The sequence below is a fragment of the Macaca fascicularis genome, chromosome 16, assembly GCF_037993035.2.
Source record: "Macaca fascicularis isolate 582-1 chromosome 16, T2T-MFA8v1.1".
Lineage (NCBI taxonomy): Eukaryota > Metazoa > Chordata > Mammalia > Primates > Cercopithecidae > Macaca > Macaca fascicularis.
Genome location: NC_088390.1, coordinates 21,104,342 through 21,176,430, shown reverse-complemented (window position 1 = coordinate 21,176,430; position 72,089 = coordinate 21,104,342). Strand labels below are relative to the sequence as shown.

Below are 72,089 nucleotides of genomic sequence, written 5' to 3'. Positions count from 1 at the left end.
AGATGTCCAGAGGTGGACATTGGACCACAGGAGGATACCCAGGTCCCAAGTGGACATCAGGCCCTAGGTATATAGCAGCCCTAGGTATATAGCAGACCCCAGGTGAACACCAGGATCCAGGTGGACATCTGACTTCAGCTGTACAGCAGTCTCCAGGTAGATACCTAGGTCGCTTGTGGATTTAAGGCTCCAAATGTACACTAGGTCCCAGGTCAACAATAGGCCCAAGTGAATATATAGGCCTCAGGTGGACATCAGGCACCAAGTTTACACCCAGGACCCAGGTGGATATGAGGCCCCAGATGAACACCAGGCCCAAGGTGGGTATAGACCCCAGGTGGATTCTTAAGCCCCAGATGGACATCAGGCCCATGCTGGCCATAGTTGGTGGTGTGGCGCACCTGCTCTTGGTACAGGGAGATGGAGAAGTTGGACCCATCAAACAGTTCCTCATTGATCTCCTGTGTGGAGCTCTGCAGAGAGAGTGCCTGACACCCATTTTTTGACATTCTTGGTGAAATTTAGTTATCTTGTTTATTTCAACTGTCTTTATATTACTATTTTGTGTTTGTGTCATCCAAAAATGGTGGGTTTTTTTTTTTTTTTTTTTTTTTTTTGTCATAGGAAGGAGAATCGGAGGGTAGAATATAGTCATGGCTCTATGAGACTACTGTTGGAGCCAATCCAACCCTGGAGAGTGTGTGGTCCTCAATGGACAGGTATCCATTTTGACATATTTTGCTGTGGGTCACCAGAAAACCTGGACTAGGTTGTCCTTTCTCCTTCCTTCATAGTTTTGCGCATTTCCCTGTGTGATGGGATTTGGAGGTAGAGCCTTGGGAAGTGATTAGGTCATGAAGGCAGAGACCTCATGTATGGGATTCCCGCTCCTATCTAAGGGACCACAGAGAGATCCCTCATCCCTTCTGTCATGTGAGGACATGGTAGAAACATGGCTGTCTATGAAACAGAAAACCAGCCCTCACCAGACATGGAATCCACTGACCACTTGACCTGAGATTTTACCATCTCCAGAACTGTGAGAAGTCAATTTGTTGTTTATTAGCTACCTAGTCTATGGCATTCTGTTTTAACCCCAGATTAGCAAAAATACCAACATAGCAACTTGCACACATAATTTTTGGAAAGAAACTGTGATACTAAATCTTTGATGGTAAAAGGTGATCTATCTGCCTGAGAAATGAACCTACATGATCCCTCTTTCCACAATAAACCAGAGGGAGAGTTAAAACAGGTAAAAGCACAAAAGCACACAACTGTTAGAGGTTTCCAGGATGCCTCAAAAATATCATCTGCAACATTAGGGAGTGAAAGAACACATTTAAGTTTCAAAAAGTCAAACTTTATTTAAATGTCACTGTATAAACTTAATTCTAACACTATGAATAAATCCTTGGACAGGTGGAGGCATGGAGACCCTGATGTGCAGCTGCTGAGTTTGGAAGCTTCCTTCTGAGACACCCCCTGACCCCCTCACCCTTTGCCTGCCTGTCAAGAAGAGCCCATCCCAGGCAGCAAACAGCCCAGATGCCCAGCAGAGAGCAAACCTCCATGCCTGGAGGAGGCCACCTCTGGGACAGGAGGAGCTGCTGGAACCCCTCTTTGCAGGCTTCTTTTCCTGCTCTCTAGCAACTCCTTCAAGCAGGCAAACACAACCAGCAGCAGCAGCAGGCTCTTTGGCAGCAGGGCTGTGGCTCTGCTAGATGAGAGAAGCCCCTCTCTAGCAAGGCAGAGGATCCCAGACTGCACTCCCTATTCTCTGCCTCCATGGCTCCCACTGTGTCCCGGACTGGGAGTAGCATGGGAGCTGCTGGCTGGGGCAGTGCTGGCCCAACCCTCCTTGCCAGCTCTAGCTTCAGCCACGCTTTTAGCTCCATGGCTGAGGCCAGTGGCTAGAGCAAGTGACACGAAGTCAGGCAGCTCCTCACTGGGCTAGACTTCGGCAGTCCCAAGGCAGGGACAGGAGGTCTCTGGAGCTGCCTCTAGCTCCACCACTGTCCCTGGAAGGGGGTCTTCCCCTGGTGCTGGCTCTAACTCAACAGCTGGTGCTGGAAATAACTGTATTTCTGCACATGAAGCAGGAGCTGAGAAAGGAGAATGGTCTCCAATGTCACTCACTTTCCACTGGAATTTCCAAACACAAAAACAACTTCACTGAATTTACAGGAATTTTAGCCCCAAAACAGCACTCCCAGATAGTCTTCCAGACTGGAGGTCACCTCACCATGTGCCTGTACATCAGTGGGCTTCAGAGGCTCCAGCTTGTCAAGGACAATGTGCAGATGCAGCCCTATTCATATCAGTGGTGATCCTCAGCCCGGAAGGGCCTGCCCTGGGCTGTCCTGTGATACCTAGGCCTTCTGCCAAATATGCAGAGGCATCTGGGGTGAGGGATGAGCCTTCGTCAGCATCATCAGAAATGGCTCTCACTCTGGGCCTTCCTGAAGCAGGAGCCTTGAGATGTGGGGATATAGCAAGAGAACATCTTACTCTCTTGAGCATCTCCCAGTCAGTGAGCTGGCTACAGGGCTGACTCTAGGATATGAACACCTGGTTACCAGAATCCTAAGTTCTGTTAGGGTCTGTCATCAAGAAAGTGAAGTCACTTTTTTAAGGTTCCATCCCCTCAACCGCTTCCTTCCGTAAGACCTACTCAGGACCCCACTGGGCTGCTGACTGCTCACCCTCCCTGCAGGTCAACTCCTTACCTTTACACAGTTGTATCCACCCAGAGCCTGCTTGTAGATCTGTGCCTGGGGTTCACCAGGGACCTAGGAATCCACTTGGGGCCTGGGATTCAACAGGGACCTAATGTTACACTGGGGATTGGATAGCCTGAATTCCACCTTGGGCCTCCATGTCCACCTGAGGCTGGTGATCACTGGGGCCTGGGTGTCACTTAAGGTCTGATGTGTGCCTGGAACCTGATGTCTACCTAGGGCCTGATGACCACCCGGGGACTGGGTGTCCATCTAACGTCTACCTAGAGCCTAAGTATCTATCGTAGGTATGGTGTCTGCCTGCAGCCTGAGGTCCACATGAGTCTGGTGTTCAGCTGGGGCCTGTGGTCCACTGGGGCCTTGGTGTCCACTTCAGGCCTGGTTGTCAACTTGGGGCCTGATATACAGCCTGAGTCCAGTGTTCACCTGTGGCCTGATGTCTACCTGGTGACTGGTGTCCTCCTGGAAATGGTTTATCCATGCAGGCCCTGATGTCTACTTGGGGCTGAAAGTCCCTCTGGAGCTAGACATCCACTTGCGGCCTGATGTCCATCTAGGGCCTGGTGTCCACCTGGACTGTGATGTTCACCTGGGGCTAGGTGTCCACATGGGGCCTGATGTCCATATGAAGCCTGGGTGTCCACTAGGACCTGATGTTCACCATGGGCCTAGATATCCACCTGAGGCCTGATATCTACCTGGTGACCTGTGTCCATCTGAAGGTTGGTGTCCACCTGGGCCTGATAACCACCTAAGATTTGGTGTTTATCTGAGGCCTGGGTGACCACCTGATATCTCATGTTCAGCTGGGGCCCAGAGTTCAACTGGGGACTATGTGTCAACCTGGTGCACATCTGAGGACTAGGTACCCACCTGGGTGCTGGTGTTCACTGGAGCCTGATGTCCACCTGGGGCCTTGTATTTACCTAGGGCCTAAGCAATCACGTGGGCCCTGAGTGTCTTTATGGGGTCTAGAGTTCTCCTGGAGCCTGGTGCCTGCCTGGAGCTTCGGTGTACATCTGTGACCTGATATCCACCTTGGGATGGATGTGTACCTGGGCACAGATGTCCACGTGGGACTGAGTGTTCACCTGGTTCCTGATGTCCACCTGGGGCCTGATGTTCACCTGAAGCTTGATACCCACCTGGGGCATGGACGTTTGCCAAAAATCTGACGTTCAGCTGTGGCCTGAAGTTTACGTATGCCTGATGTCCACCTAGGGTTCACAGTTCATCTGGGGCTTGATGCCCACCTGGGGCCTGGGTTTCCACATAGAGCCTGGCATTGACTTGGGATCAAGGTATTTACCTAGGGCCTGGGTGTCCACTTGGGGCCTGACTTCCACTTGGTTCTTGGTGTCAGGCAGAGGCCTGAGTGTTCACTTGGGTCCTAGATAAGATCCATATGACTGATGTCCATATGGGGCCTGAGAACCACTTGAGGCCTGCCATTAACCAAGGGCATATTGTCCACCTGGGGTCTGGGAGTCAAACTGGAATGTGATGTCCCCGTGGGGCGTGGAGGTCACCCTGGGTCCTGATGCACTCCTCCAGTCCAGTGTCCAACAGAAGCCTGATGTAAACCTGGAGCCTGATGTCCACCTGTGGCCAGATGACCACCTTGAGTGGCATGTTCATCAAGAGACTAGGTATCCACACGGGAACTGGGGTCCACCTGGGGCCTGATGTCTACCTTAGGCCTGGCATTATTTGGGGTCTGTGTGTACATCTGGGGCCTGATGTTCAGTTGGGCCCTGGTTTCCACCTGCAGTTCACCATCTAACTCAGGCCTGATGTCCACTCTGGACCTAGGTATCCATCTGAGGCCTGGTCTTTACCTGGTCTTTACCATAGGTCTTTACCTATGTCCATTTGGATTCTGATGTCCACCTGGGGCCTGATGATTACCTGAGGCTTGATGTTCACCTGGGGCCTGGGTGTCCACCTGGAGGCAAATATGCGCTTAAGGCCTGGCATCCTCCTGGGGCCTTATATTCACCTGTGTCCTGGTGTCCGTCTGGGGCCTGGGTGTCAAACAGGGGTTAATATACACCTGGAGCACAGTATCCACCTGGGGCCTGATATCCACCTGAGGCCTTGGTGTGCATTTGGGACCTGGTGTCCATCTGCAGCACAGGTGTCCATCTGGTGCTTGGGTGTTCACCCGATGTTCATCAGGGGCCTAGGTATCCATTTGGGGCCTGAAGTTCATCTGGAACCTGGTATTCACCTAGGGCATGAGTATCCACCTGGCTCCTGATGTTCAGATGGGGACTGAGTATAGACCTGGGACCTGATATCCACCTTGGGTATAGGTATCCACGTGGAGCTTGATATCCGCCTAGTGCCTGTGTGTCAGCCTAGAGCCTGATGCCCACCCGGGAACTAGGTACACAGCTGGTTTTTTGTTCACTTGAGGCCTGGTGTCCACTTGGGAACTGACGTCTAACTGGGGATTAGGTATCCACCTGCAGAGTGGTGTCCAGCTGGGGCTTTATAAATCCCTGGGACATGTTGTTCACCCGGGCTTGATGTACACCTAAGACCTGGAAATCCAACTGAGGCTGATGTCCAGTTAGAGCATAGGTATCTACTTAGGGTCTCATATCCATCTGGAGCCTAATGTCCACCTGGGGACTTGTAGCTACCCAGGGTCTTGGGTGTCCACTTGGGGCTTGAGTGTACTCTTGGGGTCTGGGGTTCTCCTGGAACCTGCTGTCTGCTTAAGGCTTGGGAATATAACTGTGGCCTGATGTAAACCTATAAATGGATATTCACCTGGGGACAGATGTCCACTTGGGGCCTGAGTGTCCACATGGTGCCTGATGTCTACCTGGGGTCTGGTGTTCACCTGAGGCCTGATATCCACCAGGAGCCTAGGTATCCACCTGAGTCCTGGTTTCTATCTGGGACCTGATGTCCGCCTAGGTCTGGTATTCACCTAAGGTGTACTACCCACCTGGTCCTGGATGTTAACTTGCGGACTGATGTAGACCTCAAGTTCAGGGTCCACCTGGGACCTTATGGCAACCTTGAGCCTGACGTTCGCCTGGGGACTGATGTTCACCTTTGACCTAATGTCCACCTGATGACTGGATATTCACCCACAGCCAAATGTCCACCTGAGGCCAGGTGGCCAACTGTGGCCAGATGTGCAACTGAGGTCTGGGTATTCCCTTGGGACTTGATGTTCAGCTGAGGCCTAAGGTTAACCCAGGCCATGATGTCAAACTGAAGCTTGATGTCCACCTGGGGCCTGGGTGGCCAGATGTGCAACTGGGGCCTGGGTATCCAACTGGGGCCTAAGTGTCCTTCTCATGCCACCTGATATCCACCAGTTGGCCTCGTGTTCATCTGGAGATGTGGGGTCAACTGGCAGCCTGATGTGCACATAGATTCCAATGTCCTCTCGGGGCCTGATGTACACCCGGGGCCTAGTATCCACTTGGTGCCTGGGATTTTACTGTTGGCCTGATGTTCACCGAGGTCCTAGGAATCTTTCCTGACTGGTGTCCACCTGGGTACTGATGTTCAGCTTGGGACTTGAGTGCTTACCTGGGACCTGATGCCCACTTGGAGCATAGGTATTCACCTAGGGCCTGGTGTTCACTTGGGGCCTGGTGTATACCTGGGGCCTGATATCAACCTTGAATCTAGGTGTTCACTTGGGAACTGCTGTCCACCTGGTGCATGGTTATTAACCTAGGACCTGATACCCACCTGGACTTCAGTGTCCACCTTGGGCCTGTTGTGCACCTGTGTGCCCACTGGCTATTTACTTAAAACTGAGGTTTACCTAGGGCTAGATGTACACCTGAGACCTGATGTCCGCCTGTGGTCTTATGTTCACCTGGGGACTGATGTACATCTGGAGCACAAGTATACCCATGGGGCCTTTCGTCCACCTGGACTGTGTGCGTCAACCTCAGGGCCAATGTCCACCTGGAATCCAGTGTCTAATAGAGCCTAATGTACTCATGGGGCTCTGGCAGTCACCTGGGACCTGATATTCAGATATGATCTTGAGTTTACATGGGGCCTGGTATCTACCTAGGGCCTTGGTGTACACCTGGAACCAGATACCCCAGGGGGGTACCTGGGTCCCAGATGGTCATTAGGTCCTAGCTGGAAACTCAGGCTCCAGATGCACATCAGGCTGCAAGTGGACACACAGGTCACAGGGTGATACCCAGGTTCCAGGTGGACACTGGGCTCAAGAGGAACACAATGGCCCAGGTGGACATCCAGGCCTGAGGTGGACATCAGGCCCCAGATAGACATCTGGCCCCAGCTGGATACCTAGGCCCCAGTCATTGGCCCTAGGTAGATGCAGCCATATGTGACTAAGGTCATCCAGAATCTAATGTCCACCTGGACCCTGGGTGTCCACATAGGGCCATGTATCTGTATGGAGCCTCAGCATCCACCAGGGCCTGATGTTCCCCAAAGGCCTAGATATCCACCTGAGGCCTGGTGTCCACCTGGGGCCTGATGTCCACCTAATACTTGGTGTTTAGCTGGGGCCTGGGTGACATCCTGGGATCTGATGTTCAGCTGAGGGCCAAATTTCAGCTGGGACCTGTGTGTCAACCCAATGCCTGATGCACACCTGCAGATGAGGTATACACCTAGGGTCTGCTGTTCACTGGGGACAGGTGTCCAGCTGTGGCCTGGTGACCACATGAGTCCTAGTGTTCATCAAGTGCCTGGTGTCCACCTGGGACTGGGCTTCCACCTGGGACCTGATGTTGATGGCAGGGGGGAGGCCTGTTGTGTACTTGAGATGTGGGGGGTCCACCTGGGGCCTGATGTCCACCTTGGGCCTTGTATTTACCTATGGCCTGGGCATTCACCCAGAGCTTAAGTGTACCCTTGGGGCTTGGGTATATATATGTGGCCTGATGTCCACCTTGGGACAGATGTCTACCTGGGGACATACGTTCACGTGGGGTCTGATATGGTTTGGCTGTGACCCTACCTAAATCTCATCTTGAATTGTAGCTCCCACAATTTCCATGTGTCATGGGAAGGACCCAATGGGAGGTAACTGAATCACGAGGGTGAGTCTTTCCTGTGCTGTGTTCGTGATAGTGAATAGGTCTCACGAGATCTGATGGTTTTGTAAAGGGCACTTCCCCTAAACAAGCTCTCTTGCCTGCCACCATATAAGATGTGATTTTGCTCCTCATTCACCTTCAGCCATGATTGTGAGGACTCCCCAGCCATGTGGAACTGTGAGTGCATTAAACCTCTTACCTTTATAAATGTCCCAGTCTCAGGTATGTCCTTATTAGCAGCATGAAAACAGACTAATACAGTAAATTGGTACCAAGAGTGAGGTGCTGCTGCAAAGATACCCAAAAATGTAAAAACGTCCTTGGAACTGGGTAACAGGCAGAGCTTGGAACAGTTTGGAGGGCTCACAAGAGGACAGGAAGAGGTGGGAATGTTTGGAACTTCCTAGAGACTTGCTGAATGGCAATGGCCTTGATCAAAATGCTGACAGGAACTTGTTGGGAACTGAAATAAAGGTGACTCTTGCTATGTTTTAGAAAAGAGGCTGGCAGCATTTTGACCCTTCCCTAGAGACTGGTGGAACTTTGGGCTTGAGAGAGTTGATTTAAGGCATCTAGTGGAAGAAATTTCTAAGCGGTAAAGTGTTCAAATGGTGGATTGGGTACTGTTAAAGGCACTCAGTTTTATGTATTCAAAAATATATGGTTTGTAATTGGAAATTACATTTAAAAGGGAAGCAGAGCATAGAAGTTTGGAAAAAATTTCCAGCCTGATGATACAATAGAAAAGAAAAACCCATTTTCTGAGGAGAAATTCAAGCTGGAAGCAGAAATTTGCATAAGTAACAAGGAGTCAAATGTTAATTACCAATATAATGGGGGAAAATGTCTCCAGGGCATGTCAGAGGTCTTCACAGCAGCCCCTCCCATCAAATGCCTGGAGACCTAGGAAGAACAAATGGTTTCATGGGCCTGCCCCAGGACCTTGCTGCTTTGCGCAGTCTAAAGACTTGGTGCCCTGCATCCCAGGTATGGCTAAAAGAGGCCAATGTAGCATTCAAGCCTTTGCTTCAGAGGGTGCAAGCCCCAAGCCTTGGTGGTTTACATGTGTTGTTGGGCCTGCAGGTGCACAGAAATCAAGAACTGAGATCTGGGAACCTCCTCCTAGATTTCAGACGATGTATAGAAATGGCTGGATGTCCATGCAGAGGTGTGCTACAGGAATGAATCTCTCATGGAGAACCTCTGCCACGGTGGTATAGAAGGAAAATGTGAGATGCAAGCCCCCACACAGAGTCTCCACTGGGGCACTGCCTAGTGGAGCTGTGAGAAGATGGCCACCATCCTCCAAACCCCAGAATGGTAGATCCACTGACAGCTTGCACTGTTTGCCTGGAAAAGCCAGACACTTGACACCAGCCCGCGAAATCAGCCAGGAGGGGTGGTTGTGCCCTGCAAAGCCACAGGGGCAGAGCTGCTTAAGACCATGGGGACCCACCTCTTGCATGAGCATGTCCTGGATGTGAGACATGAAGTCAAAGAAAATCATTTTGGAGCTTTAAGACATGGGCAAGGACTTCATTTTTAAAACACTAAAAGCAATGGCCCCAGGGGTACACCAGATTCCTCGCAGGCATAAGGCCCCAGGAGGACACCAGAATCCAGGTGTACATAAAGCCACCGGTTGACACCAAGCCCTCAGATGAATACCAGGCCAACTGGTAGACATTAGGCACATGAGAATACTTGGGCACCAGGTGGGTATCAGGCCCCAGGTGAACATCAAACTTCAGGTGGACATCATTCTCCAAGTAAACTCTAGCCCCAGCTAAACATCAGGCTCCAGGTGGAAGCCCAGACTCCAGACTCCAGGTGCACTTCTGGCCACAGTTGAACATCTGTGCCCAGCTGAACATCAGACCATGGATGGATAGCTAGTCCCCAGGTGGACATCAGGTCAAAAGTGAATATAAGTCTCGAGGAAGACATCTCGCCCCAGGTGGATACTGAACTGGAGGTTTACATCAGACCCCATGTTGACAGCAAGACCCAGGTAGACAGCAGACCCCAGGTGAAGACCAGGCCCAGGTGGATACTGAACTAGAGGTTTACATCAGACCCTAGATTGGCATTCAGTCCCCAGGTGGTCGTGACACCTTAACTAGACACCAAGTCTTCAGGTTGATACCCAAGTCCCAGGTGGACACCAGGTCAAAGATGAACACAAGACCTAAGGTTGACATTCAAGCCCCAAGTGGACACCAGGCCCTAGGTGAATAATATGACCCAGGGAATCATTAGGACCCAGCTGCATACCAGTCCCCAGGATTACCAGAAGCTCCCAGTGGTTTCCTAAGCTCTAGTTGGACATGAGGTCTCCAGTAGACACCCAGGACTAAGGTGGACATCAAGCATCAGAGGGACATCTGGCCACAGATTAACATCAAGCCTCACAGTATCTAAAGAAGCTCTTTAGTTTAATTAGATCCCATTTGTCAATTTTGGATTTTGTGTCCACCTGGTGTCTAATGTCTAACTGGGGCCTGGTGTTTCTCTGAGGCCTTATATCCATCTGGGGCCTGGGCATCCATTTGAGGCCTGATATCTACCTAAGACTTGGTGTTTAATTGGGGCACAGATTTCTTCCTGGAGCTTGATGTTCATATGGAGCCTGAAGTTCACCTGTGCCTGTTGTCTACCTGAGGCCTATGTGTCAACCTGGGGCCTGATAACCACCTTGAATTCAGTGTTCACCTGGGGCCTGACGTCTGCCTGGAGTCTGGGTGTCCACATAGGGCCTGATGTTGGCTTGGGACTGAAGTATTTACCTAGGGCCTGGGTGTCTACTTAGAGCCTGACTTCTACCTGGTTCAGTGTGTCAACCTGGGGCCTGATGTCCACTTAGGGCCTAGGTAAGCTCCTTATGACTAAAGTCCACATGGGGGCTGAAACCATGTCAGACCTTGTGTTAACCTAGGGCCTAGTGTCCACCTGGGGCCTGCCTGTGACCTGGTGACCCCCTGGGGTCAAGGTATCCACCTTGGGCCTGATGATCAATTGGAGCTTAAGGATCTACCTAGAGACTGGCGTCAACTTGGAGCCTGATGTCCACTTGGGGTTTGGTGTACACCTTGGGCCTGATGTCCACCTGGGCACGGGTGTACACTTTGGGCCCAGTGTGCCCCTGAAACCTGGGTGTCAACCTGGGTCTTGATGCACACCTTTAGTCAAGTGTTTAACTGGGGCCTGATGAAATAGTGGGGCCTGATTTACACCTGTAGACTGGGTATCCACCTGGGGCCTGATGTCCACCTGCAGCCAGATGTCCTCCTGGCACCATATGTCTACCTGGAGTCTGGTGTTCGCCTTGAACATGATGTATTCCAAGAGAGTAGGCATGCACATTGGGCCTGGGGTCCTGATGTCTACCTGAGGCTGGTATTGAACTGGGGCCTGTGTGTTCACTTGGAGTCTGATGTTCATTTGGAACCTGGTGTTCACTTAGGACATAGGTATCCACCTGGAATCTGATTTTCAACTGGGGAGTGGATATAGACCTGGGACCTGATGGCCACCTATGGTGTATGTAACCCAACCACCTGCGGCCTAGTGTTCACCTGAGGCCTGATATCCACCTGGTACCTGTGTGTCAATCTAGTGCCTAGTGTCTGCTTGAAAACTAGTTAGACACCTTGGGCTTGGTGTTCACCTAGGGCATGGTGTTCATCTTGCACCAAGTGTCCACCTGGATCCTGTGAATCAACCTGTGGCCTACGTGGCCACTTGGAGCTTTATGTGCACCTGCGGCCTGAAAGTTTCCTAGGATCTGATGACCACTGGGGCCCAGGTATCCACGTGGGGCATCAGGCTCCAGGTGTACACCCAGGCTCCATGTGGACACCAGGCCAGGAGAACTCCAGTCCTTATCTGAACATCAGGTCCTAGGTAGATGACCAGGCCCCATGTGTACAGCAGGCCCCAGGTATGCACTGGACTCCAGGTGGACACCAGCACTCAGTTGGATACACACACTCAAGGTGGAAACCAGGCCCCAGGTGAACTGCTACATGCCAGGTGAACATCACGTCTCAGGTGGACACCTGGACCCCAGGTGGATACTAGGCTCTAAATCAATACCAGGCCTCAGGTGGTCCTCAGGAACCATGTGCACCTTAGTCATCAGGAGGTAACCTAGGCCCAAAGTGTACATCAGGTTCCATGTTGACACAAGAACTACTTGGAAGTCAGGCCCTGGGTAGACACCCAGGCCCTAGGTCCCAAGTTGACACCAGGCCTTATGTGAATACTTATAACTCAGGTCATCATCACACCTCAGGTGGACATCTGAGTTCATCTGGAACCTGGTGTTACAGGCCCCACATAAACGCCAAGTCGTAGGTGGATACCCAATCCCTAGGTGGACATTAGAGCTCAGATTGACACAAAGACCCCAGTAGACATGATGTACCAATGAATATCCAGGCCCCAGCTAAATACCCAGGCCCCAAATTGACACCAGGGTCTATGAGGACACACAGGACCCAGGTAGAAAACAGGCCCAAGGTGGACACTGGACTGTAAATCAGGTCCTAGGTTGACAACCACGCTTCAAGTTGACACCAGGCCCCAAGTGAACATCTGGCCCCAGCTTGACACTAGTCCCCTGGTGAATACCTAGGCTCAAGGTTGACATCAGGCCCCACGTGAACACTAGACCCCAAATACACACTTATGCCCTAAGTGGACATCAGGTCTCAGGTGTTTACCCAGTCCCAAGGTGAATATCAGGACACAGATGGGCACCAGTTATCAAGTGGATTCCTAGTCCCCAGGTGAATATCAGGCCCTAGGTGGATACCAGGATCCTGGTAGACATCAGGCCCCAAGAGGACGCTAGAACCCAGGAGTACATTAGGCCATAGGTTAACACCAAGGCACCAGAGGAATACCAGGCCAACTTGTGGACATTAGGCCCGAGAAGGGTCCTCGGGCCTCAGGTGGATATCAGGCTCCAGGTGAACATCCAGCACCCAGATGAACATCAAGCTTCAGGTAGACATCATGCCTCAGTTGAACTCCAGGCTCCAGCTGAACATCAGGCTCCAGGTGGATGCCCAGCTTCCAGGTGCACATCTGGCCACAGTTGGACATTCAACCCCAAGTGACCCTCAGGCCATGGGTGAATACACAGCTTCCAGGTGGACATGAGATCAAAGGTGAACATCAGTCCCCCAGTGGACATCAGGCCCAAGGTGGATACCCAGGCTCCCAGTGAATTTCAGACACCAGGTTGACATTCAGACCCCCAGTGGTCATCTGGCCTCATGCGAACACTCAGACCCCAGGTGCACATGATGTCTCAACTGGACACTAACTCCTGGTTTGATACCCAAGTCCCAGGTGGACACCAGGTCCAAGGTTGACACTTAAGCCCTATGTGAACACCACATTCTAGGTGATAATTCAACCCAGGTGGTCATTAGGACCCAGCTGGATACCAGTCCCCAGGTTAACACAAGGCCCCCGGTGGGTATCTAGGCACCAGCGGGACATCAGGCCCTATGTAAACACCCCAGTCCCAGGTGAACACCATGCCCCAGGTGGGCATTAGGCCCTAGGTGAACACGGGGCCACAGGTGGACATCTAGCCCCTGGGCAACATCCAGCCCCAGGTGGACATAACCATTTCCATGCATAAACCATTCCCAGGTGGACATCAGGCCTCAAGAGGATGACAGTCACCAGGTAGACATCAGGCCTCAGATGGACACCAAGGTCCCAGATGTACAGCAGGCCCCAGCTGAAACCCAGACTCATGTGGACATCAGCCCACAGGTAGACACCATGCCTTAGGTAGATACCCAACTTCAGGTGGATATCAGACCCAAGGTGGACATCCAGTCCCCAGATGGACATTCAGGACCTAGGCACACATCAGGCCTTAAGTGGACAACCAGGCCCCAGGTTGATATCAAGTTCCCAGGTGATCACCAGGCCCCAGGTAGGCACCAGACCTTAGGTGAACAACAGGATGCAGTAGGTCATCAGGACACAGCTGGATACAAGTCCCCGGTGAATGCAAGGCCCTATTGGGACATAGATCTAAGGCAGACATCAGGTCCCAGGTGGACATACAGGCCCGAGGTGGAATTCATCCTGAGGGGGACATTCGGCCCCAGATGCACATAGGGCCCCAGGTGAATACCCAGTTCCCAGGTGGACATCAGCCCACAGGTCAACCACAGTCCCCAGGTTGATACCTGGTCCCCAGGAGGCTACCCAATCTGCAGGGTAACATTAGGCCCCTGTAGGATTCCAGGCCCCAAGTGGATTCCTAGGCCCATGGTGAATATCAGGTACAGGTGTCCAAGAGGCCCTGGGTGGACATAACTGTGTACAGGTAAGGAGTTGACCTGTGGGGAGGGTGAACAGTCAGCAGCCCAGTGGGGTCCTAAGTAGGTCTTCTGGAAGGAGGAAACTGAGGGGATGGAACCTTAAAGAAGTAACCTCACTTCCTTGGCGACAGACCCTAAGGGAACTTAGAATTTTGGTAAACAGGCCTGGAGGCTCACACCCGCAATCCCAGCACTTTGGGAGGCTGAGGTGGGCAGATCATGAGGTCAGGAGTTCGAGACCAGCCTGATCAAAATGGTAAAACCCCCATCTCTACTAAAAATACAAAAAAATTAAAAATTAGAAAAAATCTAGCTGAGTGTGGTGGTGCACGCCTCGTGCCTGTAATCTCAGCTACTCAGGAGACTGAGGCAGGAGAATTGATTGAACCCAGGAGGTGGAGGTTGCAGTGAGCTGAGATCATGCCACTGCACTCCAGCCTGGGCAACAGAATGAGACTCTATCTCAAAAAAAAAAAAAAAGAATTCTGGTAACCAGGAACCCACATCCTAGAGTCAGCCCCGTAGCCTGTTCACTTGGTGGGAGATACTCAAGAGAGCAAGATGTTCTCGTGCTGCATCCCACATCTCGAGGCTCCTGCTTCAGGAATGGTGGGAGTGAGAGCCTTTCTTTTCCAGTGATGCCCATGTATGCTCATCCCTCACTCCAGATGCCTCTGGCCATTTGGCAGAAGCCCCCCAGGCCCCAGGTAGCACAGGACAGGAGTCACCAGGTAGACATCAGGCTCGCAGGTACAATCGTGGTGTGCTATAGCCTTGAACTGCTAGGCTCAAGTCATCCTCCTGCCTCAGCCTCCCAAGTAGCTGGGAGTACAGGTGCATGCCACCTTGCCTAACTACAAATCCAGATTCTTATAGTGACAGTTGATTAGATGGTTCTCTTCTAGAAATAGAAGCTCAAAGATTGCACGTGCATCTCCTGGAAATATTTCTTTTGTCTTTTTTTTTTTTTTTTTTTTTAGATGGAATCTCACTCTGTTGCCCATGTTGGAGTGCAATGGCACAATCTTGGCTCACTCCAACCTCCACCTCCCAGGTTCAAGTGATTTTTCTGCCTCAGCCTCCTGAGTAGCTGGGACTACAGGCGCTTGCCACCACGCCTGGCTAATTTTTATATTTTTAGTAGAGACAGTATTTCACCATGTTGGTTAGGATGGTCTCGAACTCCTGACTGCATGATCCACCCACCTCGGCCTCCCAAAGTGCTGGGATTACAAGCGCACCACCATGGCCGGCCTCCTGGAAACATTTCTAAAACCCAGGTGAATACGCCTCCTAAGTTTTCCAAGCTGACAAAAACTCTGGGATAAGTAACAGATGGATTTGGGAAATTGCAAAAGTGTAGCACAAAGCTAGTATAATTTATGCCTTATAAAAGACTGGCTCAAAGTAGTTTTTCCTTTAATTAAATATTTATGTTATAGCCAGAAACAGCAAGTGGTCTTTGTGTGGTCAGGACTGGCTTGCAATATGTTTATTTAAAAAAGAAAATGAATGGCCATGAAATAGTAATTCTTTACATGTTAACAGTAGATTCTGCTCTTTCCCTGCCTGAAGGCAAACAGAATGGCTAGAGATAACCAATCAGCTGCATTTGGAAACATACTTTAATAAAAAGACTGGGAGGACAGGTTCAATTAGGAAGTGGATCCGAGGTTTTAGTGAAGCCAGATGATGAGAAATACTCAGCCCTTTACCATTTATCTGGGGGCCGCGAAGGTGAACTTTTTTTTTTTTTTTTTTTTTGAGACGGAGTCTCGCTCTGTCACCCAGGCTGGAGTGCAGTGGCCGGATCTCAGCTCACTGCAAGCTCCGCCTCCCGGGTTCCCGCCATTCTCCTGCCTCAGCCTCCCGAGTAGCTGGGACTACAGGCGCCCGCCACCTCGCCCGGCTAGCTTTTTGTATTTTTTTAGTAGAGACGGTGTTTCACCGTGTTAGCCAGGATGGTCTCGATCTCCTGACCTCGTGATCCGCCCGTCTCGGCCTCCCAAAGTGCTGGGATTACAGGCTTGAGCCACCGTGCCCAGCCTGAACTTTTTTACTTTAGTTGCATTTTCTCATCTTTAGAATGGGGAAAATAACATGAGATGACCAATTTTTCCACGAAGCTTAGATTACTAACTGCTGTATCAATTTTCCAAACTCGTATATGACCCTTGCAAAGGATAATCTGTTGTAGCAAACTAATCTCAAGTATAATTTTGTGTTTTTAGTTTTTCTTCAGTCTGAAAATTTAGAAATGATCATGAACCAGAGCATGTAAATTCCTCTTATTTAGTTTTGTTATCTTTTATTATAAAAATTTACTTTTTTAGAGATGGGGTCTTGTGATGTTGCCTAGGCTGGAGTGGAGTGGCATGATCATGGCTCACTGCAACCTCCGCCTCCTGGGCTCAAATGATCCTCCCACCTCAGCCTCCTGAGTAGCTTGGACTACAGGTGCACACCCCCTGCCCGGCTAATTTTGGTATTTTTTGTAAAGACAAGGTTTCACTATGTTGCTCAGGCTGGTCTCCAACTCTTGGGCTCAAGTGATCTGCCTGCCTCAGCCTCCTAAAGTGCTGGGATTAGAGGCGTAAGCTACTGCACCCGGCCTAGATCAGTGTTTTAATAACCTGCACTTAATAGCTTAAAGTTCTTCCCTGAACTTTATTAAGTTTCATTTGCCTGAACTGCTAGAGCAACACTGCAATATCAATTATTGTTGGAATTAAATACACGTGTATGTATGTATGTATGTAACGAAAGGCAAAATTTGTACTTGGGTTTGGAGCTCAGAAAACTTCTCAGGGCAAAGGCCATGAAAATACAAATACATACTAATTAATTTTTAAAAAAGGGGTGTTGAAAAAAGTCTAATTCTGAAATTTAAATTAATCTCCCAAATTTGAGAACCTAGAACAAAGTTCATTCCAAGAGGTACCCTCTTAACCACGTTAATAATGAAACTACAGTCGTGCAATAAAAGAGAAAAAGTAAAGAGATGAGAAAAATACGGCATTCTTTGATGTTGAGTCTAGGGCACATGGGTTCTAAAACTGCCGAATTGGAAAGGCATCTGCTCTCAAGACATTGTAAACAATGCCAAGTGCTAAATATTTAAAAGGTAATTAGGATACCTAAACCTAGGCTTGGAAACATTTTTAAAGCTTAAACACCTAAGTAAAGAATAATAACTGTTTTAAAATAACCACTTAGATAGAAAGTATGGGTGAAAAAAAAAATCCCATGAGATTTAGGCCAGAAACTAGTTACCCCACAGTAAGATTTCAGTTAGCTTTGGAAGGAAGCTTTCCTGATATATTCATGCACTTTGCATGAACAACTTTTTTGTCTCTTAACATACAATTCACAACAGTTTAGGGTCTCCTATAGGAAACACACAATTTCTTTTTCTTTTTCTTTTTCTTTTTTTTTTTTTTTTTTACACACAGTCTTGCTCTGTCACAAGGCTGCAGTGCAGGGGTGCGATCTTGGATCACTGCAACCTTCGCCTGCCTGGTTCAAATGATTCCCCTGCCTCAGCCTCCTAACTAGCTGGGATTACAGGCATGTGTCACCACATCCAGCTATTTTTTATTTTTTAAATTTTTTTAGTAGAGACAGGGTTTCACCATGTTGGCCAGGATGGTCTAGATCTCCTGACTTCATGATCCACCTGCCTTGGCCTCCCAAAGTGCTGGGTTTACTGGCATGAGCCACCACACCTGGCCTTTTCTTTTCTTGAGACTAAGTTTCATGCTGTCACCCAGTCTGTTGCCCAGGCTGGGGTGCAGTGGTGTGATCTGCTCACTGCAACCTCTGCTTCCTGGGTTCAAGCAATTCTTCTTCCTCAGCCTCCTGAATAGCTGGGACTATAGGCACAAGCTACCATGCCCAACTAAGTTTTGTATTTTTAGTAGAGATGAGGTTTCACCATATTGGTCAAGTTGGTCTCAAATTCTTGACCTCGTGATACACCCACTTTGACCTCCCAAAGTGCTGGGGTTATAGGCATGAGCCACCATGCCTGGCCCTTCCTCCCTTCCTTCCTTCCTCCCTCCCTCCCTCCTTCCTTCCTTCCTTCCTTCCTTCTTTCTTTCTTGAGCCAGGGTCTCACTCTGTCAACCAGGCTGGAGTGGCAATGGCATGCTCTCAGCTCACTGAAATTTCCACTTCCCGGGTTCAAGTGATTCTCCTGCCTCAGCCTCCCGAATAACTGGGACTACAGGCACAAACCAGCATGCCTGGCTTATTTTTGTATTTTTAGTAGGGACAGGGTTTCACCATGTTCACCAGACTGGTCTCAAACTCCTAACCACAAGTGATCCTCCCACCTTGGACTCCCAAATTGCTAGGATTACAGGCATGAGCCACTCTGCCTGGCCACTAACTCTTTAAAAGTATTAGTTTTGCTGACTGGTCTTGAGTTCACTTATAAGCAAGAGTACTGCTGGATCAATGTCGAATGCCCAGGAAAGCAAGAAGCCCATGGATTGTAAATTTTACCTCTGGGCCTCAGTTTCCTGAGTTGATCTTTATCTGCAGACTAGTGGAGGCCCTAGGCAACCAAGAGCTAAATGTGACCAAGTCTGAAAACAATCAATTAACTGTGGAGCTGAAGGTTTAGCTCTAGAATAGTAAGATTATTTTATTCCAAATCCAAATTTACTCGGAATTTGATTTCACTCAATTTGAAATTAAGTTGGCTCACACTAGCAACATTAATTGAATATATTAAAATACTTACATTTCTTTTATTAATAGAAGCTCTTTCTGAGCTAATCCAAAACTGTGCTGTGCCTAACAATGATTATCACACCAATGGATTTACAATTAGTTTCGTTGTATTAAATATGGTGTGATCCGAAATGCCACCATCACCAAGCTCTAGTCTTCACTCAAAATCTGTATGGATGAGCCTCTACTTTGGTTCTTGGCATCTTTTTTTTGTTTTGTTTTGTGAGATGGCGTCTCACTCTGTCCCCAGGCTGGGGTACAGTGGTGCGATCTCAGCTCACTACAGCCTCCGCCTCCTGGGTTCAACCAATTCTCTGCCTCTCCCACGTAGCTGAGATTACAGGCACCTGCCACCATGCCAGGCTAATTTTTGTATTTTTAGTAGAGACGGGGTTTCACTCATTTGGCCAGGCTGATCTTGAACTCCTGACCTTGTGATCCACCCACCTCCACCTCCCACAGTACTGGGATTACAGGTATGAACCACAGAACCTGGCTACTTCCTGGCCTCTTGCCAAGTTGTCTGCTGAATTTGAGGCCCAGGCTTGAATCCTGCCTCCTCTGTGGTTAGAGCCTCGACAGTACAAAATCCTCTCTAGGGGGCTGGACTGTGTCTTCATGGCTCTGCCACTGGCTGAGGTGCAATTCAAGTGGATAAAACCTCCCTGGAACTAAGATAATGATCTGTGTGATTTGTAGTAATACTGATACTGGGCAGACCACCATCTCCTCAGCACCTACCAGATTAGACCTTTGGATAGTAAAATTAGACTGTATGCAGGTCTCTGGACTATTAGTCACCCCTGGGGAGGGGGCAGCACAGTTAAGATAATTCCCTTTATCATCAGTCCCACTAATTATCAACATACTCTACAATTCCTTCATTCCTATCCCTTGTAACTCCAATATGCCTCAAGGGAAGGCTATACATCATTCTGGTAAGTTACCATCCCAGAAGGACTTGTGGGAAAATAGGGCTCCCTTCTTTGGTACATAGTAAAGGTATTTATGAAAATGAGAGACTAGAAGCAGCTTTGACATAATTTTTGCCTGAGAAACTAAAGCATATGGAAATTTCTGGTTGTGCCGTGACATTCAGCTGACATGCAGTTTCAAAAATCATACCAACTTTAATAAATATTTCCCATCACCGCTCCCAAAAAAGAAATATTTCCCATCCTGCATATTCCTAAAGAAGGTAAACTTAAATGACAAATCTGGCTGGGAGCGGTGGCTCATGCCTGTAATTCTAGCACTTTGGGTGGCGCAGGCAGGTCAATCACTTGAGTTCAGGAGTTCAAGACCAGCCTGGGCAACAGGACGAAATCCTGTCTCTACCAAGAGTGCTGGGATTACAGACTTGAGCTATTGCACTGGGCCTAAAATCTGTTTTTAAAATGACCAGATCTTGCCTGTAATCCCAGCGCTTTGGGAGGCCAAAGAGAGAGGATAACTTGAGGTCTGGAGTTTGAGGCCAGCCTGGCTAACATGGTGAAACCGTGTCTCTCCTAAAAATACAAAAATTAGCCGGGCATTGTGGCAGGTGCCTATAATCCCAGCTACTAGGGAGGCTGAGGCAGGAGAATCGCTTAAACCCAGGAGGCAGAGTTTGCAGTGAGCCAAGATTGTGCCATTGCACTCCAGCTTAGGCAACAGGAGTGAAACTCCATCTCAAAAAAAAAAAAAGAAAAAAAAATTTAAGTGACTATCCTGCAGGTATAGACTTGTATTCATTCCTTTAATAAGTATTTCAGTATCAATTATGTTTTTTTGTTTGTTTTTTGAAACAGGGTCTTCATTGTCCAGGCTGGAGTACGGTGGAATGATCATGGCTCACCACAGCCTCAGCTGCCCAGGCTCAAGCGATCTTGCCAGCTCAGCTTTCTGAGTAGCTGAGACCGCATGCACTTGCCACCACGCCTGGATAATTTTTGCATTTTTTGTAAAGACGGGGTTTCACCATGCTGCCCAGGCTGGGCTTGAACTTCTGGACTCAAGCATTCTGCTCCTTGGCCTCTCAAAGTGCTGGGATGAGAGGTGTGAGCCACCATGCCCAGCCCAATGCCGGATTACCTATCCCTGAAGAAAAAGTCTTAATGGTTCAGTTAGTGTCTCCAAGGCAACTTACTCTTCTCTATTTAAAAAATCAGGTATTAAACTAGGGAAAACTGCTCTAATTTTTCCCTAATTAGAACAGCTTAGTTAGGAGGTTCTCCAAGTGTGTTCCCTTAGACCAGCAATAGCAGCAGCAACACTGGGAACTTGTTAGGAATGCAAATTCTTAGGCCCTAACCCAGACCTGGTGATTCAGACACATACTCACTTGAGAACCTGCCTTAGATTAGGCATAATGATCACATTCAGACTCCAACATTAATGAGGAGCTGACTCAGTACTTAAGTAGCACCCCAACTAGGTGACATAATGTGCCCTCTATACACACAAGAAAAACCAAGTGTATAATTTATGTCAAAAGTACTCTGGACTCTAAACTTATTCTTCATTCATGTGTAAGCCTGAGGCTTGTTTTTTAACTAGTGAACACCAAACGCAGGTCAATATTATCCACAAGATGAATGACAAATAGGCAGTAACTCTATGTTCCAGTTTGCCTCCTGGTTATATCTGGTGTTATGACATAGTTATTCTTGGCACCTTTCTTTTCTCTCAAAAGGTTCCCAGTTTAGACAGTAAGTTATTGGCTACATGTTGGGAGGCAGAAGTGGGAGGATCGCCAGATCCAGGTCAAGTCTGCCATGAGCCATGATTGTGCCACTGCACTCTGGCCCGGGCAACAGAGCGAGACCCTGACAGCTCACTGAAGCCTCCATCTCCTGGGATCCAGTGATCCTCCTGCCTCAACATCCAGACTAGTGCTTCAGCCATTGTGCCTGGCCCACCCATCCTATTAATAAAAGATAAAGTAGGGGCTGGGTGCAATGGCTCACACCTGTAATCTCAGCACTTTGGGAGGCTGAGGCAGTCAGACTGCTTGAGTTCCAGACTAGCCTGGGCAATATGGGGAAACCCCCGTCTCTACCCAAAATAGAAAAATTAGCCAGGCATGGGCCAGTTGTGGTGGCTCCTGCCTGTAATTCCAGCAGGTGGGGAGGCCATGGTGGGTGAGCTCAGAGAGTTTGAGACCAGCCTGGGCAACATGGTGAAGCCCTGTCTCTACTAAAATACAAAACAATTAGCTAGGCATGGTGGCATGTGCCTGTAATCCCAGCTATGCAGGAGGCTGAGGTGGGAGGATCACTTGAGCCCAGGAGGTGGCAGTTGCAGTGAATTGAGATTGTGCCACTGCACTCCAGCCTGGGTAACATAGCCAGATACTATCTCCCAAAAAAATGAATAATAATAATAATAATTAAATAAAACAAGAGTAAATCACTCACAAATTTGGAGCTTTTTTCTTTTATAAAAAACAGAAACAAAAATATATAATAGGGCAATAAAATATATTAATATTGAATCCTGAAAAATTCTCACCATTTCACTAAGCTTCATTTAACAAAAATAATTTGTGTTCTTACACAATATTTTTAATTCCAAAATAATCTGAATATAAAATTAGTGGGAAGAGGTCGGGCACGGTGGCTCACACCTGAAATTCCTGCACTATGGGAGGCAGAAGTGAGTGGATCACCTGAGGTGAGGAGTTCGAGACCAGCCTGGCCAACATGATGAAACCCCGTCTCTACTAAAAATACCAAAAATTAACTGTTCATGGTGGTGTGCACCTGTAATCCCAGCTACTCAGGAGGCTGAGGCATGAGAATCGCTTGAACAAGGGAGGCAGAGGTTGCAGTGAGCCGAGATCACACCACTGCACTCCAGCCTGGGTGACAATAGCAAAACTCTGCCTCAAAAAAAAAAAAAAAATAGTGGGAAGAATTAAAGTGGGCAAAATTTCCTTCCATAACCCATAGCACAGCAGTAGCATTGCAGTCAAACAAGGAAATGTGCTGCAGCTTACAAGTCCTTTACAAAAGCCTTTTATGGTGCCTCTAATTACTGTGTACATGTTTTTTTTTCTTGAGATGGAGTCTTACTCTGTCGCCCAGGCTGGAGTGCAGTGGCACAATCTCAGCTCACTGGAACCTCCACCTACCAAGTTCAAGCAATTCTTCTGCCTCAGCCTCCTCAGTAGCTGGGACTATAGGCACATACCACCATGCCTGACTAATTTTTGTATTATTAGTACAGATGGGGTTTCACCATATTGGCCAGGCTGGTCTGGAACTCCTGACCTCATGATCCACCCGCCTCGGTCTCCCAAAATGCTGGGATTACAGGCATGAGCCACTGCACTTAGCCTACTGTGTACATTTCAATCCTCTGCCTAAAATCCCTACATGCTTCTGGTATGTGATGATGCCCTCTTTGATTCATAATGTATAGGATGTTACATCACTAGAAGCAAACTTACATAATTTCTGACAATGAAAACAACCTCAGATTATCTCAGACCCACAAAAAATTTCATAGTCACATCAGTGTTAACTTGCAGACTGCAAATGACTGATTAAAAATAAAGGGCATGCTGGGCTAGCAAGAGTCTTCATCAAAAGAAGTAGGGAAGGAGTGTCCATTCTACTCTATGTATGTTAACGTCAGAGTGCTCTGGAAGCCTTCAGTATCATGTAAATCCCTAACAAAACATACAGTAACCATGGTAATATTGTTTTGACAATTCTAGCCAGATCTATAGCTAAGACTCTCAAGGGTCATTTATCAACTGGATCAGAGAAACTCATGTGGCCTAGACCCAGCCCACCACTGCATGAATATACAATTATTTTCCTCTGGAATTGCCAACAATACCTATTTAGGTACCTTAAACAAACAAACAAACAAAAAAAGTAAATTTTCTTGCTCTGTCACCCAGACTGGAGTGCAATGGCTCGATCTTGGCTCAGTGCAACCTCTGCCTTCCGGCATCAAGCCATTCTCCTGCCTCAGACTCCCAGGTAGTTGGGACTACAGGCATGCACCACCACACCTGGCTAATTTTTTTTTTGTATTTGTATTTGTAGTAGAGATGGGGTTTCACCATGCTGGCCAGGCTGGTCTCGAACTCCTGACCTCAAATGATTCACTGGCCTTGGCCTCCCAAAGTGCTGGGATTACAGATGTGAGCCACCATGCCTGGCCAGAAAAGAAAATCTTTACTACTTGCTATGTACAAATAGCATTATCTGATTTTACCAAATGCTTTTAATCCCTGGTAGCCATGAATATGCATGAATAGATTCCCTAATACATTTACAATAAATTTCATCCATATTCTAAAGCAAACTCATTCATCTTTAACATACTCTGTGGCCGGGCACGGTGGCTCACCCTTGTAATCCCAGCACTTTGGGAGGCCAAGGCGGGTAGATCACCTGAGGTCAGGAGTTTGAGACCAACCTGGCCCACATGGCAAAACTCTGTCTCTACTAAAAATACAAAAAAACTAGCCAGGTGTGGTGACAGGCACCTGTAATCCCAGCTACTTGGGAGGCTGAGGCAGGAGAATTGCTTGAACCTGGGAGGTGGAGGTTGCAGTGAGCTGAGATCACACCATTGTACTCCAGTCTGGGAGACAGTGGCTGAGCAGAAAATTAGAAGTTTCCAAAACGTCTTTTTTTTTTTTTTTTTTTTTTTTTGCTTTCTATATAATTGATTTTCATTTATTTATTTATTTGAGATGGAGTTTCGTGGTGAGCCACCACGCCCAGTGCTAATACTAATTTTCTTACTAGAAAGAAGCAACCGTTTATTAAGGTACAACACAATCACACTGTCGTGGCAGTAATCCCTGCTGCTCGTTCCTTTGATTTCAGCTAAGACTGTGTAGCCCACAAGGCACTGTTTGTCTCAACTGAAGTACAGAGAAGGTGTCTGACAGCTGAGTCTTTTGGGAGTGTCCATGGCCTTTAGACCCATGTCCAAGATCATGTGTTTTCACCGACATTGCAGACAGACATTAAGATTTATTAATATTATTATTATTAGTTTTGTTGCCCAGGCTGGAGTCCAATGGTGTGATCTCAGCTCACTGCAACCTCTGCCTCCTGGGTTCAAGTGATTCTCCTGCCTCAGCCTCTTGAGTAGCTGGGATTACAGGCATGCACCACCACGCACACCACCACGCCTGGTTATTTTTATATTTTTAGTAGAGACAGGGTTTCTCCATGTTGGTCAGGCTGGTCTGGAACTCCGACCTCAGGTGATCTGCACGCCTTGGCCTCCCAAAATGCTGGGATTACAGGCATAAGCCACTGTGCCCAGCCCCAAATATATATATATTTTCAAGCATTCTTAAAGATACACATCTTGTAACATTCTTTGGATTATCTTCAAAACTTTTATTTAACGGCTTTGCATTGGTGAATATTTTCAGAGGATTAAGGCCTGATCTTTGCTTCTTCAAAACACAGCTTTATATAGCCTGGTACTAGATTTTGAAACTACATTTTATGAACAACAAAAACATGCTGTGATTATTTGTACCAAGGAGTTCAGTGTCCCTTGCGATGGTGGTTCATCATCGGATTAACTGAAAGAAATGGACACACAAGTTCTCTCTTCCAGTTGGACTACATTCCTTTACCACTTCAGGGTATGACTCTTGCGTTTTGTGGCAGGATTAGGATGCTTCTTTTCTTCATCTGTAAACCTATATTCAGTCAAACTACAAGACCTTATGATTAAGGTTTCAGAACTGTTAAAATCAAAGTAGATAGTGCAGAAGTTGGCCGGGGCAGTGGCTCCTGCCTGTAATCCCAGCACTTAGGGAGGGTGAGGCAGTCAGATGGCTTGAGCTCAGGAGTTCGAGACTAGCCTGGGCAACATGGTGAAACCTCGCTCATCTCAACAAAAACTATAAAAATTAGCCAGGTATGGTGGGCCAATCCTGTAGTCCCAGCTACTTGGGAGGCTGAGGTGCGAGGATCACCTGAGCCTGGGAGACAAAGGTTACAGTGAGCTGAGATTGCACCACTGCACTCCAGCCTGGGGTATAGAGACTCTGTCTCAATAGTAGAATTCTATAGTGGCTATTTAATAAAGACTGCTTCCTAAGTCAATGAAAGTCATTTCTAATTCCAACTAGTTTTGCAAGAGGCAGCAGTTAGGAATCATGTACATATTGATGTGTGTTGAATATTACAGAAAATTTTGAGGAGTGAAGAGTATAAATATGTAAAGCCTAAGTATCACTGTAGCCTCTTTTTAATTTAAGTTTTCAGTGTTCCTTTTTAGAAAAGAATAATTTTCTAGGATTCCGGCTTCTTTCTTTTTTTGGGGGGGTGGGGAGATGGAGTCACAGTCTGTCACCTAGTCTGGAGTGGCACGATCTTGGCTCACTGCAACCCGCACCTCCTGGGTTCAAGCGATTCTCCTGCCTCAGCCTCCTGAGTAGCTGGGATTATAGGAACCCACCACCACACCCAACTACTTTTTGTTTTTTAGTAGATAGGGTTTAGCCATGTTGGCCAGGCTGGTCTCAAACTCCTGACCTCAGATGATTCACTCATCTTGGCCTCCCAAACCAAAGTGTAGGAATTACAGGCATGAGCCATCCATGTCTTGGTAGATTCAGGCTTAGTTCTATAAGAAATACTATATTCTTTTATTTCCTGCATTGGCCTACCACAGTGACTAAACCACAAATTGGAAATATAAAAATAGTCATCCAGAACATAAAAAGGGTAGGGAAATTAGATGTTATCGCAGACCTAGTTTATGATGTGAAGACATTTTTTGGTTTGGTCAACGTTGGGTGAAAGAATATAAAAAGAAACTGTTTTTTACTTCTGAATAAATACCCAAATTAGGAAAGGCAATAACAGGTTCTTCTTCCCTCATTTTCTCTAAAATCAATTTTTTTTTTTTTTTTTTTTTTTTGAGATAGGGTTTCACTCTTGTTGCCCAGGCTGGAGTGCTATGGCATGATCTCGGTTCACTTCCATCTCTGCCTCCCGGGTTCAAGCAATTCTCCTGCCTCAGCCACTCGAGTGGCTAGGATTACAGGTGTCTGCCACCATGCCTAGCTAATTTTTTTTTGTATTTTTAGTAGAGGTGGTGTTTCACCATGTTGGCCAGGCTGGTCCCGAACTCCTGACCTCAGGTGATCCACCCTCCTTGGCCTCCCAAAGTGCTGGGATTACAAGCGTGAGTCACTGTACCTGACCAAAATCAATTTTTCTGTGTGCAACTTGCTTTTTTCCGTAGTCATCTCAATTTCTACTTCAAAAGATACTATTTTATAAGAAATTTACCCCTAAGTAACAATGTGATTGAAAGTTTCCGTCTTTTTCTCTGTCATCCTAATTTTATTCTGATTTAAATTTATCTGAAGGAAAAAAAGGCTCACAAATGTACTTTATATAATGTTTCTTATTAACAATATACTCTTTTCAAGGAACTCTATCCTTACTGTCTTTTACTATCATTACTGTGTTTTAGTTAAAAGTTCATCTTCAAGATCATCCCTTGAAAAAAAAAAACACTTTGTGGGCCAGGCACGGTGGCTCATGCCTGTAATCCCAACATTTTGGGAGGTTATGGTGGGTGGACCACTTGAGGCTAGTTCAAGACCAGCCTGGCCAACATGGCAAAACCCCATCTCCACTAAAAGTAGAAAAAACTTAGCTGGATGTGGTGGTGCATGCCTCTAATCCCAGCTACTCAGGAGGCTGAGGCACCAGAATTGTTTGAACTTGGGAGGTAAAAGTTGTAGTGAGCCTAGATGGCACCACTGCACTCTAGCCTGGGGAACAGAGTGAGACTCTATCTCAAAAAAACAAAAAGAAAGAAAGAAGGAAAAAAAAACATTTTCAACAACTGTTTCATCTCACCTTAAAGATTAAGGAAATATTTATATCATAATTATATAATAATTATAGATGAATCTCTGATCTGGTTTTGGAGGAGGTCAACAAGCCATATGACCACAAACAGTAACTTAAGACAAAAATTGGTCTAACAGAATTTGAGGTATTGTAATCTGTTTTCTAGTAACAGCCATGTGAATTCTATTTAGCCTAGGTCACATATAAAGGGCACTTTCCATTTTCATATTAATCTATTTGGAACCCCTAGCCATTATTCTAACAAAATAAAATAAAACAAAATGAAATAAAATAAACTCTAGGCTGGGCACAGTGGCTCATGCCTGTAATCCCAGCACTTTGGGAGACCAAGGTGGGTGGATGACCTGAGATCAGGAGTTGGACACCAGCCTGACCAACCTGGTGAAATCTCATCCTTACATTAATAGAAAATTAGCTGGAATATGGTGGCAGATGCCTGTAATCGCAGCTACTTGGGAGGATAAGGCAGGGGAATTGCTTGAACCCAGGAGGCAGAGGTTGCAGTGAGCTGACATCAAGACATTGCACTCCAACCTGGGCAACAGAGCGAGACTCCATCTTAAAAAACAAAAACAAAACTCCAATATAACTATATTTATATGACAGTGAAACATTCCAGTAAAAGTTATTTTAAATACAAAAATCGTAATAATCTCTTATGGATTCATTAAATTTTCACTGGTAAAACTTGGAAGACAAAATGTCATTTAACCTTACATTCCTTTAGAGCAGGGTTTCTGAAATTGGACATTATTCACATTTTTGACTGGATAATTCCTTGTTGTGGATAATTCCTTGTTGACATTTTTGACTGGATAATTTCTTGTTGTGGGGGACTGTCCTCTGCAACAAAGCATGTTTAGTGATATCTTTGGCCTCTACCAACTAGCTGCCAGCAGCACCCACCCAATTGTAACACCAAAAAAGACCTCATTAGACATTGCCAAATGTCCTCTAAGGGATAAATTCATCCTCTGTTGAGAACCACTCGTATTTCCTACCGTTTTTACTCTACAGTAAAGTCACCTCATGTAGCCACTAAAATTCTGAAGGAAGTACACAGGTTAATTTTTTTAAAATTATCTTTAATTAAAGAAGACTTAACTTAAGGCATCATACTGACATCTACCGGCTTGGTACTAAACTGTACATTTGACATTTACTGCTTTTTTTAAAAAACCCTCAAAATTAAAAGCAATGTAGATGTTATTCTGGGAAAGTGGAAAAATTAATTGAAAGCAGTAACATTGACATCAGGATAACTAATATTATGTAAAGTCTAATGCATACAAGAACAATACTAGTTCTCTATTGCTTCTTTCTTTCTGATATACTGTCTTTTGGATAAACTGAATTTTTTTTTTTTTTTTTTTTTTTTTTTTTTTTTGAGATGGAGTTTCACTCTTATTGCCCAGGCTGGAGTAGAGTTGCGTGATCTTGGGTGACTACAACCTCTGCCTCCTGGGTTCAAGCGATTCTCCTGCCTCAGCCTCCCAAGTAGTTGGGATTACAGGCACCCATCACCATGCCCAGCTAATTTTTGTATTTTCAGAAGAGACGGGGTTTCACCATGTTGACGAGGTTGGTCTTGAACTCCTAGCCTCAGGTGATCCACCCGCCTCGGCCTCCCAAAATGCTGGGATTACAGGCATGAGACACCGAGCCCAGTCTAAACTGAATTTTTAATGAATGCTTTTAGAGACTGATCAAATGGGATTTTTTGGTGATGAGTAAAAAAAAAAAATTGTTTCCAAACACTTGCAAAAATTAAGCATCATGCTATTTTATGATTTTGACTGAAATTTTGACAGATGAACTAAAAATTTTAAAACCTAATAATTCTATATATAAAATTAAAAATTTCTATGCATTTCAATAAAAGAAATTTGGTAATTGAATACTACAGTCAATTAAACTTACAAACTTTATTGGAGTTAAAAGTATAACAAAGTTCTTCCTAAAACACTTTGCAATGCAAAATTATTTCACTCAAGGAGTGTTTAATAATTTGAAGGCTAGGAATTACAAGCAATATTCAAAAGCAGATACTCACATTCATAAAACTTTATACATCATTTGAACTGAAAGACATTTATACTACTAAAATCAAACATTCATCACCTTCAAACATTCTTATGAGTTTTATATATTATTTAACACCATTCCTCATCACTACATGGATTTTATCATACACTTGTACCATTCTCCTTGGATTTTTGATATTTGTCTTCACTCTTTACATTATTCTATAAGACAATAGAGAAGGGAAAAATACATTTTATTAGATTCTCTTAAATGTCACTTGGATATTAGTGTACAATGGTATTCAATTTGGTATTTATATATTTATATATTGTGTATTTATATATTTATATTAATTTTAATATCTTAAAATTAATGGTGATGAAGCATTTACCTCAATTCTGCCCGAGAATAAATGGGGTCTAAAAATGCAGTGAATGGGGCAGGTGTGGTGGCTCATGCCTGTAATCTCAGCACTCTGAGAGACCAACATAGTCAGGCTGCTTAGCCCAGCAGTTGGAGACCAACCTGGGCAAGATGGTGAAACCCCATCTATACAGAAAATAAAAAAAAATAGCTGGGTATGTTGGAGCACATCTGTAGTCCCAGCTACTGAAGAGGCTGGGATGGTAGGATCACATGAACCTGGGAGGCAGAGGCTGCAGTGAGCCAAGATAGCGCCACTAACAATCCAGCCTGGGCAAAAGAGCAAGACCCTGTCTCAAAAAAACAAAAGAAAACAACAACAACAGCAACAAAAACACAGAGAAGTGAAGTGTATGGTTTGGTTCAAACTTATACTCTGAATTAAAAAGAAATATAAATGAAATTCGCTTCAAGAAGTCTGTACACTTAAATCATGTTGACATTCCAACTAAATTTGAGAAAAACAACACCCTTTGGGAATCACTTTATTTTTTTTTAAGATGGGGTCTCACTCTATTGCCCAGACTAGAGTGCAATGGTGCAATCTAGACTCACTGCAACCTCTGCTTCCCAGATTCAAGTGATTCCCCTGCTTCAGCCTTCTGGATAACTAGGATTACAAGGGCCCACCACCATGTCCAGCTAATTTTTTTTTGTATTTTTGGTAGACATTGGGTTTCACCATGTTGGCGAGGCTGGACTTGAACTCCTGACCTCAGGTGATCCACCTGCCTTGGCCTCCCAAAGCGTTGGGATTACAGGCATGAGCCACCGTGTCTGGCCTGGGAATCACTTTTGACTAATCTCAGTAAGGACAGAATGTTATCATTATTTCTTTTAGAATAATCGCTAAGAGCTTAATAACATTAAAATACATTAAAAACACCAGAGTTAGATTTTAAAAACTATGAAAATGTTAAAAGTACAAAATTTCTCACCTTCTTGAGAACAGTGTGGATTTCATCCATTACTGTAGATAAGTTTCTGATTGTCTTATTCAGTTAGTTTTCAAATTGTAAATTCATGTCTTCCGAAATCTTTAAGTTTTCTTGTAACCGATGAAGGTCCTTTTTAATTTCTCTGAGTTCAGCAGAGAGGCTTTTATTGGAATTCTCCAAATTTAATATGGTTTTTTCATCTTCATCTGTTTAAAAAAATCCAAAAATTAACATTTTACTCTCTAAAATTTCCAATTTAATTTTGACGTTAAAATATTTAAGCTGTGAAAATAAAAGGCTAATAGAATTCCGTAAAATGGCAATATCTGTCAATTTCATTAGTCATAAAGCACACTGTAATATTCATTTATTTATTTATTCATTTACTTTTGAGACTGAGTCTCACTCTGTTGCGCAGGCTTGAGCAAAGTGGCACAATCTTGGCTCACTGCAACCTCCGCCTCCTGTGTTCAAACGATTCTTCTGACTCAGCCTCCTGAGTAGCTGGAACAAAGGGGCATACCAACACACCCAGCTAATTTTTGTATTTTTAGAGATGGGGTTTCACCTTGTTGATCAGGCTGGTCTGAAACTCCTGACTTCATCATGTTGATCAGGCTGGTCTCAAACTCCTGACTTCAGCCAATCCACCCACCTCGGCCTCCCAAAGTGCTGGGATTACAGATGGGAGCCACCATGCCTGGCCTGTTTCATTTAAATTTTTAACTTGCATTATTTCAAAATCTATGTTCTATTTTTAGATGATTGTATAGATTAGAGAACACAGACTGGTAAAAACTAAGTGGAGGCCATGCACAGTGGCTCATGCCTGTAATCCCAGCACTTCAGGAGGCTGAGACGGGCAGATCATGAGGTCAGGAGATCGAGACCATCCTAGCTAACATGGTGAAACGCTGTCTCTACTAAAAATACAAAAACTTGGCAGGGCGTGGTGGCACACCTGTAGTCCCAGCTACTCGGGAGGCTGAGGCAGGAGAATTGCTTGAACCCAGGGGGCGGAGGTTGCAGTGAGCCGAGATAGCCCCACTGCACTCCAGCCTGGGTGACAGAGTGAGACTCCATCTCAAAAAAAAAAAAGAAAGTGGAATTAGAAGATGATTAAAAGGATGCAACAGATAACAATGAACCTGGGAATGCACATGAAGACCTAAGATTCAGATAAAGCTAAGCAATTTTATAACCTGAACCAGAAATAATGAAAAGTAAAGTTCCTTGCAGAGTGCAGTGACTCATGCCTGTAATCCCAACACTATGGGAGGCCAAGGTGGGCGATTCCTTGAGGTCAGGAGTTTGAGATCATCCTGGCCCACATGGTGAAACCCCGTTTCTACTAAAAATACAGAAAAATAGTTGGGCATGGTCGTGCACACCTGTAATCCCAGCTACTTGGGAGGCTGAGGTGGGAGAATCACTTGGACCCAGGAGGCAGTGGTTGCAGTAAGCTGAGATTGCGCCACTGCACTCCAGCCTGGGTGACAGAGTGAGACCCTGTCTTAAAAACAAATAAAAAATAAAAGTCTGTAAAAGTTCCTTATGTACTTTGATGAAACTATGTGGTATGCATATGCAAATGCGTACATAGGTACACACATGTGTATGTACATACATAAACATATGCATGTCCCAGCAGGGTGCTAAAAGAACATATCCAATGCTGACCCTTATCTGTTTTTTCTTCTAGTAACTGCAGCTTCTGTTCTACCTCAGCTCTTACTTTTTCGGTCTTTTCCAGTTTTTGCAAGAGGCTTCCTGCATCTACCATTGCACCATTGTACACAATGAGGCCAACATTTTCTTCCACATCCTTTGATTCCTGCTTTACTGTTGGTGTTGGAAGTAATAATCTGTTTCCTATAATATAAAATATATCATATTTTAGTGAGCTATTTTTCTTCTTAGTTACTAGTACATTTATTAAAAAGCAAAATCTTAATATGCTTAGACCTAGCATATCTTCATGCAATGACTCAGACTCTTCATGGTTCTCTTCATCTCTTAAGGTGTCTGCTAATTTCTGGTAAAAGCAAGATTCATGGAGCACTATTTTATTAAGAAGCTTCTTCACCTGCTATGCATGCAAGTAAACAAAACAAAGAGATGGAAATACATTTTTTGATTCTCTTAGAAAAACTGTTATAATTTTCACTTCCTTTTGAGAAGGAGTCTTGCTCTGTCACCCAAACTGGAGTGCAGTGATGTGATCTCAGCTCACTACAACCTCTGCCTCCTGGGTTCAAGTGATTCTCCTACCTCAGCCTCCAGAGTAGCATTACAGGCACTTGCCATCATGCCCGGCTAATTTTTGTATTTTTGGAGAGATGGAGTTTCACCATGTTAGCCACCAGACCTCAGGTGATCCACCTGCCTCAGCCTCCCAAAGTGTGAGCCACCACGCCCAGCTGTAATTTTCACTTATGATGGATATCCATGGAACTGAGTAAGATCTAAGTTACTTTTGAAAAAAAACTTTCATTGTTAAAAAGTATACCATTGATAAAAATTTATGCACAGGGATGATTTATTACAGTATAATTGGTAAGTCCAAGAAATCAAAACCACCAGCAATGGAGAATAGGTAGGTTAATTATGGTACATCTATATAATGGGCACTGTGCAGCTATAAAAAGAATGAAGCAGGTCTCTATTTTCATGGCAGAATGTATCTATAGAATACTATGGGATGAAACAAAAAAAAGACAGTCAAAATGTACAGAATAATTCCATGTTTTGCTTATAAAAATGGAACTGAACTGTTTACAAAAGATCTAGAATTTTACATATTTTAGTCCTCAGGAGTAGAAACAGAGGGAGAGAGAGAAGGGAAGTGTTTTACAACTGGCTTGTGTTATATTGCTTTATTTTTATTTTTACTTTTTGAGATGGAGTCTCACTGTGTCATCCAGGCTGGAGTGCAGCGGTGTGATTTTGGCTCATTGCAACCTCTGCCTCCTGGGTTCAAGGGATTCTCCTGTCTCAGCTTCCTGAGTAGCTGGGATTACAGGTGTGTGCCACCACCCCTAGCTAATTTTGGTATTTTTAGTAGAGATGGAGTTTCACAATATTGGCCAAGATGGTCTTAAACTCCTGGCCTCAAATGATCTGCCCGCCTCAGCCTCCCAAACTGTTGGGATTACAGGTGTGAGCCACCATGACTGACCCTTATATTGCTTTAACATATCAAAAAGTCAACAGAAGTTATATTAACTTTTCTTTTCTTTTCTTTTCTTTTTTTTTTTTTTTTTTTTTTTTTTGAGACAGAGTCTCACTCTGTTGCCCAGGCTAGAGTGCAGTGGTGCGATCTCGGTTCACTGCAAGCTCTGCCTCCTGGGTTCACACCATTCTCCTGCCTCAGCCTCCCAAGTAGCTGGGACTACAGGCACCCACCACCACGCCCAGCTAATTTTTTGTATTTTCAGAAAAGACGGGGTTTCACGGTGTTAACCAGGAGGGTCTCGATCTCTTGACCTTGTGATCCACCCACCTCAGCCTCCCAAAGTGCTGGGATTACAGGCATGAGCCACCGCGCCTGACCCTATTAACTTTTCATTGGAAAAGGTAACTTTTCGAAAAGTTATTACAAATATTTTCCTTTTAAATATTCACAAGTTAGATTACCTGAGCCAGAGAAAGTTGTAGTCCAGGAGTATAAAATATTTCTTCCAAATCCTTTTCAAGAAGGTAACCACAATGACTTTGATCAAAATAAACAAAAGCCATTAACAGATCTCTGTTAATTGTGATTATTTGAGTCTTTTCTTTTTCCTAAGAAAATGGAGAAGTAGAAGACATAGTATTCAAATTTTTTATGCCTGAAAAGTGAGAAACGGGGACTGTGCATAAAATAGCAATAATCTAATAAGATATTTGCCTCATCCTAGCTAAAATGAGTTAATTTGGTGTATGAATATGAGAGAAAGGAATCAAACATACTAGTTATCTGACATAGCCACAAAAAAACAACTGACGGAATTTTACTTAGTGGTAATTTAGATGTATAAGGACAAATAATCTTCACAACTGTGTTATGCTGAGATGATGTAAGATATCACCGTATTATAAAGAACACAGTATTCAATAAACATCTTATCTTTACAGGGCCTCTCCTTGCAGTGTCTGTTGATATCTCTTTTGTCATCTCGTTTGGTCATTTCTTCCTCATGCCTATCCGTAAAATAAATACAACAGTGGCAAAAAAAAAGTCATTAACACACATATTTTCAAGTTGGGCACGGCGGCACATGACTGTTATCCCAGCTGCTCAGGAGGCCGAAGCAGGATAACAGCTGAGTAGGTGTTATCACAGCTACTCAGGAGGGCCAGGCGTTCGAGGGTGTAGTGAGCTATGACTATACTACTGCACTCCAGCCTGGGTGACAGATCAAGACCCTGTCTTTTAAACAACAACAACAACAACAAAAATATCAAGAGAAAACTTTGTGCTAAAACATACATGAACCTTGGTAACAGGCTAAAAGAAGTCAGTCACAAAAAATCACTTATTGTGTGATTCCGTTCATATGAAATGTCCAGAATATTTACAGAAACAAAAAGCAGACTAATGGTTGCCTAGGAATGAAGAGGTTCAGGGAAGATGGGGAGTGACTGCTAATGAATCTCTTTTGGGTTCTTGGTTTGAGGGTGAAAAAATGTTCTAAAGTTAATTGTGGTGATGGTTGTACAACTCTGAATATATTAAAAACCACTGACTTGTATACAGGCACAACTTGGGAGTTACTGAAGTTCCAGACCACCCCAATAAAGCAAGTATTGCAATGAAGCAATTTGAGGCTTGGAACATCCTTGTAATCCCAGCGCTTTGGGAGGCCAAGGCAGAGGATTGCTTGAAGCCAAGGAGTTCAAGACCAGCCTGGGCAACATACTGAGACCCCATCTCTACAAAAAATTAAACAGCTGGGTGCAGTGGCATGCACCTGTAGTCTCAGCCACTCAGGAGACTGAGAAGAAGATTGATTGAGCCTGGAAGTTTGAGGCTGAAGTGAGCTATGACCATAATGCTATACTCCAGCCTGTGTGACAGACCCTATCTTTTTTTTTTTTTTTTTTTTTTTACAGACAGAGTTTTGCTCTTGTTGCCCAGGCTGGAGTGCAATGATATGATCTCAGCTCACTGTAACCTCCGCCTCCTAGGTTCAAGTGATTCTCCTGCCTCAGCCTTCTGAGTAGCTGGGATTACAGGCGTCTGCCACCACACCCAGATAATTTTTTGTATTTTTAGTAAAGATGGGGTTTCACTATGTTTCACTATGTTGGCCAGGCTGGTCTCGAACTCCTGACCTCAGGTGATCCACTCACCTTGGCCTCCCAAAGTGCTGAGATTACAGGTGTGAGCCACTGTGTCCATCCCAACCCTATCTCTTAAAAAAAAAAATAAGGAAAGAAAACCAGAAGTCTGAGAATTAACAGTATATAGACAGTATTTAAAGCTAGAAGAATGGATGAAATCAACATTAAGGGAGTGAAAGGAAAAAATAAACTATAAACCCAGCACGTTAGGAGGCTGGGGTGGGTCAATCATGAGGTCAGGAGATCGAGACTATCCTGGCCAACATGGTGAAACCCAGTCTCCACTAAAAATACAAAAATTAGGCTGGGCGTGGTGGTGCATGCCTGTAATCCTAGCACTTTGGGAGACAAAGGTGGGCGGATCACCTTGTCAGGAGTTCAAGACCAGCCTGGCCAACATGGTAAAATCCCATCTCTACTATAAATACAAAAATTAGAAGGGTGTGGTGCCATATGCCTGTAATCCCAGCTACTTGGGAGGCTGAGGCATGAGAATTGCTTGAACCTGGGAGACAGAGGCTGCAGTGAGCTGAGAACGTGCCACTGCACTCCAGCCTGGGCAACAGAGTGAAACTCCATCTCAAAACAAACAAACAAACAAACAAACCAAAAACCAAAACAACAAAATAGAAAAATTAGTTGGGTGTGGTGGCACACTTCTGTAGTCCTAGCTACTCACAAGGCTGAGGCAGGAAAATCGCTTGAACCCAGGAGGCAGAGGTTGCAGTGAGCCAAGATCGTGCCACTGCACTCCAGTCTGGGGCAGAACCAGACTCTCTCAAAAAAAAAAAAAAAAAAAAAAAAGAAAGAAAGAAAAGAAAAACAGAAAGTAAGGCTGACAGCTGAAACACTAACAAAATAATGGGAATACTGTTTAATGATTTAACTAAAGCAACAATAAAAGAATACTGGGTGTACAGGGGAGAGAAAATGGGGCTGTAAAAGGGGCTTAAGTCTTTACTAAGTAAAGCAAGTAAAGAAGATAAATACTGCTATAAGAATATTATGTCATTGCTACTGAGTTATTATATTAAAGACAAATAAGAGGAAAAATTAGATAGTATGAATAGATGCTGTTATGACCTTATTTTCTTAGATGTGATTAGGGAATTGTGGTTATTTCAGAGCACATTTTTTCTTAGGCAAATTGAAGAATTCATATGTTAAATTGGGTTACAAAAACAAAACAAGACAAATATTAACAATTATTGAATCAAAGTTGATGAATACATAGGTGTTCACTGCACCATCCTTTCAACTTTTTGATCTTTTTAACTTTTTCATCAAACAATATTAAAAAATGATACGGTAGAGAGAAGAAAATGTAGAGGCAAACAAAAAATACTGTAGGTAAAAATAATTGCCAGAGACGTAAACTGAAAAAAAAAAAAAAAAAAAAAAAAGCTAAAAGAACTCTTATAATTTTCTCTATCAGAAAAATACGATTTTTTTAAAAGCCACAAATCTACCTGGAAAAGAACAGGTAAGGTATTCAGAGTCCCTTTATAGGTATTTAATCGCTGATGTCTATGGTCAGAGCATCTACTGTATAGTATTTTAAATGTCACCACATGGTACAAAAGTCTGTCTTATAAAACTTAGGCAAAAGGTATACGAGTGTTTATTACCATTAGTCTTTAAACTCTGTATGTACTCCTTTGCATTATGATAATCTTTGTTAAGCAAATGCCCAAATTAGTTTCTCTTTTTTTTTTGAAATGGAGTCTCCCTCAGTCGCCCTGGCTGGAGAGCAATGGCACGATCTCGGCTGGCTGCAACCTCTGTCTCCTGAGTTCAAGCCATTCTCCTGCCTCAGCCTCCCCAGTAGCTGGGATTGCAGGCACGTGCCCGGCTAATTTTTTGTATTTTTAGTAGAGATGGGGTTTCGCCATGTTGGCCAGGCTGGTCTCGAACCCCTGATCTCAGGTGATCCGCCTACCTTGACCTCCCAAAATGCTGAGATTAAAGGCATGAGCCAGCATGCCTGGCCCCAAATTAGTTTTCTAAAGAATATATTCAGGACAGGCATGTAGCTCATGCCTATAATCCCTACATTTTGGGAAGCTGATGTGGGCAGATTCCTTGAACTCAGTATTTCAAGACCAGCCTGGGCAACAAAGTGAGACCCCATTCCTATAATAAATTTTAAAATTAGGCCTGGCACAGTGGCTCATGCCTGTAACCCCAGCACTTTGGGAGTCCGAGGTGGGTGGATCACCTGAGGTGGGGAGTTCAAGACCAGCCTGACCAACACAGAGAAACCCCATCTCTACTAAAAGTACAAAATTAGCCAGGTGTGGTGATGCATGCCTGTAATCCCAGCTACTCAGGAGGCTGAGTTAGGATAATCATTTGAACCCAGGAGGCAGAGGTTGCGGTGAGCCGAGATAATGCCATTGCACTCCAGCCTGGGCAACAGAGTGAGACTCCATCTGAAAAAAAAAAAATTAAAAATTAGCTGGGAATGGTGGCAAGCACCAGTAGTCCCAGTTCCTCCAAGGGCTGAGGTGAGAGGATCATACTGAGCCTGGCAGATCAAGGCTGCAGTGAGCTGTGAGCATGCCACAGTACTCTAGCCTGGGTAATAGAGCAGGAACTCAGTCTCAACAAAAAAATAAGAAATTATTACATGAAACATCAGGGACCATCATACATTTTTTTCCTTTGAGACAGAGTCTCACTCTGTTGCCCAGACTGGAGTGCAATGGCACGATCTTGGCTCACCACAACCACGTCGGCCTCCCATGCTCAAGTGATTCTCCTGCCTCAGCCTCCAGAGTACCTGGGATTATGGGCATGTGCCACTACCCCCTGACTAGTTTTTGTATTTTTAGTAGAAATGGGGTTTCACCATGTTGGCAAGGCTGTACTTGAACTCCTGACCTCAAATTATCCACTTGCCTCATACTCCCAAAGTGCTAGGATTACAGGTGTGAGCCACCATGCCTGTCCTATTATACCTTTTATGGCACAGCTTAAGCACCATATTCAAGGAAATTTGTTCTGTCAAGTAGAGTATTAATTATATATGAGACATAGGATAATTAGTAATAAATATGTCTTAAAACAATCTTCTCACCTAAAAATTAGAAAAATTTTCCCACTGAGGGTATGTTACTCTTTCTATTCTAAAGAAAAAACAATGTTAAATGTATAGATTTCAGCGATATGTCACCGAACAAAAAATGTATTCTTAACTCTAAGAAATAATAAATAAATTTCAATCATACCATCTTCTTCATCTTCAGCTTCTTCTGCTTCCATAGGGTCATATTCATCTTGATTGCTGTCTTCTTCAGTTTCATCGTCATCCTTAGAATCATCTTTTCTTTTATCTTCTTTCTGTAAATTAAAATGCCTTTATTTATTTACTTATTTTTAGAAGATGGGGTTTTGCCATATTGCCCAGGCTGGTCTCCAGCTCCTGGGTTCAAGCGATCCACTGGCCTGTGCCTTCTGAAGGGCTAGGATTATAGGCATGAGCCACTGCAGCCAGTGGTTATAATAATATTATTATAATATTATCATAATAATTATTATATATATTTTATATATATATAATTTTTTTTTGAGATGGAGTCTGGCTCTGTCGCCCAGACTGCAGTGCAGTGGTGTGATCGCCCTATACTGCAACCTCCGCCTCCCGGGTTCAAGTGATCCACCCACCTCAGCTTCCCAAAGTGCTGGGATTACAGGTGTGAGCCACTGTGCCTGGCTTAAAATGGTTGTAAATTAAGCAAGAAATCTCATCAAACATTAAATTACTAAAACTGAAAAATAGTAAATCCATTAAAGTTATTTAAAAGTTTTACAATGGAAATTACTATTTTGTTTGTTTGCTTGTCTGTTTGTTTGTTCATTTGTTTGTTTGTTTGTTTTGAGACACAGCCTCACTCTGTTGCTCAGGCTGGAGTGTAGTGACACAATCTGGGCTTACTGCAGCCTCCAACTCCTGGTTTCAGGCAATCCTCCTGCCTCACCCTCCCAAATAGCTGGGACCTCAGGGACATGACACCATGTCCAGCTAATTTCTGTAATTTTTGTAGAGAGGGGGTTTCACCATATTATTCAGGATGGTCTCGAAGTACTGGAGTCAAGCAATCTGTCCTCCTCAGACTCCCAATGCGCTGGGCTTATAGGAGCCAGCCACTGAACCCACACTATAAATGTATGATAATAATCAGGCTGGGTACAGTGGCTCATCTCTGTAATCCCAGAACTTTGCAAGGCTGAGGCAGGCAGATGGCTTGAGGTCAGGAGGTTGAGACCAGCGTGGCCAACATGGTGAAAACCTGCTTCTACTTAAAAAAAAAAAAATTAGCTGGGCAAGGTGGTGCACGCCTGTAGTCCCAGCTACTTGGGAGGCTGAGGCAGGAAAATCATTTGAAACCGGGAGGGAGAGGTTTCAGTGAACCAAGATTACGCCACTGCACTTCAGCAAGCCTGGTCAACGGAGAAAAACTCTGTCTCAAAAAAAGGAAAAAAAAATTTTTTTAAATAAAGTATTAGAAAACTAGCTGTAGATGCTCATATCGGCTTAATTTGAAGACCTGAATTTCTTTTCTTTTCTTTTCTTTTTCTTTTTCTTTTTTTTTTTTTTTTTTTTTTTTTTTTTGAGACAGAGTCTCGCTATGTACCCCAGGCTGGAGTACAGTGGTGCAATCTTGGCTCACTGCAACCTCCACCTCCCGGGTTGAAGCGATTCTCCTGCCTCTACCTCCCCAACAGCTAGGACTATAGGCATGTGCCATCACATCTGACTAATGTTTTGCATCTTTCGTAGAGACGAGGTTTCACCATGTTAGCCGTGATGGTCTCAAAGACTTGATTTTCTAATATAGTAAAATCTTTCAGTTTGACTTTTACATCTAATATTCTGATGGAAATCAACATCAACCTTTATAACCTAGAAGAGTTAACTGAAAGCTTCTAAACCGGGTTGTTACTACAGACCTTCCTTTCATCTCTATCTTCTTTTTTATGTTTATCATCACCTGATTTTCTCCGTTTGGGTTTCGGCTCATCAGTTTCATCATCTTTCTTTTTTTTTAATATTTTCTCTCATCTTTTTGCTTTTCTTATCCTTTTCTTTTTTTTCCTCTTTCTCAGGAAGAGACAGTAATGATTTGTATATATGGACACCAAAATCTCTTTGAAGCATTTCATTGAAAATTTCCGTGAACGATGAAACCTATAAATGATATCAACATGAACCCAGCCAAATTTCAACAGAAACAATAAAGCTAGCACAGTAATTTAGCAAATAAAAACTTGCCACATATAATGATCATGTAAACTTATCGAACATTTTAACACAACCATTAATCCTCCCCTTTCCCCACCATAGGCCCCAGTGTGTGATGTTCCCCTTCCTGTGTCCAAGTGATCTCATTGTTCAGTTCCCACCTATGAGTGAGAACATGCGGTATTTGGTTTTCTGTTCTTGTGATAGTTTGCTGAGAATGATGGTTTCCAGCTGCATCCATGTCCCTACAAAAGACACGAACTCATCCTTTTTTATGGCTGCACCGTATTCCATGGTGTATATGTGCCACATTTTCTTAATCCAGTCTGTCACTGATGGACATTTGGGTTGATTCCAAGTCTTTGCTATTGTGAATAGTGCCGCAATAGACATACGTGTGCATGTGTCTTTATAGCAGCGTGATTTATAATCCTTTGGGTATATCCCCAGTAATGGGATGACTGGGTCAAATGGTATTTCTAGTTCTAGATCCTTGAGGAATCGCCGTACTGTTTTCCACAATGGTTGAACTAGCTTACAATCCCACCAACAGTGTAAAAGTATTCCTATTTCTCCACATCCTCTCCAGTACCTGTTGTTTCCTGACTTTTTAATGATTGCCATTCTAACTGGTGTGAGATGGTATCTCATTGTGGTTTTGATTTGCATTTCTCTGATGGCCAGTGATGATGAGCATTTTTTTTCATGTGTACGTTGGCTGTATGAATGTCTTCTTTTGAGAAATGTCTGTTCATATCCTTTGCCCACTTTTTGATGGGGTTGTTTGTTTTTTTCTTGTAAATTTGTTTGAGTTCTTTGTAGGTTCTGGATATTAGCCCTTTGTCAGATGAGTAGATTGCAAAAATTTTCTCCCATTCTGTAGGTTGCCTGTTCACTCTGATGGTAGTTTCTTTCGCTGTGCAGAAGCTCTTTAGTTTAATTAGATCCCATTTGTCAATTTTGGCTTTTGTTGCTGTTGCTTTTGGTGTTTTAGACATGAAGTCCTTGCCCATGCCTATGTCCTGAATGGTATTACCTAGGTTTTCTTCTAGGGTTTTTATGATATTAGGTCTAACATTTAAGTCTCTAATCCATCTTGAATTAATTTTTGTATAAGGTGTAAAGAAGGGATCCATTTTCAGCTTTCTACATATGGCTAGCCAGTTTTCCCAGCACCATTTATTAAATAGGGAATCCTTTCCCCATTTCTCGTTTTTGTAAGATTTGTCAAAGATCAGATGATTGTAGATGTGTGGTGCTATTTCTGAGGCATCTGTTCTGTTCCATTGGTCTATATCTCTGTTTTGGTACTAGTACCATGCTGTTTTGGTTACTGTAGCCCTGTGGTATAGTTTGAAGTCAGGTAGCATGATGCCTCCAGCTTTGTTCTTTTTGCTTCGATTGTCTTGGCAATGCGGGCTCTTTTTTGGTTCCGTATGAACTTTAAAGTAGTTTTTTCCAATTCTGTGAAGAAAGTCATTGGTAGCTTGATGGGGATGGCATTGAATCTATAAATTATCTTGGGTAGTATGGCCATTTTCATCATATTGATTCTTCCTATCCATGAGCATGGAATGTTTTCCCATTTGTTTGTGTCCTCCTTTATTTCTTTGAAGAGTGGTTTATAGTTCTCCTTGAAGAGGTCTTCACATCCCTTTTAAGTTGGATTCCTGGGTATTTTATGGGAGAAACTTAGTTTTTAGTTTAACTGTGAAGCAAAGATAATAACAGTCCTTTCCCAAAACAAGTCCCCTTCTTGCCTGGGGGCCAGACTCACGATGTAGGATTAACAAATTACACAAGATTAGAAATTGTGGTTTAGGAGTCATGCCACTAAACATGCAGCCAAACAAATTCAGAGTAATTTGAGTAATCATAAAACTCTGGTCTCCTCTACAGCCAGCTCTGCATGAATTTGACTCTTTCTCTATTGCAATTTCTGTCTGGATATATAGACTCTATCTAGGAAGTGGGCAAGGAGAACTTGCTGGCTGGTTACAGGAGTACATAGCAACAATGTGTACTCTTTTCTTCACAACTCAAGACAATTTATCAATCCCATTTTACAAATTCGTTGAATACAGGACTGTCTTAGCAGCTTATTCCAGTGGTTTTCAGTGTAGTCTGTGCATATTTATACACTGTTGGTGGGAATGCAAATGAGTCCAGCCCCTGTGGAAAGCAGTTTGAAGATTCCTCAGAGAACTAAAAATAGAGCTACCATATGACCCAGCAATTTTATTGCTGGGTATATACCAAAATGAAAATAAATCCTTCCACCAAAAGACACCTGGACTCATATGTTTATTACAGCACTATTCACATTAGCAAAGACATGGAATCAGCCCAGGTGCCCATCAATGGTCGATTGGATAAAGAAAATGTGGTACATATACACCATGGACTACTATGCAGCCATAAAAAATGAGATCATGTCCTTTGTAGCAACATGGATGCAGCTGGAGGCCATTATCCTAAGTGAATTAACTCAGAAACAGAAAACCAAATACCAAACGTTCTCACTAATAAATGGGAGCTTATCATTGGGTACACATGGACACAAACACGGGAACAATCAACACTGGGGGGGGCCAGGCGCAGTGGCTCACACCTGTAATCCCAGCACTTTGGGAGGCCAAGGCAGGCTGATCACTTGGAGTCAGGTGTTTGAGACCAGGCTGACCAACATAGTGAAACCCCATCTCTACGCATCTGTAGTTCCAGCTACTCAGGAGGCTGAGACAGGAGAATTGCTTGAACCCAGAAGGCAGAAGTTGTAGTGAGCCAAGATCGTGACACTGCACTCCAGCCTGGGCAACAGAGTGAGACTTCATCTCAAAAACAAACAAACAAACACTGGAGATTCCAAAAGTGGGGAGGGTGCCAGTGGGGCAAGGGTCAGAAAACAACCTATTGGGTACTATGTTCACTACTTATGTGACAGGATCATTAGAAGACCAAAAGGATCGTTAGAAGACCAAACCTCAGCATCATGAAATACACACATGTAACAAACCTGCACATGTACTCCCTGACTCTAAGACAAAACAAAAAAGTAAACCAAAATGGGGTCCCTGGACCAGTAACATCAGCAATATCTGGAAGCTTGCTAGAAATGTAAATTCTCTGCTGCACCAAGACCTCCTGAATGGAAGACTTTGGGGTGATACCCAGAAATCTGTATTTTAGCAAGCCTTCCAGGTGACTCTATTTGAAGCTTTTACTATTTTAAGATTTTTGCTGATGTTTTTATAACAATATTGGTACTTTCAAATTCATATTATCAACACTCATATTTTCATATTCATATTTGTAAAATGTTTCATCCTATACACGAGAAAACACACCTAAGATAAAGCGAGTGGCCTAAAATCACCCAGCCAGTGGGTGAGAAGCCAAAATCTTCCAGTCTGGAATGTTTTTCATTCCATTACATTGAAATGCAGAATTAATGTTTCCTCTACCTAGGCATTAAAGGAGAGAATAGGGTTAAGCTCACCCAGGGAAGGTCACCTGGCTGGCCAGAGAGGTGGCCCCCACCTTGGGAAATTTACTGTTCACAGCAGCCACACAGTTTTAGAGATCTATATTGTCTGAAATCCAAAAGGAGAATCCAACCCTTTCCCAGACAGAGGGATATTAACCAGGCCCAGGGCCACCAGTGTCAGCCTCTTTCAGCAGCTCTTCCCTACTCGATGCCCAGAAAGCCAATTCATAATGGGAATTCTGTTTTTTCCTGCAAAAGGTAAGGAGAAAATGAGTGTGTGTGTGTGTGCACGCGCGCGCACGTGCTTGCTTGTGTGTGCGTTTAGTTACATTACTAAAATGTTAATCAAAATCAAGTTAAAAATGGCCTGATTTGTCCACCTGATAATTGAGCCATTTTGAGGAGCAGAGGAGAGAATGCAGAAAATAACTCTTTGTAAACTAAATAAAGGCAAGCAGCAGTATTATTATCATTTACCTGTAGACATTCACGGTGTTGTAAGTTTTTTTGACTAAATTTTACTAGATTTATGGTACATACCCTTCGGAATTCAAGAAAGCTTTTAGCATTTGGTGTTTAGAGTTCTTTTAGATCTTTTAAAATGTCCTGGAGAATGAACTTGTTAACAGAAAGTTACATCCACACACATTCACTCTTAAATATGTGTTATGGAGTGTCTACCAAGAAATCCCATTGGTTTAGTCGTGGCTGCAACAGCATGGTTTCGGGATAAAGGGAGTCTTTGCAGACAGCAAGGGTGCTCAGATCCAGAGTCCCTGACTCTGTTCTCTGTCACAGCTGTGGTTCTCCACAGCTGCATTGGGCAACTTCCTTCCCTTCCCAGTCTGGCAAGTCCTACCTGGGTTCATTTCTTTCTCATTCATGGTGTCTGGAGCACTTTGAGTATTTTGTGATGATGATGATTATTATTATTGTTTTTCTTGTTCAGGGAAAATTTCCCTTTCTGCCCATAACACTATTATTTTTGGGCCACTTGTCTAGACTGCGACTATTCCCACCCATTCCCTACCCACTCATTGCCTCTTCAGTCCCTGCACATTGAGGACACCCCACTTCCCTGACACCAGCTTTCCTTGGTTAGAAGTCACACATTTGGGTTTTCATCATCATTATTTTTTTACCCTTCCTAAGTGTTTTTTGAGTGCAGAAATGTGCACAAAATTTAGAAAAGATAAATTGTCTACTTTTATTTTGAACCAACTAGTATTTAGTTTATGAAAGTTGAGAATTCAAAACTCCAGTTGTTTTTGAATCTTTAAAGTTCAGTTTACAAACTTTCTTATTTTATTCTATTCTATTCTACTTAGCAGATTTTCACAATAATTTCTAAAGGGCCTGGGAATAATGTTGGTTCCATTTACAGACCTAGATAAACCCCATCCATCCTAGTATATTACTCTACTAAGTTAGCATTTCTACATCTTAAAGTTTTTACTTTAATTTTGTTATCTGTCTTAACAAATAAAACTTTCCCTCATCCTAAATAACTATTATAAATATAAAAATACACTTAATAAGGAGAGCCTTAATTATCTTTGATATTCTAATATAACGCCCAGACTTAGCATGATTTTATCTTAAGACCTGAAGTTTAAGTCAATGACTCAAACATACATTTTAAATGAACATTATAAGATTGGCAGTTCAACAGGCCAAATCATTCCAAGTACCTCAAAATGTTTGATTTGAGAAGTTTTTCATGAGAAGCACATTAAATGCATATAGATTTGATGGCCAATGTTTATTGAACACCTTTTTTGTGTGTGTCAGGCATTCTTCTACATTGTTACTATTATTATTCTTTGAGACAGGGTCTCACTGTGTCACCCAGGCTGGAGTGCAGTGGTGTGATCTTGGCTCACTGCAACCTCTGCCCCCTGGATTCCAGTGATCCTCCTGCCTCAACCTCCTGAGTAGCTGGCACTACAGGCATATGCCACCACACCCAGCGATTTTTTTGGTATTTTCTTGTAGAGATGTTTCACTATGTTGTCCAGGTTGGTCTCAAACTTCTTGACTCAAGCAATCTGCTTGCCTTGGCCTCCCAAAGTGCTGGGATTATAGGCATAAATACATTATTTTTTTTTTAATGAAAAATTTTTAAAGAAAATTTTAATGGTGGGATCTTGCTACATTGCTCAGGCGGAACTCAAAATCCTGGGCTCAAGTGATCCTTCTACCGCAGCCCTATGAGTAGCTGAGACTACAGGTGCACACCACCATATCTGGCCTCTAGATTCTGTTTTAACACAAATAATATGCCATGATTTTCAGGCTCTTAAAATTTTCTTTGGTAATGCTATATTTTCCCGAGGTTAAAAGATGCTTCCCAATTTATGGAAGATAGTTAATTCAGGTTACTTAAGACTGGAGTCTTGTGAATGATCACAATGGAATACATGGAGCCCCTTGTTACAGTTGTCATTTCATGGACTTTGAAATGTAATAAGGGTGGGCCTCTTTGGTCCTGTAGCTCATTCCTCTGGCTTGAAGTTTTATTCACATAGCTCCTCAGTTCTTCTCTTTATTCACAGAAATCTGCAGATTTTATCCAGGTTGATCACCTGATGGAACTTAATTTTTTTTTTGTTTTGTAAGAGTTGTAAATATATTTTTTCCTTGACTTCTTAAGACCATTGTACCATCTAAAGACAATTGATGGAATCTCAAGATATTTAAAAGTATAGTTTCTATTAAGTGGTAAAGATTTTTTTTCTTGATGTGATTCTGCATTCTTTCATGGTCTTAAGACCTTACAACTCTGATGAATATTTAAGATGATATTCAGTTGAATTTTGGATAGTATTTAAGATGACATTCAGTTGAATTTGGATAGCTCACTTGGCTTTCTCTGACCTGCTGTTACAATTGATGAGGCCATTCTAATAACAGATACACATATGCAAACATTTATGCACAGTGGGGAAAATTTGATCTCACAGGCCTAGTTTCCACTTTCTCTCTTCAAAAAGTGGAACTTTGGTTGGAATAGAAAGAGAGGAATTGAACTTTCTTTTATTCCCTTGTGGATTATGTTGGAGAGGTAAATCAATATTAAGAACTGTATGTAAGAAAAAGGAAATTCCAAAATTTACAATGGAATATATTGGTAAAGGATAGCATAATTTTAGCCATTTCCAACTCGTCTTTCTTTCAACATTCATTACCAAATATTTACTGAGCCCCTACTATGGGTCAAGTATGGTTCCAGGTGATTTGAGATATACAAGTGAACCAAATGAACAAAGGCAGATGATACACAATCACCATAATACAATGGTAATTTATATAATATCCCAGAAAAGACGAAATGCTATGGCAACAGGGAACAGTGGAGTGGGGTAGTGGGGGAAGAAGAAAGGCAGTGGTTACCATTTAAATAGGGATGTCTGGGAAAGCCTCACTGAAATGGGATAATTTGAGCAAAGATATGAAGAAGTAAAGGGAGTTAGCTATGCAGATATGTAGAGGAGAGGTTTGTAGGCAGAGAGGAGCTGCAGCCAAGGCATAATTGAGGACAGCAAGAAGCCATTATGCCGGATCAGGGATGAGGAGAGCTCTAATGGGGGCAATTCAAGGAGGGCCTGGTGGCCTTTATGGGTGTTGGCTCTTCCTCAGAGGAAACTAGGGAGCCATTGTAGGGTATTGGGCAGAGCAGTGACATGATCTGACTTATGTTTTCAGAGGGTCATGTGTTTGGAATAGACATTTAAGGAGCTACACAGAATCACAAATTGTCTATGATCTAGGTGAGGGAGAATGGTTTGAGCCAGTATGGAAGCAGTAGAAGGAGTGAGCAGTGGTTAGGTCTGAGGTAGCCTTTGAAGGTAGAGTCAAGAGCATTTTTGACATTGGATATGTGATATGGTGTGTTTTATTTATAAAACAAACATATAGTTTGCTGGAATATTTCCAGCTCTGTCTATTGAAGGAACTAAGACAGATTTTTCAGCTTTTGAATGAAAGTGTCAAATTGCAGTGCATGCAATTTTACATTTTACTCATTTACAACTTGTCATTTTATTCGTGGTTGTGAATGGCTCAGACTTTATGATATGTGACCCAGAAACGGTTTCAAAGACCCCAACAAAACCTACTCGTATTCCACATTGAGATAATCATTTAAATTGAACAGAAGCACATTCTTCATGGTCTTTGGAAGCAGCTCAGCCCTTAATGATTGGGACTCAAACAGAGGCAACACAGTTTTCATTTGAATGTGTTATTCAGATACAGCAATGATAAAAAAGAATATTGAGCTGGAGGTAATTTTTAAGCATTTTTTTCTGATAAGAAGGATATCTGCTTATCATTTAAAGAGACTCAAATTGTTACAGAAATATATAATAGGGAAAGGGAGACTCTCCTGTAATCTTGCCCAACAGTTTGTTGAAGATGCTAAAGGGAGAAAAGACAGCTGGGCTGGAACGCGTCTGCCTGCAGACGTTTTGAAACCCCTCTGAAGTTTAATCAAGGGAGTCGTTGGGATTGCTCTGGCCACACACAGACTGTAATTCGTTTGCGCTTCGGCCTTGATTTGCTGGCCCAGGCTGATGCATTTCTGAGTGCCCAGGAGAAGCACAGCAACTTAGCCCCCGCTAGGCGAGGGATGCCCAGCAAGTCCCAGAAAGGTTCTGTTCGGTCCAGTGCAGGCAGCGCCGTGAGGCTCAATCTGACTGCTGCTGGCTCTTCTCAGGCCCACCGCCTCTCTGTTCCAGACCGGGAGGATTTGATGCCCTTCAAAATGCAGAGTCTATTGATCTGTTTTCTAGGCAACGAATGCCGAAGCCATGTCCACTAATGTGACTGCAGAAGGTTAAATATGGATTTGGCAAGAATTATGAGCTGCCCACAAATGTTTTAGAGATGGTCTGAAATGCAGACATAGAGAAAGGGGCAACTCAGGGGCGGGTTTTGTGGGCACCTGTGCATCTCCCAAGGCGAAAGTTATGTCCTCTGTATTTAATTGGCTTTGCAGTATGCTGGATCTTCAAAATACAATACCCATAGCTGAAAAATTAGTATAAATGGGAGGAACACAAACAATGTCAAAGACAAAAAAAATTCTCTTTACACATGTCTTACACATTTTTGATATTTTGCGTGTATTAATCAGTCACCCTGTCATTCTCCTATTGCACTCGAGAAGGTAGAGTATTGAGAGACAGAGAAAGAACATAAAATCTTCTGTAGAAGGCAGACTTTTAACATGTTGGGACAAAGAGAACAAGAATTTAGCAATATGTTACAAAGTGACAGATTTAGAAAGTTCTTTGTCATTTGATCTTCAGGCTTTTTTCTCCTCTTGCTTTTTATACAAAGCGTGGGCAATAAAAATAGTTCTGTTGGTTTTCATTTTGAGTCTGGTTTCACATCTGTCTTTTATGTGGTGGTAGCTGTAGTATGCTTGAATTCATAGAAAATACCTCAGGGAATGCTTACAATCTACTCTTGGGATATTTTCTAGATTTTTGTGTAATAAAATGTGTGTGCATATGGCCTGATTATATTAAAGTGGATTTTTGCTGAACATTTCAGCCTCGGAAAACCTAGGTATGAATCTTGACTGTAATATCTCCCAGCCATGTAACCAGTAATAATATTACATCGCCTCTCTCAGGTCACATTTTTTTATGTGTAAAATGCTGATAACCACAAGTCACTCACATGACATGTCACAGGGTTGCTTGGTGTGTTACAAGAAAAATATATGAGGTAGTAAATTGCAAATGATAAAGCCCACTAAAGACTAATTATTAATATTGAAATATTTCTACCTTTATTTGAATATTACCATTAAGAGAACCTGTTTGAGAAAAAGTCCTAAAACGGAGTTTGGAGCTCTCCTCGAGTAAAAGAGATGTGGAAATGATGGGAAAGTTCAGGCTTCTGGATTTAAGCATTAGCCCTGGAGACAAACTAAAAAGGGAAGGGAAGTTTTTCTAAACAGGCTTACGGATAAGTAGATACCTCAGAGATGTGTCTTTGACTTTTCAGGCTGCTGTAATTGATTTATTGTGTCTGTGTGAAGTTTGTGTGCAAATGTGATATTAACCTGTAATTATACTCTAGAAGTGTGAATTAAATAGGCAATTAAATGTTATGAGACTGAAAGGTGATGCTATCCCAGAGGTATGGTTTTGTAGGATCAGACTTCTATTGTGTGTGCTGGTTTCCAGAATTAAAAACAGCACCTTACTCCCTCGCCAGCTCCACTGGAAAAGTAACATGGGTCTGCATGATTTAGAAAACTTTCTCTTCTGCTGGTTATAGGGTGGGGCTTAAAATGAAAAATGAAACACTGCTTGTCTCGATGATCATATCTAAAAGCATATGATGTGCCAGCAGATACAGGAACAAGAAGTTCTGCTGGGTTTTTCTCTGGCTTTTTTAAGAGGGTGAGGTAGAGATAATATTCTTTCATCTTCTGTACAGTTCTAAGGGCATTGTGGATTCTCAAAAATTACTAAACTACCCATGACAGTTTCAGATCTGTGGCACGGATGGTTTAATAGATTTCACCAGTTATTTGCTTCCTGAATGAATATTCAGCTTTTGTCAAGTTCAGGAGAAGAGAGCACTTTAAAAATCAGGAGAGTGACAAAGCATATTTAGTTTGTGGATGAATGACAGTAACTGCAGATGCAGCAAGTAGAACCAAATCAAAAAGTCATTAGAAATGCTAGTTGATGCTAATTGATTTAATGTGTTGGAATATCTGAGAGTTCAAAAGTAGCTTCAAATAAGCTGCTTTGTGATTGTAAGCCAGCTTCATACTTACCAGATGGGAAACTTTGGGAAGGTTGCTTAGTCTCTCTGAGCCTCAGTCTCCTCATTTGCAAAATGAAGGTAGACCTATTGTAAGGTTTCCATAAATTATTACAGTTAAGGTACCTGAAAGTATACCTAGAACATCACACTCACTCATTAATGCCAGCTATTATTTAAATATTTTAGCAAAATAATTTAAGCAAGGAAATCTCTTCATATACTGAAATTCCTTGTAAAGCCAGAATAAAAACAATGTGTTCAAATTCTTTGGTTGGCTTTTTTTTTTTTTTTTTTTTTTTGGACAGCACCTTGCTCTGTCACCCAGGCTGGAGTGCAGTCATATGAGCTCACTGCAGCTTTGAACTACTGGGCTCAAATGATCTTCCCACTTTAGCTTCCTGAGTAGCTGGGATTACAGGCACATACCACCATGCTTAGCTAATTTTTATTTTTTTATTTTTAGTAGAGATCAGGTCTTACTATGTCGCCCAGGCTGGTCTTGAACTCCTGAGCTCAAAGAATCCTCCCATCTTGGCCTCCCAAAGTGCTGGGATTACAGGAGCCTCCGTGTCCAGCTCTCTGTTGGCATTTGTATTATGACATTTGGCACAATTGTTATGTTAATAGACTTGCTGAGAAAAAAGGGTATTGTGCTAGGTGAACCCAGGCTTCATTTTTCCTGCATCCCAGCCCTCATTGTGATTTAAAGAGGGACACTGACATGTAACAATAAAAGATAATGCTGATGTGTAACCACTGGGCTTGAAATGTTCCTTACACATGACGTAAGACAGGCGTGCAGCAAATTCCCATTAGACAATTCATTTTCAAAACAACCTCTGCTATTGCTATCCCAGTTGCATATACAACATATATGGCATCTGGCAAAAACCATATCCCAAGAGTCTCTCTATCTACGTGGAACTGACTCCTTCTTCATCCTATCAGACATACCTCTTTCTTTCATTTTTTCTGTTTCCTCCTTTCCCTCTCACAGTTTTACCATACTCTTTGTTTTCTTTAATTTTTTGTTCTTTTTCTCTGTCATGTCTGAAGTTTTCCAAAAAAAGTTGTAGCCATCCTCTATTACCAATTAAGTGACAGAAACACAGAAATTAGGCTGTCCTTAGCAGAGTATGCTTTACTCAATAAAGAAAGGAGAGCATAATTTGGCCCTTCTGAATGTTAAAGTCACTGCACATATCTTTTGTTTGAATTCATCATGGTTTCCGGTAATTGTTGAGGTGAGGGTTAACTTATTTATTTCTGTAATTCTTCCTGCCAGCATATGAAGACAGCAAATGGTAACTTGATCCTAGCCAAAGACTCCAAAAAAAAAAAAAGGAGGTAGTGGTGGGTTGTGCTTCTGTTGCTCTGGGGTTATACATTTCTTAGTGCTCTTTGGAAAAATAAATGGAGATACCAATAGGCATAATTATCACAAAGCAAAGGAGGGAAGGAACAATGAAACTGACATGAGAAGAACTGCGCATAGGTTGGCACTTCCGAACGTGGAAGTGTTGCTGCTGGGGAGGAACAGAACATACCGCTTTGGGCTGAGCTCTAATCCTGCAGAACAGGAGACCCAGGGAGAAGGGGAAGAAAACGTGAGTGTCGCACAAAAGAAGCAGAAAGAAAATGAAGCAGTTTCCAAGGAACAGGTGACTAGGACTCACCTAGTTGTGAAAACAGATCAGCTTCTTTTCTGAGTTCTGTTTTACTATTGAATAAAGTATAGTGACTCCTTAGACACTGCCACAGAACCTTGTCATGATGAATTGTCCTTCTCCTTAGCTTGCAGTAATGGGATTGTATACTTCCTTCTCTAGCTAGACTGGCAGCCCGTCCCCATGTGCTATTCCTCAAGTTGTGCAACTGCACAGCCATATTTTCTTCCTTGTTCAAAGAGTGTGCATGTGGCCTTGGAGACTTCACTGTTTTGAGCTGAAGTCAGTCTCTCTTATTCTGGTCTCAAGTTTCAGTGGGTATCTCCCTGTATTCCAGGCACATTTTCCAGTTGTAATTTTTTCTACTTTCTACAATGCTTAAAAGTCAATGGGAATTGATCAAGATGTAAGAAAAACTGAGTTGTCTTTGGAATGCTTTCACGCTTTGTGATGGCCTTCTTAGAATTAGGACATGGAGAACGTGTCTACCTCTTTAGGGCCCACACTAGGATGTGTGGGACTCTGGGCAAGTATTATTTTGTGTGGGTCTCCCATTTATACAAGCAATTCCTTTGAAAAATGTTTTGCAAAATTTTAAACATATATGAGGTTTAGTGGTTGATCACTGAAGATTTAGAATGACGGGTAAAGAGGTGCTGATGTATTTGTTTATTGTCCAGACTACTTGATAATTCTTTGTACCATCCCGACACTACCTCTTTCCTTCTGGATCCAGAAATCATCTCTTCATATTAGTTATTGTCAAATGTGCTGTTCCTGGGTAATTCATATTTCCCACTGTGAGAAAAGGGTAGCAATTTTGTTACTATTCAAGACCTATAGCTTGTCAGAACCTGTTCGTGTTGAGGCATTCTGACTCTTCTTGCCTCTAAAGTCCCCAATGCTATTTGTTTCGTGCTGGCTACATCATTACTCACGATGCTGTACCATCTATCCTGCTGCCTGTGAATACTGGCTTCCGATGGCGTTTTAAGAGGTTATGCCCGTATTTCTTTGAAGATGACCACAAATGCACAGAGTATGCAGGAAAATGTGCACAGTCATTTATTTTATGGTCATGTTAAATTTACCCTTTGGAACTTTATGGTATAAATATAGGACAACACATTTTCCAACCATGTCTTCTCTTGAACCCTTGAGGCTGTAATGACAGCATTCCTAAAATGTGATCTCTTTTCATGTTGACTGCACCCCTGGTTTCCTCACACTGTTTCCAGTGGTGGAGCAAGAAGAGTGATCCCATTTATGCAAGGAATCCCTGACCCTTATCTCTCTCAGCTTAACCTGGGAGGGCCAGGCACCGCATCAGCTAGAGGAAAGAATGAACATGGATTGGAAGAGCCTGCTGGTGTTGCAGAACAACCATCTGGAAAGCCCTTGGAGGAGGTGGGTGAAGCCACCCTCGAGCACTGTGGTGCAGCCTGCAGAGGAATGGGGCGATGGCCCTGGGTTTCAGCAGCAGCAGGTGCACAGCATAAACCTTGCCTGCCACGGCGGGTGCTGCAGAGCAGAGGCAACACCACAGTAGCAGCAAGGGGGATAACTGAGGAGGCAGGAAACCTCGCAAGCAGCTCGAATCCAAGGGCTGGCTGATGCCTGTTGGAAGCCCAGGGTCCTGAACTCATCCTGTGACCGAGTGAGTGAGAATCATTCAAAATCAGGATGTCAGCACCATTCTGGTGGCCCAATCACACACCATCCCATGACAGCAATCCTGTGCCAGTCAGCAGAATCAATCCACTCCCTAGGCTGCTTTTCTAGAACTGGAAGTCAGTCCCAGGGCCCCAGGATGACTTTGCAGGCACGATTTCTGGAGCTCTTTGGAATGTCAAGCCCACCTCGTGCATAAGAAAGTGGTTTGGAAAGAACTCTAAAGGGGAAGGAAAGGGGACTGGGTACAAGCAAATCCCCATTTGAGCTCAGGAAACCTGCCCAGACCACACTACCAGCTCCAGCCAGGCCCAGGAACCAGAGGGTTGGGGGTGGGAGGGGTTCTCAGAAACTATCATGAAAGACATTTTCATGGGCCCCTGAATCGTGAGGACTGAGGGAGGAGCCCAGCTCACCTGGGTCTAAAGCGAGCCCTGCTGTTTGTTTCTTTCTGCAACAAAAAAGAGTGGAAAGGATGAAACAGAGGGTAGGCATGGAAGAGATGAGGTCAAGTATGAACTGCTCTTGGAAGCCTGAGTCCTGATAAGGGCTATCCACAGGTTGGCCCCTATTCAAGGGCTAACAGTTTTTCATCAAATAATTGAACTAATATATAAACAGTTACAGCAGCAGCAACAGCAGCAACAAACGCTTCTATAATGAAGCTCTACCAATTCTGCACTGGTGGGAGAAAACGCAAGAAAGGACATTATTTGGTCAATGGACAAAACTAGAATATGATTGTTAGAGTAGAAAAAATCATTGTATCAATGCAAATGTATGAAGTTGATAAGCCCATGGTGGTTGTAGAAAAGAATATCCCTTAGGATACACTGAAGTATTTAGGGGTAAAAAACAATGTTCAGAAAAAAATTATCTATTTATCTGTCTGTCTATCAATCATCTGTCAGTCTATTAATCTACTAATCTATTGATCATCTATCATCTATTGCAAATGACAAAGCAAATGGGAATAAACTGTTAACAGCAGCAAAATCTGGGTAAAGGCTAAATGGATAGATGGTCTTTGTACTATTTTTATTTTTGTGACTTTTTGTAATGTTAAAAATTATTTCCAAATAGAAAGTTAAAAAGGTTACCTCAACACAATGTATCAATTTTGGTAAAATTAGTTATAACAATGTTTTCTTTCCTTCCCTTCCCCCATCCTCCCTTTCTCATCTCCCACCCCCTTTCTTTTCTTCCTCTTTCCATTTTCCCTTGGCATCATATAAATGAATACAGTTAGGAAACTTCTGGCATACTGGCATGTTCCACAGATTAAAATAATTTAAAATTAAAGAATTAAAGGGAAGTATCGGCTAGATACAGGATGGGTAAGATGACAACAGAGTTGCAAGCAGAGGCAAGAGGATCCAGAACTTGACTTTGTGTTTCTATAGCTAATACAAAAGTTGTATAGAGAACTTGAGTAGAAGAATCACAATAGGCTGGGCGCAGTGGCAAATCCCAACACTTCGGGAGTCCGAGGTGGGCGGATCATCTGAGGTCAGGAGTTCGAGACCATCCTGGCCAACATGGTGAAACCCCATCTCTACTAAAAACACAAAATTAGTTGGGTGTGGTGGTGTGCAGCTTCCCTTCCCTTCCCTTCCCTTCCCTTCTCTCCCCTTCCCTTCCCTTCCCTTCCCTTCCTTTCCCTTCCCTTCCTTTCCCTTCCCTTCCCTTCACTTCCTCTTCCCTTCCTTTCCCTTCCCTTTCTTTCTTTCCTTTCTGGCTCTATTGCCCGGGCTGGAGTACAGTGGTGCAGTCTCAGCTCTCTGCAACCTCTGCCTCCCGGGCTCAAGCAATTCTCCAGCCTCAGCCTCCTGAGTAGCTGGGATTACAGGCATGCACTGTCATGCTTGGGTTCTTTTTGTGTGCATTTTTAGTAGAGATGGGGTCTCGCCATGTTGTCCAGGCTGGTCTCGAACTTGTGAGCTCAGGTGATCTGCCCACCTAGGCCTCTCAAAGTGCTGGGATTATAGGTGTGAGCCACCGGGCCAGCCTAGAATGTCCTTATTTCTAATCTAATGGTTGCCAAGGGCATCACAGCATGCCATAGTGGTTAGTAATGTGGGCTCCGGGAAAAAAGAGTTTGAGTTTAAGCTAAGCTTTTGCACTTCCCACCTGGGTGATCTTGGATAGATGGCTTCATTTCATCATGTATCAGCTTCCTCACCAGTAAATGGCATCTGATAGGAATATCTTCGCCTGAAAGTACCAGAAAGTATGACTTACAGTAGCTTAAACAAAGAGAAACCCAAAGAGCAGGTGCTGTTGATCAATAGTGTGAGAGAAATGAGGTTTTTTGTCTCTGCCATACCGTGTGTGCGATTCTACTTTTCATACAAAAAGAAGGGAAAAGAGACATGGGAGAATTTTAGCTGAGTTGGCCTTTTTGTCAGAAAATCAACACTTTTCTCAAATTTCCAATAAGCAGAAACTCACTTATGGGCCTGATTTGTGTCTTCTGACCACCTTTGCTTGAATTTGGGAGAGAAAGGAGATTATAGATACGGCTTAAATCAGACAATCAAGAGCATGGGTTATAGTGTGTTACAGGATTCTGAATATTAAATGAGCTAACGGCTGTAACGTTCTGAGAAAAATTCACAAGTGCTCAATTGTTAGCTTGTTAACATATTCGTAATACTAATAGAAGTAGAATTTTTGTGTACATATTGCAAATATCAGAAATAATTTTGATAAAACCTGTGGAAACGGAAAAAGGATGAAGTCAACAGCTCCCTCCTTAGTTTCACTCTTGGAGAAGGCTTAGAAGGAAGTGAAGCATTGAGGTGTAAACCACCTGCGTGCTTACAAACACCAGTGATTGACCCCTCTGTAGGCCAGGTAGGAGTGTGGGGCCTGCTACGATTGAGAAGGGCTTGTAGATTTCAAAGAGGATGCTGGGATTCCAAAGTAGCACAAGTGGCTGCACTTATTCACTTATTTTGATTGTAATAATATATGTGGTCATCAGTTTCTTCCTTATTTTCCATGTGGATGGGCTATATTTATTTTCTTGGGGTTGGCTCAAAGTAGACACAACAATCTTTGCCTTGAACATTTTCAGTGAGCCACGTTGCCCCTCCTGGCAGTGGGGGTGCTTTGTCTGTCCACTGGGGCTCCATGGACACAAGTACACCCACATTTTATTGGTGGCTCTTTTCCAAGTTGCTAGCTTGGCGCTTTTCAAAATGTGCTGAATGGCTGTTAGGAACTTGTCTCTGCTGACTCTACTGGGCTCAGTTTCAAATCTCTCCTAATCCACTAATGAACCTTTATTAAAGTGGGAGACAGAGGGTCAATCAGTCTTTGGATGCATTATTAAAATAAAGTAGGAGCAATGAAATGATCAAAAGAGAACAATAACAAAGGAAAGCTCAGTCTCTCCACCACCCTCTATTCAGTTCTTTAAAGCTGATATTTTGGGGGAAGAAATGTCAATATTATTAGATTAGTTTTCAGTAGTCTTTAATTTTGTTTTATTTTAACTTTAATTTTGTTTTATTTTTCAGGGAAGCTCATGAAGAGACTGTCATTCACCAGCAAACCCCTGCCCCCTCACTTTTTCTTTTTTGCAATTGGAAATTCAGGTTGAACTGCTCTGTAGCTATTCACTCACTTCTGCTGGTCAAAGGCCCAGGAGGATTTAAATGACTAAATAGGCCATAAAATGCCAAACTTTTAGAAGTGTAAAAAATGTCTGCTGGATCAAACAGTCATCATGAACCACCCTTAGATTCCTCTGCCACCCACTTTGCTCCCTGTGTCTGGGATACCCTGAGTCCACAGTAACTCTGTGCCAAACTATAAAGAAACTACCATGTACCTTTTCAAAAATGTCCACTTGTCCTTAAAGTCACGAATCAAGGAAGAGATGGCTTCCAGATATGCAACTCGACTTCCGATAGCCATCACCCTCTAAAATTTCCCTGTGTTTTCACTGAAGTTATGCACCCACTTCTGCTGGTTCCTGGCTCATATAAACATTGAGAAGTAACTTTCCATTAGACCCAGAGGATAGACTAGGACAGACTTCTGAATGTCTGAAAATTCCTGGTCCTCAACAAATCTGTGTTCTGCTCAATAATTTATTTTGTAAGAAGTAGTTATAATAAGTCTAGTCATTAAATCAAAAGAGAAAAACCTTAATTAAGTATAATATTGCTTGGTACTTGTTTTTGTCTGTTCCATTTCTTCATTACCTTTTTGATTGGTAAAATAAAGATCATTACACAAATCTATTCTCAAATGTAGCCATGGATGATTTGATTTCTCTTTCTCTCTTTATATATATATATACACACACACACATATACATATATACACACACTCAGAGAACAGAGTTGTCTCTCTCTATATATATGCACACACACAGCATGTATATATATGTGTGTGTATATTTACATATATGTGTGTATACATACATATATGTGTGTATGTGTGTATATATATTTATATGGAGACAGAGAGAGGAAGAGAGAGAGAGAGAAAATAGAGAAAGATGCTCCTCAACTTATGATGGGGTTATGTTCTGATAAACCCACTGTAAGCTGAAAATATTCCAAGCCAAAAATGCATTGAATGCACCTAACCTTTCGAACACCGTAGCTTAGCCTAGTCCATTGCAAATGTGCTTAGACAGTTAACTTGTAAATGCACAATATTTACATTGGTCTACAGTTGGACAAAATCATCTATCACAAAGTCTATTTCATAATAAAGTGTTGAATATGTCATGTAGTTTATTGAATTCTGTACTGAAAATGAAAAACAGAATGGTTGTACGGGAACTTGAAGTACACGTTCTACTGAATGTGTCTCACTTTCACACCATTGTAAAGTTGAAAACATCGTAAGTTAGGGACCATATGTGTATATACCTATATGAGATATATGTAAATAAGATATATATGTAAACAACATATATGTCACTGAGATATATAAAAACATATAAATAATACATAGATCTCCTTGTTGAATCCTACTGTGTACAAGACATAATTTTTTATGCTGGGATTCATCAGTGAAGAAAAGGAAGGAAAGCTCTCAGCTTCACAGAGCTCATACTCTGGTGAGGGAGACAAAAATTACATAGAATATAAGAAGGTGAGGGCCGGGCACGGAGGCTCATGCCTGTAATCTCAACACTTTGGGAAGCCAATGTGGGTGGATTACTTGAGGTCAGGAGTTCAAGACCAGCCTGACCAACATGGTGAAACCTCGTCTCTACTAAAAATACAAACATTAGCCAGGTGTGGTGGTACATGCCTGTAATCTCAGCTACTTGGGAGACTGAGGCATGAGAATCACTTGAACTCAGGAGGTGAAAGCTGCAGGGAGCCGAGATTGCACCACTGCACTCCAGCCCGGGTGACAGAACGAGACTCCATCTCAAAGCAAAAAAAAAAAAAAGAGAGAGAGAGAAGGCGGTAAGTACCGTATGCAAAAGCAGGGCCAGGTGGGGGACAAGAGTCTTGAAGAGTTGTCATTTACCCATGTAGATGATATGGTCAGAGAAGCCTCCTGAAAAGATAATGTCTGAGCAGAGACTTAAGGACGGAGAGAGAACAGGGTGAGAAGATCTCTGGGGGAGGAGTAGAAAGTGCAAAGACACAAAGTGATGAGCCCCATCCGGTTGGGACAGAGTGAAAAAGGTGTTCAGCTGGAGGGACCTGAGAGGTGAGGGTGACAGGGCGGGTGGAGGTCTAAGCTCAGTAGATGGTGGACACCCTGGAGGCCACTGTGAGGCTCTGGTTCTCCCTTTGAGTGATTTCAAAGTCCATTGCATGGTTGCAGCAGAGAAGAGAACAAGCCTTATGACCTGGTTTCTCTTGAAGAGGATCATTCAGGTAGGCGCTTTGAGGAAAAAAAACAAAACAAACAAAAAAAAAAACAAAAAAAAAAAACGTAAGAGGGTCTGGGAGGATGTAGAAAGTCCTATTTGTAAGGCTTTGCGATCTGGGTATATGTCCACTGAGCAGTGAACTTACTGTCTCAAGTTCTGTATTCTAGTTGGGACTCTTCTGCTAACTGCTGGAGGGTATTGGCACAATCCCCTTACTGTTTTATTCAGAAGGGAAATAGAAGTGAACACTTAGTGTTTAAGTTTGAGCCAATTTCTTCTTAATCCCTATGATCTGGAGCCTGCTAGGATCCTCAAGTTTGTTTTTCTTTTTTTCCAACACCAGAGCATGTGTCTTTGCTTGCCCCACCTCTGTCCTCAGTTTCTTTACTAACAGCGCTGACTTCCCTTCCCAATCCTCTCAGCACATGCAGAAGACAAGAAGCAGAGGACAATGGCTTTGCTAAACCCTGAATTGTTCCAAAGTTCGAAGTTGTAACCCATGAGCTATCTCTTTGATGAATGCAGTCAAAACTGGATGTTAGAAATATTTTGGAGGTTAAAGGAAGAGTGACTTGCACCTCCCTACCAGTGAACTGTTTAATATTCTAGAATTGATGTTACACAGTAAAAGACAGACAACTCTGTCTGCAGTTCTGGGACTGGGATGTGCCTGTGCATACACGCATCTGCTCTGTTTTGGTTTCACTTCACTTTAGTTATTTGATTTGGTGTCTGCAAAACCCTGTGTGCACATTTTTATGAGCCTTGGGACAATTTACTGCCAAGCTTGCTTGAACTCTAAAATATGCCTCCAGTTTTGGAAAACCACAAATTATTTACCAAGGAGGCAAGGAAATGGAGGTCACTGGGCTCATTTCTTACATAATTTTCAACTTCCTTTTTGAGGCCTGACATCTCCCGGCAGTCACAGTGATGTCTTCCTTAGATAGATTCAATAATGGGGAAGAACAGGTGAAAAGTGGTGAAAGTTGCTAACTGCTGTGTTCCTCTGCTTGCTTTCATGCTGTGTGCCAGGAATCAAAGCTGCAGGAGTGGAAGGTAGATGTAAAGTAACCCCTTTTCCTAGGTTATTGTGTTTATAAAGCGTTAAATAAGAAATGCTAAAAACAAACAAACAAAAAAAAAACCCTCTACTTTGTGGGAAGCAAAGTTATTTAAGGTATGAAAACAACAGTATTAACCTAAAACAATAGAATAAATGATCACTAAAATGAAAGTACAGAACAGGTATAGAAAGTCAATCTTTGAAACATCAGCTGGTATCAGTTTCTTTCAAGATAATTCAAGGGTGATTAACATGTAACTAGCAAATACATTCAACACACAAGAGAAAAAAAGTGAGGATAAAAGCAGGCAATAAAATAAATAGGGGAATGAGGGATGACCACAGATCAAATGGAAAGGATGAGGAAGGAGGAAAATATAGCTCCTATGTGTCTAGCTTGGAAAGATAATGACTCAATTGAATGAACAGGGGAGACAAATTGAGGGTTCAGGAATTTTTATTTTTATTTATTTTTGAGATGGAGTGTAGTTCTGTCGCCAGACTGGAGTTCAGCGGCCTGATCTTGGCTCACTGCAACCTTTATCTCCCGGATACAAGCAATTCTCCTGCCTCAGCCTCCCGAGTAGCTGGGATTACAGGCATGCACCCCACGCCTGGCTAATTTTTGTAGTTTTAGTAGAGATGGGATTTCACCTTGTTGGCCAGGATGGTCTCAATCTCCTAAACATCATGATCCACCTACCTTGGCCTCCCGAAGTGCTGGGATTACAGGCGTGAGCCACTGCACTTGGTTGGAACTCATGAATTTTTAAAGACATGGCAACATTCTTGTTGTATGGGTTTACTTATGACAGATGGGTACATAGGTCTGTCCAAAGGGGCTGGGACACTTTGTTAGGTTTTAGGAATATTTTTCTGGTAAACTCTCTTTTTCCTTTCTTCCAAGGAGGCAGGATAAGGAGAGGTACCAGGTGCTGGTGGATTGTTTACCTTGGAGATTACCACCTTACAGAGGAAATAGCTGGTACCTCAGCAGAGACCTCTTTTGGTGGGCCTCAGAGTTGTGAGTTGAGCACTTGGAGCAGGGAAACATTGGATGTTTTCATGACATCGGTAGGATTTAATTCAATCAACGAATAGGACCCAGAATTAAATTAGCTGAGACAGTGGGGGAAGAGGAGCAGAATCCCAACTGTGCTTAGTTATAATTTCAGATGTAGAATAAAGAGAGCTCCAGGAAGCACGGCTCCAGGCCAATGATGAGATTTTGAATCACTTCATGTTTATGATTTCATTTTTTTCCCTTCACGCTTATGATTTTAATTATCTCTGTTTCCCAAAGTGATTAGCAGAAACAGTTTAAGATGAAATGCATATATGTGCTGGAAGGGGAGGCAAAAGTAGGGTGACATCCCATTTCATAGTCGGGCTTGTGGGTGGGGAGAGGGGATGGTACAATTGAAGAGAGAGAGGGCTCAGTAGTTTCTGAGAAGAGGAAAGAGAAGAGGAACACAAGCTTAGTTTCTGAAGAAAGAAATCGATGGGAACCCAGGCTGATTCCACTCAGGTCTGCAACACTCCAGACAAATCCAGAAGCTGGCAGCTAGAACGAATCTTTATTTCTCAATAGAATGAAAAAAGAACAGAGATGGAGTTGAAGATATTGCACTGTCTGAAATGATTTACCTTATGGGCATTCAAGCTAATGAATGAGTTCATTTCCACATCCATGTGTGATCTATGTGAAGTTCATTTCATATCTGCAATGCTCTCTGTAAGAAAGGTAGTCTAATGCCTGGCACTGTTAAGGGCTCAGAAAATGTTGGTTGCTTATTTCTGATTCTACCCACAATGGCACCTGATTCTCTATTATTCTGGTATGTGAGCAATCTCAGTCAAGCTGTCTACAGTGTATATCTGTGCTTTCTAAAGTCAACATACAAAGTAAGAGTTAAGGCCGGGTGCGGTGGCTCACGCCTGTAATCTCAGCACTTTGGGAGGCCAAGGCGGGTAGATCACCTGAGGTCAGGAGTTCGAGGCCAGCCTGACCAACATGGTGAAACCCCGTCTCTACTGAAAATACAAAAATTAGCTGGGCATGGTGGCACATGCCTGTAATCCCAGCTATTCAGGAGACTGAAGCATGAGAATTGCTTGAACCCAGGAGGCAGAAGTTGCCATGAGCCGAGATGGCACCATTGTACTCTAGCCTGGACAACAAGAGTGAAGCTTCATCTCAAAAACAGAAAACAAAAGACAAAAAACAAAGCACAAAACAAAACAAAACAAAGTAAGAGTTAAGATGTAAAGTTCTAAACTCGACTTCTTTTGAATTGTTTCTCAATGTTCCAATTGACTCATACTTGTCAGGCATAAAGTTTCTCCTTAAAATTGGTTTTATTTATCTCAGTTATGAGACAATTAGAAACAAATGGTTTCTATCTGGTTTAAAAAGCAGCTACAACCTTCAAATGATAAACACAATTTATCCATCTTTCATTTGTCCCTCGTTTTGACTTTGTTGAAATGAATTTCCTTTTTAAACTAGCGATATTCAGATAATTTGTGAAATATTTTATATGGGTTTAAAATAAGGACTGTGGCACATTGATCATCTAGCCCATTAGAATCAGCAAGTCTTTCATCTTCAGCAGTTTAGTTGTGAAATGCCTAGTTGTGGTTTTCTTTCTTTCTTTTTTTTATGATACTTTATGTTCTAGGGTACATGTGCACAACATGCAGGTTTGTTACATATGTATACATGTGCCATGTTGGTGTGCTGCTCCCATTAACTCGTCATTTACATTAGGTATATCTCCTAATGCTATCCCTTCCCCTTCCCCCAACTCCACAATAGGCCCCTGGTGTGTGATGTTCCCCTTCCTGTGTCCAAGTGATCTCATTGTTCAATTCCCACCTATGAGTGAGAACATGTAGTGTTTGGTTTTCTGTTCTTGTGGCAGTTTGCTGAGAATGATGGTTTCCAGCTGCATCCATGTCCCTACAAAGGACACAAACTCATCCTTTTTTATGGCTGCATAGTATTCCATGGTATATATGTGCCACATTTTCTTAATCCAGTCTGTCACTGATGGACATTTGGGTTGATTCCAAGTCTTTGCTATTGTGAATAGTGCCACAATAAACATACGTGTGCATGTGTCTTTATAGCAGCATGATTTATAATCCTTTGGATGTATACCCAATATGGGATGGCTGGGTCAAATGGTATTTCTAGTTCTAGATCCTTGAGGAGTCTTTATAGCTATGTTGAGTTGGCTGAGATTCTTGAAAGTGAAGATTGCTAGCTTTAAGAGTTTTGGGAAATTCTTGACTATGTTTTCTTTACATATTTGTCCCACCCTATTCTTTCTTTTTTCTTTAGTAACTCCAATAATAGGAATAAAGGGGTGTGCACTATGACTTGCATGTGACTGATATGTGTATTCTTTTGCATTCTCTGTGCTCTAATCAAATATTTCATGTTGATCTGTCTTTGGGATCATTGAGCCAATCTTTAGCTATACTGTTCAACTCATCCAATGAGGTCTTCATTTCAAGTACTGTATTTTTAGTTTTAGAATGATTACTTTTTACAGATTTTGATTCAGTGATTAAACCCCACATCTTTTCATAACTTTCATTCATATTGTCTTTCAATCCCTTTGAAATGTTGATCATTGTATCAAAATGTAATCTCAAGATGTTAAATAAAATATCATTTTCTTTCTTTGAATCTACTTATATTGTTTGTTTGTTTCACCTGGTAATTGATCACAATCTCCTGCCTCTTTTTAAGTTAGTAATTTGTGACTGTATGCCAGACATTGTGGACAAAGCCATGTCAAAACTCTGTATGATGCTACTTTGACTGGATAGGAATCTGTGTTTTCTCTGTGGAGCAGATAAGGTGAGGAGGTCATCACCCCAATCCAAGAGGCTGAGTTAGATCAAAACTGGGTTGACATTTTAGTAAGATCCCCTCCACCTCTAGTTCTGTTTTTGTTTCTCAGGCCTGTCTCTTCTACACTGTTGATTGAGAGCTCTGAAAGACAGTAGAAGATTCAGGCTGTTTAGCATCCTACCATATGCTCCATCCAAATTTGATGAGCATCTTGGGGAGACCAGCCATGTTCTGAGCAGACTCCTTTTCTCAAGTGGAACTTTTCCTCCCAAGTGGAACTTTTCCTCCCAATTATTATGGGACTTCTGAAGATTTTAACTTACTTTGCAGAAACTCCTAACCTTTTACTCAGTCTCAATATAGCAAGGGTGCTATAGGAAAATAGGCAAGGCATTTGGGGATACTTTTGTTTCCAAATTGTTGTGGTTGCTTCTATGAACACCACAAGCTTTGCTTGCTCCTCTTTCCTTCCTACGGTGCTTCTGCACGAACCAGATCTGATCTGTGTTTCAAATCAGCAAATATCCCAAGAAAGAAAATACCTGTGAAAGGTAGCTAACCTTGCCAAAACACTCTGCTCTCTTTAATTTGTGTTATTTTAATTCTTTTTGTTTCCCTAATTCACTCATCTCTTTAAATGGATTTTTTGCAATTAATTTGTCTTCTTTAGTTAGTCTAACAGGATTGTGTTCTCCTGCAACCAACGGCATTCTATTCATAACCACAAGTCCCCTTAGAGTCAACTTTTAAGAAATCTTGGGCAGTTATGTCTTTCCAACCTAACAGAATCTGGATGCAAGTCCAGGAGTGTGGAGTCCACTGACTCAGAAGACCTGCATCTAAGGAATTGGCTGTCCTTATCCTTAAGTATGATGACTATGTTTCCAATTCTAGTAGGCCGTTTGATGTATTCTGAATAAATATTCCTTTTGTAATTGAACTTCTAGAGCTCTTAAATTTGGCCCACTCTAGTTTTCTCTCTCTCTCTCTCTTTTTTAATAATTTTTTTTTTGTAAAGATAAGGTCTTACTTTGTTGCCCAGGCTGGTCTTGAATTCCTGGACTCAAGCAATCCATCTGCCTTGGGCTCCCAAAGTGCTGGGATTATAGGTGTGAACCATTGTGTCCGACCACTTTCTGGTTTTTCTAGCATATGTTATCCCAACTCTGTTCTCTATGTGAATTTCCCTGATCACATGGTTGTATCTTGGCATTTCAAAATACTTAACAGACTTTGTTTTGTTTGAATTTTACAATGAACTTACATGACTAGGCATGGTCCCCAGTTCAGTTTTATAGACAAGGATTCTGCAGGTCAAGAAGTGAAACACAACCAATAACAGCAGGTGACAGGATTTAAACCTGGGTCACTGTACTTTTTTTTTTCTACTCTGTCATTATGTGCATCTATCCTACCTCTGCAATGACAGATGGCCCTTGAGCAAGAACACTTCCTTACATCTGGTATACAGTTGAAAAGTAAAAATTCCACACAAATAAATATGGAAAGAAGTTTTACCTGCTCCTATAGCTTCCTTTCAAGGACCTGGCACCCACAAAGGTTGAGTAACAGAAAGGGGACTTATATAACTTAAAGTAGAGAAAGTTATAGAGACTGTCTTAGCATAATATAGCATGGAGTGGTCATGCTTGGAGGTGCAAAACGTCTGATGGTCTCGGACGTGGTTTGATCCTGAATTACACTAGTGAGGCAAGTTGCCTTGGGCAAAGCTAACTTATTGGACCCAAAGCTCTCATTTGAGAATTTTGTTGCCTAAATACTATAAAATATCAGCAGTTTCATATGGTTCAGCCTAATATTTTATCACTCTTCCTTTTTCTATTCTAAAGCAATAATTTTTAATAATGTAAGCTATACACATACATGCTTTCAACATACAACGCCCTGACTATCATGTAATGGATATTTCAAGAAGTAAATGTTCAGCATGTCTTCACCCCCACTTGAAGACATAATGTATCAATTAGGCTGTTCTTGCATTGCTATAAAGAAATACCTGAGACTGTGGAATTTATAAGAAAAGCGGTTTGATTGGCTCACGGTTCTGTAGGCTGTACAGGAAGCATATTGGATCTACTTCGTCTACTTCTGTGGAGACCTCAGGGAACTTTGACTTATGGTGGAAGGTGAAATGGGAGCAGGCACCTCGTGTGACTGAAGCAGGAGCAAGAAAGAGAGAGTGACCGAGGTGCCATACACTTTTAAACAACCGGAACTCTCTCTTGAGAATTCACTTAATGTCTTGCCAACAGCACCAAAGGAATGGTCCGAAACCATTCATGAGAAATCCTCCCCCATGATCCGATCACCTCTCACCAGACCCTATCCCCAACACTGGGATTACAGTTCAACGTGAGATTCGGGCCTGGACACAGATCCAAACCCTATCAATATATTGGCCAGACGTTTGCAGCTATATGAAGAATACCCTGGTTACCCAGCCACAAATGCAGATATTATTGATAAGGGAGGGGGGCAGGGAAGTGCTGGGAGGAGAAAGGCAGGTCTCTGGCCAGGGCTCCACCCTGGGGCCTGTGCCCACAGACCTGGGTGAGGGCAGGCACTCCTGCCTTTGCATCCAAATGTTGCTTTTCCCAAGACCACCCTGGCCCGCCACGCCCCCATCCCGTGCCTATGAAAACCCCCAAAACCCTAGTGGGCAGTCACACAAGGGGCTGGACATCCAGAGGACATCAAGAAGAGCATGTCGACAGGCACTAGCAGACCCTGGCAGGCCACCGACCGGCGGAAGGACATGGAGTTCGGCTGGGCGGTTGGAGGAGATCCAGGCCGCTAAGTGGCCTGACTCCAGGAAACACACCTTCCCACTCCATCTCCCTTCTGCCTCCCCTGTCTGCTGAGAGCTACTTCCACTCAATAAAACCTTGCTCTCATTCTCCAAGCTCACGTGTGATCTGATTCTTCCGGTACAACAAGGCAAGGACCTTAGGATACAGAAAGTCCTCTGTCCTTGAGATAAGCCAGGGGTCTAATTGAGCTGACTAACACAAGTCTCCTACAGATGGCAAAACTAAAAGAGCATCCTGTAACACATGCCCACTGGGGCTTCCGCTGCAATCGTTCACCCCTAGACACTGGGTTAGAGCCCCACAACCCAGCCGTCTGCCTGCTCCTCTAGAAGTTTGAGCAGTGGGGCACAGAAGAAGCGAGCCCCTCCTGCTGTTGCACACCCTGCGAGGGGGCAAGGGAACTTCTCCTGTTTCATCATCAGGGATGTTGTATTGGAGTCTTAAATAACACTAGCATTTTGCCATATTTGGAGCTGCTACTGGGCCAGCTCTGTTTCCAGGCCTGCCTTTCAATCTTTTCCTTGCTTCTGGCATGAGTTCCCTTCTCTCTTGAGAAATCAGTTATGCATTTGAAAATATGTGTAGCTATACATACTTTAAACATACCATTTAGCAAGGATGCTCCTTGTTGGACGGTCTTTCACATTGCTGGGAACAGAGAACACCACAGTTCCAGGTGAGCGAAGTAGTGCGATCTCATACATGATGAAAGCTAGGCAGGCAACAGCTTTCCCGTAAGTAAGCATTTCAAAATGTATTTGTAGAAAGGCAGTAAAAGAATAAGACGCAAATCAAGCTATTTTTAAACCATTGTTTTCAGGGCCAAGGAAGAAAAATGAATTCTTAAAAAAAAAAATTATAAGGTCTTTAGTGGTGTTTTTAGTTGAAGTAATTTGGAGATGATTAGGTATTGTTATTTTTTATTCAATTCTTTAGAACAAAAACTTACAGAAATAGAAAGCTTTGCCATTTCTTTTCCTCACAACCTTAAAAAGTAAACCATGAGTGTTGGGTCACAAAAACCTTTCTTTTTTAGTCTCCTTTTTGTGCAGATTCATCCACCATCAAATTCCATTGTACTCCTTCCTCTTCTGACTACCTGTGGAAGAATGTTTATATAAATAAACCCAAAGTCCTGTCTTTTTGTCTGTTGCTCTGAGTAAACGGTACAAAATAGATGCCTTAGTCTGGTGATTTGATTTAATACAAATAGACATTGTTAGAACAATTCTTTACACCTGAGCTATTGGGAGATTTACTTGTAACTTTCCTTGCTACGTGAGCAGCAGTAGTATTTGTTGTTTCAAAGATGTGTTGTAGTTTGATTTTGTTTGTATCATGCCAAAGTGACTGCATTAAAAAGTACCTAGTTGATTAAAACAAAACAAAACTCCTTTAAATCATTCAGCTGTTTGACCTATACTAGTGTATAGGTGTTATACTTAATTATATATTTTAATGCTGTCTGTTTTATTATGTGGCAGTGTGTAGTCCCAGTATCTATGCTAATTGTATAGTTCTTTGGACTCCAGTTTTTCTATTTGTAAATTTGGATTAAAATCTATCATGGCTCCTTTCAAAGAGAGCACTATATGTAAATGGAGGGTACTTTGATACCACTACAGGGATGGGACTGAGATCTCAAAGAAATAGGATACACTGGCTCTGGGGTGAATGGGTCCTATGACTTGTAGGGCTTCGGAGTAGGACATACAACTCTGGGGCTAAAGCTCAGGGCATTGGCCATGCAGTTGAACATTTCTGCCAGTTCTTTCCTGGTCCTGCCCTGTGCAATTTCCAGCTTCTTCTCTAAATAAATGTTGAAGATATGCATACATAGCAAAGGTGTGCCAAAGTGTACAGTTGCCCAGATTATTTGCACACCTTGGTTTGGCCCTGGCCAGTTGAAGGAGTTATGAGGAAATACATTGCTGCGGTGACTTTGGTCATTCATTTCTCTGTGTATATTGGTATTAATTGATTTTTTTGGCAGAGTGTAAAGTACTTTTGAACTTTTCCCTTTTCTTCTCTCTTCTGCTTCTTTTTCCAGACTGCTTCCGAGATTGGATGAAGAGAATCTATTGACAATGCTGTGAAGAGAGGTATTTGGAGCGTGTTGGGGGAAGTAGTGTTGACTTCCTTGTGCAATCTAGGATTGAGTGGGGGATGCAGTTGGAAGGAAAGAGAAGTAAGACTCCTCCATCTTCCTGGTCCAGAGAAATTATGCTGGCACCCCCTAGCCTTAATGAGAAAGGAGGTGTTTGTGTTTCCACCATCTTTGAGATCTGATTGCTAATGGAGCTACCTTTAAAGAATTCTGCTATTTACAATAAAAGTGAGATCTCCCTCCTCCATCCTGTGTTGCACAGCTTGGGATTGCACCCTTGCTCCTGGCACCTTTGCATTGCAGGAGCTTGCCTTTGACTTTCTTTCCTCTCTGCATATCTTCTATTCTTGCTGCTTCTCTTTACAGAAAGTGCTGAGCTTCTTGGTGAGTGTCCCTCCCAACAGATGAATATTCAGCAGAGAATGGAGAGCTTTCTACCGTAAGAATCAGGATGTGGCTGTTTATAACGTTATTGCATTTTTTTTGAAGAGTGGCTGCAATTAGTTTTGGTGTTAGGCAGCAAAAACCCCAAAATGTTCTTTTTGATTTCACATTGCTTGCATAATACGGATACCCATTTACTGGAAGAAATCTTTGTGGGTAAGTGTATGAGTGTGTATGCATAAGTATATGTGTGTGTGTGTGTGTGTGTGTGTGTGTGTGTGTGTGTGTGTGTGAGAGAGACTCCATATATGTTTGTGGAGTGCTTTCTATGTTCCAGGCATGGTGTTAGTCAACATATGTAATTGAGAGTAAAACAGTCATGATCTCTGCTCTTAACCAATTTACAATCTAGGATAAAAGAGACCTTCCATGTTCAAATCCACAATGACATTAATTGCAATATGATCATTGTTGTGTTTGAAGAATAGCTAAGAAAAGCACAAAGAACTTACAAGATGGCTTAACAGAAGAACTTCATCTAGCTTACAAGTATGGATAGCCCCTTTCTAAGAAAACGGTATGAGTAAGGATGAATAGGAATAGGCCAGACGAAATACTAAGCCAGGAGTTGGAGGTGGACACGGGGGAGGGAGG

The 72,089-nt window shown here is 43.0% G+C and overlaps 1 protein-coding gene across 1 annotated transcript; it reads right to left on the bottom strand.

Moving 5' to 3' along the window:
- Window positions 1-29,938: 29,938 nt before the first annotated feature.
- Window positions 29,939-59,249, bottom strand: LOC135967808 (cell division cycle and apoptosis regulator protein 1-like). Its single transcript, XM_065532191.1, is given in 14 exon segments — window positions 29,939-29,998; window positions 31,139-31,338; window positions 32,819-33,010; window positions 33,104-33,224; window positions 34,775-34,921; window positions 35,224-35,325; window positions 39,695-39,805; window positions 41,417-41,501; window positions 41,503-41,654; window positions 53,463-53,556; window positions 54,593-54,666; window positions 55,039-55,175; window positions 55,742-55,776; window positions 59,164-59,249. Coding segments are annotated over 14 exon segments (1,596 nt in total).
- Between the last annotated feature and the right edge of the window lie 12,840 nt (window positions 59,250-72,089).